Source organism: Aristolochia californica, unplaced genomic scaffold (assembly GCF_029961685.1).
Source record: "Aristolochia californica isolate CCGP_79_NKW_82.1479 unplaced genomic scaffold, dmAriCali1.0.hap1 SCAF_1, whole genome shotgun sequence".
Lineage (NCBI taxonomy): Eukaryota > Viridiplantae > Streptophyta > Magnoliopsida > Piperales > Aristolochiaceae > Aristolochia > Aristolochia californica.
Window position 1 is genome coordinate 53,770,784 of NW_027181770.1, and position 70,168 is coordinate 53,840,951.

The following is a 70,168-nucleotide window of genomic DNA, read 5'->3' on the forward strand; positions in this document are numbered from 1 at the left end:
ACGCTAGAGAAAGAGGCTTTAAGGAGAGAGGCCAGGGAAAGGGAGGAAGGGAGAGAGGAGAGATGTCAGAGGAAGGGAGAGAAGGAGAGGTAGATACTTGTAGATCGCCCAATGTATTGACTCAACTACGAGAAGGAAATAGCGTTCTCTTGCTCATCAGAGGGAAGGGATTTTCTCTTGCTTGTTGGGAGAAATGAGTTACTCGTTGGATGGAAGGAGCTTGATTGAGGAGGTAGGGCACAACAAAGAAAGGGGACAAATGAAAATCACCCTGATAAAAAATTTCTCCCCACTTTCCATTTCTTTTCTTTTCTCTCTGAAATCTTACACTCTTCGAGCGAGAAATTATTTAACTAAAAGAGAAAATGGTTTTCCATCTTGTTTTCTTTTATCTCAATGATTATTTGTTGCCAAACAACAGAAAATTACTTCTTTTGTTTTTTTCCTTTTTTTTTTCTTTTCTAGGGGTCAACCAAGTTTTAACTTGTAACCCGGTCAATGGGTTCACTATTACTCAAATCTTGCTGGGTCATTCAATCAACCAAAGTTTGGACTTGATTGTATCACTGATTTGAATACTGCCTTAACTATTGGTATCAACTTCCTTGAAATGAAAAGTACGGTTTTCCAACCGGACTGGGTCAATTTGGTTCTTTAAGGAGGCACCTTCTATTTTAGGACTCGTTGAATAATCCAACCCAACCTACGAGACCAGCCTCGGTTTTGGAGAAACCGGGTCGGAAACCTGATCAGAAGTGAGTAGCTCGGTGCGGAAGAGGCCGTCAGGGCTACTTCACTCAGTTCACAGGCTGAACCTTTCCAGTTTTCCTGTAACTCGGTGCGCGCAACAAAAGGAAGAAAACCGAAGTGAGAAAAGAAGCGGCAAGAAACTCGTCGATAGCCGAAATGGGCGCAGAAGCCGCAACTACGGATCACAAGCAATCACTCAATCCGAATTGGGTTCTGCTCCAAGAGGTCAATTTCCTTCTCCTCTGGTGATGAGTGAGAAAAGTTCTATCTTTTTCAAATTTCCTTACTCTTTATGTTTCGCTTTTCAGAAACTGAAACACCGACCTTCAGAAGCTCGAACGCCGTTGGTTAAATCTGTCAGTGACGCCTGTGGGTCTATGTTAGGTTAGGGGCTTCACTTTAAGTATTTACATATGCTCCGGCCAGAGTTCTCTTTCTCTTCGATGATTTATTCTTTGCTTATTTATATCGATCAAGGTTCCTCACTCACTTTCAGGAAAACGGAAAGAGAGAACAGAATCGAAGCTAGACTCTCCAGTATCTACGCTTGCTCCGTTGAGCACTGATTGCAGGTGAACTTCGAAATGCTTCTATAGGCTTAATACTACCATGTTTCCTGTAGTTTAGGTCTGTTGGGTTTCTATTCTTTATACCATATGTTTAGTTATTATTGGCATATCAATGACATTCATCTGTCCGGTTGTCAAGTGTGGGACTAATAAATCCTAGGTTCTGTTAAATGATGCATTAAAAGTTAATTTGATAAAAGTTCTACTTGTATTTTGGGTGTGTATTTTTTGAAGATTGCTGATTGTAGATTTGTTATTATATACAAGATGGCACATATGCATTTTCAAAAATTAAAAAGATGGTACATACGCTGTTTCTGTTGGTTCTTTTTTATCTTGTATTGTGCAGGCCACAAATGCAATTGGACAATTAGTGGAATTGGATTGGATTTTGACTCGTTATATATATAGGGGCCAAGGTGCTTCTTTTTCGACTCGGTTGACCAAATCTCTCACCGGAGATGGTTCAACTACAACCCGGTCGTTCTGGGTCATCAAGGGTAGTTTCAATGCCATTTTCAATTGGTGGGACGAGATCCTAATCTGTGATTGGCTCTGCTCCCCGATTGAGACTACATCTTGTCTTCCACCGTTGCAATAATCCACGATGAAGATGAAATAGTTTACAAGAGAGATCGTACACACTTACATGTGTTTTTTTCTTTTTTAACCTCTCTTGGCCGCAGTTGATGCTCCTCGAATGATAAAACCTTAATAGCGGCGCCCAAAAACTAGGGCAACCGCGATACAAGAGTAAAATTCCCAAACTGACCTTAATGAAATAACAGTTAATATATCGTGACCGGGAGGGGGGCTCCGCCCCCACACCCCAGACTTAGCGTAAGGCGTTAATTAGGCTCCACAACTTAACATTATGTTAGATGCTTCACTTGGAATCAAACTCTACTTGTTTGGCAGTAAACTAAGTGAAGAATGACAATTGTGATATGAGACAAGACAAATCTGGGATTCCTAAACTTGAAAACAGCAGAAAACTCAAACTCCATAATCAGTCTGGAAGACAATTGACCTTCAGATGGAGGACTCTGCAAAAATTTCTTGCACTGTAACAAAATACCTTACCTAACCTAAAGATAACCCAGAGATGAAACTAACAGCAGGAATACCAAGGAGTCTTATGCTAGATAACTGAACAATAAGAGGACATTGAAAAAAAGCTTTGAAAACAGGAACTTTTCCTCTCCTTCTTCTTCTCTTCCATGAGCCCCCTTCTTTCATATCAGAATTCTCGCTTTGATACCATATGAAATTTTTGAGAACGAGATTTAAGGAGGAAGAAAATATTTGGATTTTGGAAAGGGAAAGAGAGTAAAAGGTTAGGTCTCTCACACATTCTATTTGTTAAGACTTAAGCACTAGAATCAAACTCAAATTAAACTATCCATTTCCTAATTACACCCCTATGAAACTTACTAAAAATAAGACATTTCAAGACATATACCGAACTAATAACTAGAAAGGAATTGTGCTTCACATTTTCTTCTTCCATGCTTTCTTGACTTCTTTAAACAACTTCCACTTCTACCATTTCAAAAGAAAAAAAAAACAACTTCCACTTCTACCATTTCAAAAGAAAAAAAAAAAAAACAACTTCCACTTCTGAGACTTCCTCTTTTGTGACACTTGCTTATACTCCATGAGACTGCTTCTTTCACAAGAAAGATGAACACGTTGATCAAACATAGGAAGAGGGAATCTTGTCATGTTTCAGTACAAATGCCTGCTTGTGCATGAGAGAATATGCTAATTCACTAATCTATGTGAGCTATTTCCTTAGGCTTTTCAATACAATGAGACAATTAATAGGAAATTTAGAAAACCTTACCTCATGCAACCTATAGAGTTGTTCCTATCCTGTTATGGGCTGCCTCAATTTAATTACAATAACTGGTCCAATTGTAAGTGTCCCTGGCCTCAAACTTCAGGACATAAACTCAACAGTTTCAATTGGAATTTATTTTATTTTATTCTTGTTAGATGAAGGATTTATTTTTTCTCTTTCCCTTGTTCATCTCATGTTTGAAGTGAATTTTGTTGCCTCTTGAAATGCTGCTTACAAGTCCTTTAACATTTTGCAGCATAACTGATGAAGTATCTATGGATTGTGAAATGGTTGGTGTCAGTATGCTGGGGAACAAGAGTGCACTTGGACGCATCTCACTGGTGCATCTTACGATTCATAATAAAATTTTCAAGTTCTATTGCTCACCATCATCACCTGCTGTAAAAATGTTTGTGCATAACAAGTACAATAGATTTCATGCTATTGGGAAAAAAAAACAATTTTTGTTCTTTTTGTGTTACTTCTTGTTAGTCTCATTCTTTTTCTTTGGCACTTCTTTGTGATTGTGTCATGTTCTAGTGGAATTGTGTTTATATTTCCTACTGCAAACTTTCATGTGCAAACTCTTACATGGATCTATCAAAATTTTGTAAATCTTCTACACTTCCTTTCCCCGTTTATTGCATGAATCTGGTTCATGTATCCCACTTGCGCAAATGATTCTTTGTGCTTCACATGTACCAGTACACCTCAACAATGTGAGCGAGCATTCATATTAATGTGTTTCTAGGGACACATGTATTAGAGGAAAGTTTGGAATAGTCTATTAATCTCTACCGAGACCTTACATTAAAATCCATTTCACTTGACAATCACAAATGTGCATCAGCAATGGGGCTGTGTACATTCTACGTGGTAGGTGATGGGATATGTGAAATATCTGTTACAAGCACTTGGGTAAAATGCTGTATTAAGAAGTTTGAGAAAGGAGGAAGAGAGATACAAGAGAGATGCAGATGCAGAAGGCGGGAAGAGATTGCAGTCAACTAAGCAAGTCTTGTTAGGGGTCTTACTTAACTCCTAATTCTTTATTAAATCACTTAAGTGAAATTATATGGAAAATACCCTACTTCCCCTCTTTCCTACCAGTCATATATAGCATAATAAAGAGCAATAATATGAAATTACAGACTCTAACTGCTCCAGCATAAAGCATACTAGGTGGGACAAAATTGCCATTATGGAAAATAATCAAAATACCCCTGAAAACTATATTTTTAACAACTTATAATTATTGTTTTGGAGAATTTTCACAATCATTGTTCTGTCATCTGAAAGTAGATGATATTCAAGCCTGGTTGTTATGAAATCCATAAAAGATGCAAGTTATGTGATTGGATGTTTCTCAATGGGTTGTACAAATAGAACATATTGGTAAGGTAAGCATCATTACTGGGATCTTTCTTTTTTATTTTTAAATTATTAAATATGCCCACATCTTGCAGGTGAATGCATGGGGAAATATCTTATATGATGAGTTTGTCCGCCCCATGGAGCAAGTTGTTGATTTCCGTTCAAAAATTAGTGGGATCCGTCCATACCACTTGAGAAAAGGTACCTAGACTTCTTTTCTCAAAACTCTTATGGCCTAATTTTATTTATCTTTCACATGTGTTCTGTATGGACTCTAAATGAGTTACAATAGGACAACAGTTGCTTGTTGTGATGTGTGAAAAGCGACATTTGCAGCTAAGAATTTCCTGATTGTTCAGAAGAAAGTAGCCGAGTTTCTGAAAGGAAGAATACTTGTGGGCCATGCTCTACAGAATGATCTCAAGGTATGACAATTTTTTTTATTTCTGACCATCATTTTGGTCTAGCCATTGTGGTGTGTCTTGACGCTAACACATTTGGGCATCTGCACAGGCTTTATTATTGAGTCACCCCAAAGAGGATATGAGGGACACATCAGAGTATCAGCCCTTTCTGCGGTATTGTGTTCTATTTGTGGCCTTCCTTTCTTTTGAATAATATTCACAATTCTTTCATACTCATTCTGATAGCTCTGGGTCTTGTGCACTGTCATACGAGTTTGCAAGTTATCTATTTCGTATGGATAGGTAATGCACATTTGCTTGCCTGAACTCTGAAAGCCTAAGTATTTATAACAAATCTCACATACTTTTGATACCATCTTTGATTTTTAATCAGCTTTTTATCCTATCTATATAGATCTTGAGGTTCATATTGATCTTTGCATTGCCAATTAGACTAAAGCATCTGCCTGCAGAACTAATACAATGCCAGGATTCCTATCCTGGTTAAGTGAATGGGGTGCAAAAAAATTCTTTGTACTTGAAATATATTTCAAATGCTGGATATTTTCAGTTGTTTCCCCAAATTTGATTATAATTTGCTTGTCTAATGCAGCAAAGGTGGTGGGAAGAGAGCACTTAAGGACCTTGCAGCTGAACTCCTTGGTGTCAATATTCAACAGAAGGAACATTGCTCAGTAAGTCTTGCCAACTTAGAGATCTTGACATGAATGTTTTGGAGAAATAGATACTCTTATAATCAAAGGAGAACATTGGAACCCAATGGTTAGTGGCACATTTGCCAAAACTTTTTATGTTTCAGCAGAGAATAGCAGGGAAACTACATGAAAAGTTTCAATTCCTATATCTGGACCTTTTTCCATATTTTTCTGTTCGACCAATGCTCTAAAACCTTGTGCTCTGAGTTGAGCTAGACCTTTACCCTAGCCAGGCTAGGTTCATATAAACTCAAGAATTTTATTGCCTGCAGCATCTTATTAGGTTTTCTTCATTCAACTGATGATCCAGTCTAGCCTTGAGTTTGATTTATCCTTTGCACAGGACTGGAAACGAGATAAATGTGATAACTAAAATGATGATCTTTTATTGTCATTAGATTTAAAATGCATAAATCATCCAGAGCTTCAACCAAATCTTCTTTCAATATGGATGTTGCCTTTCCTTTAGATCAATAACTGGTCAGATGTATTGGTTGAGCAATGACATGCATATCCATTTTATTTTGTTAACTGCATGAGTTTCCACTGTCATCTGACCAGCATTAACTGCCAATGAATCATACAGAATAGTAAGATAGATCAATGGCATCATGGACATGAGGTTCTTATTGCCGTGACTAGTGGCTACAGATTTATAACAGTACTCCTATTAGCTGCATTGAAACACTGCATCTAACTTCACTCATTCAACTCACATTATTAGTTAGCAATGGAGTGATGCAATATTATTGGCTGAGGAAACTGCTCTTTCTACACTGTCTGAAAGGCATCATTTATGCATGGAGAAAATATTATTTCTACATTAACCTTACTGGATTATTAGAAATAGGTTTTTAATTTTTGCCGAAAATTAATAGGTTGTTAATTTTTTTAGCAGAACAAATAATTCCTGAGAAATGCCAAAATTATTCCTGATCCTTAGTTTCATAAATCATTTCACTAAGCTCTTTTTGTGCTGAAATGATAAAAAAAAAATCTTTCATGTTTTTTATTTTCTAATTCAATTAAAAAAACAAAAGTTTTTTAAAGAAAGAGGGGTCTACATTCCCTTTAGTCCTGGTGTGTCAGAGAAGGGTAGGAAGATGAGGACCCATGCTCTCCCCATGTGGGAGAGAATGAGAGACCTGCTACCCTCCTCTGAACAAAGACTAGGGGTAGGGCCATGCCCCATCCTCCCCTTTGAGAGAGAGGTGCCCTTATCGGATGGCCCTATTTCTAGAAACCAATCTTTTAATTAAATTAGAATTAGGTGAGTTTTTTTTTTCTTTTTTGAGCACAATATAATAACCTCATAAATAGCCATAAAGGATGAAAGTTTGTCCTGGAATGGACTTGGACATGCAAAAGTTGAATTCGGTTGCCCTGCTGGATTGTTGAGGATCACTCACAATTTAACTGCAAAACATGTTCTCAGTTTCAACTGTTCAACAGTTACAATTATGTCATTGATTTCAATGAGATGAACTAAGTGTGCAAAGAGAATTCTGGCTTAGCTTCGAGTTATATTGTTTTCAGATTGAGGATGCACGTGCAGCCATGCTGATCTATCAGAGACATAAGAAAGCATGGGAAAAGAGTATCAAGCAGCAGCTAAGATTCAAGGAAAAACATAAGAAAAGAAAACTCAGGAAGAAGTCAACTGATTCAGCTCTTCCATCCTCTTGATCTATTTGGAGACGCCATGTTCTAGTTGAGCTGATTGTTTCAGTCTTAAGGAAGATACTGTGGTAGAAGAAATTCTAAGGGTTATTATTAGGTCCCGTGGGGAAAAAACTTAGAGGATAGGTGGGTGAATTGGTTTATCTATTTTGTTAGTAGTTTTTTTTTATGTTAGTTTTTACTCCTTTTTGTATTAGGTTTATGTGTGTTCAAACTTTTATATGACTCAATGTGCAAAGTTACTGTCACAATTAAAAGTTCAAGCACAAGCAAACGATCACAAACAACATATAAAGATTTATATAGGTTCACAATCCTATCTTAGATTGTTAATCCACTCCCAATGTATTTTGTCTTGGAGGTAATTCATTATATAAAGGTTGTTAAATGACACTTACAACAAATTACCTCTAAAACCAATTTTAATGATACCCACATAGCGACTTAGCTACTCAATTGACTACAATAAGTAACTTATAATGCATACATGTACATAGATTTACAACAACAAATTAAACTATTAACCTAGGTGTAAAAGGGTTATTTTTAGTAGGTAATTAGGTTACATAAGCCTAGACACACAAAGAGATTTGTAATAGCTCACTAGGCACATTGCCCTAAACTCGCACAGGGATTTATAGCATCGCTTGCCACACAAGGACTTACAAGTCACATAGCAACAATGAGGTTTACTAGCCTCAACCCCCAAAGAATACAACAACCAGTTGAGCAACTCGGCCTAGATCCGCAAAGGATTTTTTGTTAGTTAATTCTTACCCAACAAATGAGATGAGGGTCAATCTTGACAAATGCTAACAAACTTTACTTGCTTACAATTCAATCTTTGACAAGAGCCTCTTGGATAGGCATATGTAGCAAAACAAACACAAATGAATAGATATACCGATCATAAATACCTATTTTATGTAATAGCAACTCAATGGGTTTTAATTTGTTAGAAAGCACCCATGAAGGGTGACACCAAGGGTAAAAAGAGAGAGAACTCCTCTCCCACGTCTAGAGGTGGCAAATTGGGTAAATAAAGTGATCTTCATAAGGATGATATAAAGGTGTAATTGTGTAAGATGATGTATGTTCACTTATGTTTTTTTTTTTTTCATATAGCTTGTAACCCTAAAGGCATTGTAGTTATTGTAAACCTCTTCCCACAACTATAAATAAGAGTTTCAAGACATGGGGTAGAACATCAAGCCTTTCCTCTTTTCATAATTCGTCCCTAGCCTATTTTCTCTTTTCCCAAGAACTCTCTCTCTCTTTCTCTATCAACCATTCCTCTTTTTTCTCCTCTCTTCTCCCTTGTCTTCTCTTATTCTTTTATCCTCTCTTTTTCTTCTACATTGATCGGGGTCTTCCACCATGGAATCCTAAATTCCACATGGTACTAGAGCTATGGTTTTAGGATTCCAAGTCTCTCGGTTAAAGAAAAAGAAAAGTGTTGAAATTTCAGCAAGTATAATTGATTCTCGAAGCTTCAACTTCGGCTCATAAACTCTTCAAACGGTGATTTTTTGTTTTTTTAGTGGATAATATTTCATGACTAAAGATATTAGATTTAAAAGTGACCTATTCAAAATCACCACAATTCACCTATGCACTCTTGAATGGGTTGGAGAAGGATACTGAGCTTCCTTCTTTTTATATTTATTTTTTAATAAATATCTTAATATTAAATATTAAATATTTAAATAAAAATTTACAATATAATTTAATGAATTTTATTTTTCTGACAATATTTAGTAATTATATTTATACTTGTGTATTTTACGTAGATGACTAATTCTTAACCCTGCCCTAATCGACGCAGCGTGCGAATACTCGTTGAACACGATTGATAGATCAACGGTCCAGAGTTGCACAAATAACGAATCTCAGCGGGCCCACATTTGCACTCTGTTAAAGCTCCTGACGTCTCTCGAGTCTCAATGAACCGGAAAGTGGCCTCGTCCTCGTTTTTCCTTTTCGCTCCGAAAACTGGAAAAGGCTCGCCGTCCAGGAAGGCGCGACCGACTTTAGTTAAAAAAGTAGCGGAGACGCCAGTCATTGGTACCAACACAGGGCAGGCTCGTTTTGCTTTTCCCATTTCTGAGCGGAGATGGATTCCTCTACACGCCGGCGCCGCCCTCCAACGTCCGAGCCTTCCTCTTCGTCCTCCTACTCGAAGCTTGACAAGCCCGAGAAAGCGGACGATGGCGGGCGAGATAGCGGGTTGAACTGGAAGATGGCCTTCGTGTGCTTAGCGTTGTTAAGGTACATGAGCGCCACTTCCAACATCATTCACGACTGCGACGAGGTCTTTAATTATTGGGAGCCCCTCCATTACCTACTCTATGGATCCGGGTTTCAGACCTGGGAGTACAGGTAGGAACCATCTACCTTCCTCTTTACTTTCTTTCTCATGGATTTTGTTCTCAAGTTGACACGGTAAATGGCAAATCGAATTACATGTGTTGGGTAATTAAATGATCGCTGCCGCTGTACGCATTCGATCCTTTCTTTTACATTTGCCTCCGCCTCTGCCCGGGTTTGAATCTATTAAAGCTTACAGCCTGTAGTTAATATATTTATAGCCATATATGTGCGATCCAATTCCAAACAAGTTTTAACTGGAACTATTTGAAATAGGGACAAAAATAGGTGATACAGACAGAATTAGGATACTTGTTAGCTTCCATATTTTCTATTTTACTACAGGCTCAGTTGAGGCCAACTTATCTAGTTATTGCTCACTGGCGAGTACCCTAAATGCTTTCAAATCTACGTACCTTACCTATTTTCGTCTCTTGGTTTAGATAATGGTTCTGATCATTCAACTTTTATGGCTTTCCATGGTCGCTATGTTTTGTATGATAAGGTGCATGGGATCACTCCCATTCATATAATACCATGCGCTGTATTGAACAAAACTACTGTCAAGTCCACTAATGGTTCTCTGATTAAGATGTGTACTTTGCTTATAATTTAACTGTACAGAAATGTTCAGAAACTGAAAAACAGTAGTGTCGTTGAGCTCTCACAGCATATGAGCTGTAGCTTCTCCAAGTTCTATTCTTTTCAATGAGTTCTCATTAACCACAAAATACAGAGATTCTCAAGCTAAAGAATCTGGTCGACTTCAGTTTTTGCTGTCCTATTTTTCTCATAAAGTTACAACTGATGAACTAAAATAGTAACTGATCAACTGAAAAAGGAAAAAACAATAGTGTCAAGGACAGATGATGATGAGGTCTTGCTATTCCATAACGCTCTAGCATGTGACTCAAAAGTGTTAAATTTTTAGAAAAGAGAAAAACTTCGCTGACTTGATATAATTGGAGTACATGGGCCTCTATTTATAGTAGAGAAAAATAGTAGAGTCCAATTAAAATTAAACTACCATTGTCCCAGTTATACCTAAAGTTAAATACTAAAAGATAAGTCCTAGAACAATTGAATAACCAAACATAAATAGAAGATTAATATAACTAAAACATCTTTAACGAAGACTCTTGTGTGAGACCTCCTCCTGAGAGACTCCTGTAAAACTCCACCATATTAAATCTAGCTTTGTGAGACTTTTTGCTATGAGAGTCATGTAAGACTCTTCTATACTCGCACTTCAACACTCCCCCTCAAGCTGGAGTTTACAACTTCAGTTTGGAAGGAAAAAAAATTATTGGTCTTCAATTTTCTTTTCCTAAAAAAAATCTTCATTGATGCAAAAAATTCAACTTTTGTTACCCCCCTTTCATGAATATTTTGGTCACATAAAAATTACCACAACATGTGAAACAAAATACCACTTTGTTGTACTTCTCCCCCTCAAACTGGGGATAAAAAGGACATAGGGAACCAGTTTGGACAAAACACAATATGGGAGAAGAAAATCACTCCTAGTTGTATGACAAAGCTCCATACACCAGTCAAAACGGTTAGTCTAAAACAAACTTTGTTCAATTTTATAGGAGGAAAAACGACCCAACTTTAGGGCACAACAAAAAGATTACTTTTTAAGGGTAGCTCAAACACAAATCACCTCTTGGGTGAAGAATAAAAGACTTGACTCGAGTTGGATGTTGGATGTTGGGGACACTCCTACACTTTTTAGGTAATGGGTTTAGGCATTGCTCTAAAGTGATCAAAATTCAAGATAATAAACTAAAGAAATACTAGAGGAAAATAACTTTAACCGGAAGGAGATGACTATGCAATACTCATACTTCCAAACGAATCTAGAATGTGACATTTAAAAAAAACAAAAAAACTAAGGGAAAATATAACTGTAGAACTTAATAAATTTGACCAAGGATAACTTTTTTTTTGGGGGGTGACCAAATTTTTTCAGGGTTGACTATGTGGAAGATACACAACCAAGTAACGAAAACACGAAACTTAAAAGCAATATCGAAACATGATATTGCATACCTTGAACAAGCATATCATTGTGTAATTAAATTTGACCAAAACTCTTTGATTAGAAGAGAAATTTAGCTAAAAAACTAGGTTTCTAAAAGAAAAGGAAACTCAATGCATGGAGAGAAAATAGGAGAGAAAATAGGAAAAGGAGAGATTTTCTGCAGAATTGACCTTTGGCACTTTTGATATCCATATCTCTCAAAATATAACTTAGAATCACAAACGGTTTTTTCTTAAGAAGCTAGATTCAAAGAGCTTTAATTTGATACCTAATTTGACATAAAAAACTTCGTTCTTGAATATTTTATGACCTCCTGATTTACTTCGTTCTGTAGCTTGACCCTTGCCGACTCCAATATGAATATCTCTTTATTGATAGATCATATTGACATGAAATTTACTCTTTCTGAAACTAGACTTTGACACCTTTCATTCAAGTATCATTTTTCTTCACAAAATATACTTGATTTGATAGAAAGAATCTGATAGATTTTGGACTATGTAATTTGGTCGAACTGAGTACTCTTTCTTCTTTGGCAGATCTTTCTTTTGACATGTAAATATCCATATAAAGTCTCGTTGTTGATGACATAAAATGGCTCGAAAATTGAAGTTTTTTGTTGTTGCTCGAACCTCCGTTATTGTCTGACTTTTGATGCTTCAAATATCGATTTCTCTGTGTATAAAACTTCGATTGCAAAAATTCTTTTTGATTTGGAAAGTAGACTCAAAGATCTTTCCATCAATATATAATTTGCAATATGAAAGTGAAGGTGCAAACGCCAAAGAAACAACGGGTATTGGCACAGGTAAGGAAGAAAAAAAGGTGGAATACGAACCTAAACTACTGGAGATGATAAACCAGAAAAAAGGATCGCATTATCTCTATGGGTTGCCTGAGTCAACTCATAGAACCTGCTTTGGTACCATGTTGAATTTTTGGAAAAGAGAAAAAACTTCACTGGCTTGATGTAATTTGAGTACATGAGCTTCTATTTATAATAGTGGAAAGTAGTAGAGTCCAATTATAATTAGACTACCTTTGTTCCAATTACACCCAAAGTTAAACACTAAAAGATAAGTCCTAGAATAATTAAACAACTGAATATAACTAAAACACTTTTAACTAAGTCTCTTCTATGAGACCTCCTCCTATGAGACTCTTGTAAGACCACCATATTAAATTTGGCTCTATGAGACTTCTTGTTGTGAGAGTCATGTAAGACTCTTCCATACTCGCTCTTCAACAAACAACTTGATTGGCTGAAGGGGAACATGTGCAGCCAAGTGACCAAGAGTACACAATATCTTGAGTCTCCTCAAAGAAAAGGAGAAGATGCCGCAAATATCCATTTATAGGAATCTAGGAGTCGATCCTATCTTGAAGAGGTGAGTTAACATGTGTGAAAATCTTATGAAATGTTTAAAAAATATCTGATTTGACTTGCATGAAGTTAGCAATTTCGAGGAGGTCTGAATAGCAGAGTGATAGAATTCAATTTTTTTTGCAACTTTAAATAGCAGTTATGTGGACTAAGCAAAGTTAGGTTAAAAATGGCAAGTTTTGGGGGTGCCATTTATTTGTAGAAAGTTCTAGGTGGCACCACTTTAGGGGTGTTTTTATAATTTATTTTGACAATTCAAAAAGAGTCTTAGATAAGTTATCAAGCTAGGAAGTCGAGATATGGTGAAAAACTTATTAAGAGTCCTAGATAGAGTTCCTAAATAAGAGACAAAGTTTGAGCTCTAGTTGCAAGTTTTAGAAAGAGTCCTAGTAGGAGTTTTATCTATTCTTTTGAATGTAAAAACTAAACTATGAATAGAGGAGCTGGGTTAGGGCAAATTAGTCAAAAAAGCTTAACCCTTTTATGTTTTCCCTCCTTGTTCCTCTCTCTCTCTCTCTCTCTCTCTCTTTCTCTCTCATTCTACTTTTTTCTTCTCCTTTTGATCTACCATTCTATCTACTTTCAGGCCTCTAAAAATCTCCCTCTTTTACTCATTCCTTACACTTGGCTGAAGAAGATAGGACCTTTTCAAAGAAGTATTCTATCAAAGTGGTATGAGAGCAGACCTTCTATGAGTCCTTTTCTAAACATGGTGATCACAAGAAGCATGGACAAAGACATAGAAGATATTGTTGACCCTAGCAATGGCGATCTAGCTGTAATTCGAGCTCAGCTATTAAACATGTCAACTTTGTGAGAGAAAATATCAACTATAAGGATAAAGCTCTCTTCTTTGACAACCCAAGTTGAAAACTAACACTTTGGATGGATTCATGCATGGAAACAAAATCTCATGATCTTCTTCCCTCTTTCATCGGCCTCCTATAAAGAAGCTTCCTCCAGGCTAGTCTTTGCAATAGACTTTTCACCTCAACTCACCTTCTGCCAACCAACCCTACTCACCATCCTCAACCCACCTTCCTACCAAGCCAAGCTTCTCTCTCAGCCTCTCACCCAACTTCCTCATATTTTTCATCCGTCTCAGCCACTCCCTATCCTTGCCAACCAAATCTTGTTTCCCACTTCTACAATCATGAAACACCCCATTAGCCCATGCACCACCATACTACACTCTAATTTCCAACCACCCACTCCCATGTCAATTCCCACCCACATTACTGCCCTATCTCCCAAATCAACCCCAACTTGACTCACTCCACAAACCCTAACCCTCATGCACCACTTATCTATCACTGCCCTCACACTCAATACAACCAGCCTTCATTGACCAATTCCTTCGTGTTCTTACTCTTTACAACCAAGGATGGTTAGGTTTGACTTCCCTAAGTACAAAGTCAAGGATGACATTACTCAATTGGCCTACATGTCTAAACAATTCTTTACATTCCGCCAGACTAAGGAAAATCAAAAGGTTGCTGCTCTAAAAGAAGCTTTGTTAGACCGAGACCTCAAGCTCATGAAGCACTATCTCACGTCAGCAAAACAATGAACGGAAATTCCGCATGACAAGAAGCACCAAGAAGTGGAGTCTGGCCAGATTGAAGAAGCAACTTGTGAGCTTGACAACAGATTCTTACAATAGTTTCCCAATTCTTCTACCTTGAGGACAAAGTTGATCTTCCAAGAGGGGTGGAATGATAGAATTCATTTTTTTGTAACTTTAACATAGCAACACATGTGAACTAAGCAAGGGGAGGATTACAAATTGTATGTTTTGGGTGTGCCATTTATTTTTAGAAAGTCCTAGGGGGTGCCACTTTAGGGAATTTTTGTAATTTATTTTGACAATTCAAAAAGAGTCTTAGATAAATTTCCAAGCTAGGAAGTATTAAGAATCCTAGATAGAGTTTCCAAAACAAGAGGTAGAGTTTGAGTCCTAGGAGTTTATCTTTTCTTTTGAATGTAAAAACTAAACTATAATGAGATTAGTTTGGCTAGGGCAATTCAGCCAAAAAAAAGCCTAAACATTTATTTTTTCCTCGTTTTTCCTCTCCTCGCAAGCCATTCTCTTTCTTCTCCTCTTTCCTCTCTCTCTCTCTCTCTTGTCTACTTTTCTCTTCTCCTCCTGATCTACCCTTCTCTCTACTTCTAGCCCTCTGAATCTCCCTCTTGCACTCTTTCCTAACTCTTGGTTGAAAGAAGATAGAACCTTTTCAAACAAGGGTTCTATCATAGAGAAACAACCCACCATAATGGTTGTGTGTCCTTACACCCTTGGTGGACTCAGGAGACGTTGGGAGGGTCATCAACTCATTGAGGACCGAAATAGTAGAAGAGGAGGATTGAGTCCTTCCAATTGCCATGAATAACAGCATGAGGACACCTCTAAGCTCTAGGATAGAATAGCGTAAGCAAGGAAATGATGAGTGACTTCCTTTATGGGACCCGAATGGACCTTTTATGGTTGTTACAAAAGCTGTAGTTTTTTTCAGTCCAAATGTCCCCAATGGACAGATAAGATTGATCTCCATATTAGCTTGCCCTTCTCAAGAGGCAGCTAGAGATCCTTTGTAACTAGGAGATCATATTCTTGGAGAAAACTGAAGTCGCTCATCATAGACCCCAAGCCTGGGAACGGAAGGGACAGTGAACAGGCAAATGTGCTGTTGATTCATTTTCTTGCCCATAAAGCTAATAGAGAGTGTCCAAAGGTTGCATTCTACTTTGCGAAAGCTCGTCAAGAGTAGGATTCTGTGACCTTATAGCACTTGTTGGAAAAAGCATTTGGAAGAGCCTTTGCTGCCCATCAAGGGAGCATCAGGATCTCCCCAGCACAAGGGGAACGAGGAGGAACTTGTAGAAAGAAGCAACAGTTTACTTACCTTTAGGAACCATTTTCATGGTATTTTGTCTCCCTTCGATCTTAGCCCAGATGTAAAGAGACTCAACCAAAGAGAGCGTCTGGCGGGCCTCTTGGTACAGACCAGGAGATGCTCCCCTGCTGTCATTCTATGTGAAATCTGAAGTTTATATAGAGTATTAAAGAGGAAAATAGGGATAAAAAGCAGTAAAGAGAGATTAAGAACGGAAATGAAGAATAAGAGAGAGAGGTAATGAGAGCAGTAGGATTAGATTTGAGTTACAGATTGATCCCTCTTTCATTAAGTAACTCTCTTCAGACATCCACAATCACATAGCTACCCGTGCATTTAAGTCATATTTATATTGCTATTAGTTAAGGGGCTAAAATACCTTTATCTCGTGGTGCAACGGCTCCTCTATATCAGCATGGCATCTTTGATATTATTTTGAAGAGATTATTAATCTTTGTAAAGATTGGGTTATTAGCTGTGTTCACGTTGTAAGATCAATAAATTCTATCGTAGATGAATTAGCTAAATATGGAGTTTCCAGATCTGATTTTCTTAGGGGACTTCCTGCCCCTTGGAGTTTGAGCTCTTGCTTTAATGAATCACCATTATTTCCAAAAAAAAAAGAAAGTTCCAAACTTAACCTGTTTCTCATATCATGCATGGATATGCAAATCATTGTGATCTATAAAAGGTGGCGAGTCTCTTAAACATTTCTCACATGGTACAATATGAATCAGGTTTTCAAATGCTGAATCCCACAGACGATTATGGAATTGTGTTACCGGTCAAGGATTTGTATGGTCAACCCTGACATAGTTGAGACTAGGAGTTGATGATGACAACAAGAAGAGAAAACCTAGAAAACTAGATCAAATAATAGAAATCTGATTTAATTAAATTGACTTTCTTGCAATGTTAAAGCCAATTTCAGAGTTTGTTTATCAAGTGTGCATAAACTTCACAGAAAATGACTGTCAAAATTTCTAGATTCTGCAAACAAGATAAAGCCCCATCGCCTATAGACTCTCCCTTGAGCACTTGAAAGTCTTTGTGTGTGTGTTTGTATTCGTGTTTTTAGTTTGCCATATGCTCTCAATGAAGTACAGTTCTTTTCCTTAAAAATTCACTTGTTCACACTGTGAGTGCAAGTATTGCAGCTCTGCATTTGCCCTGCGGTCATATCTTTACATTCTTTTTCACAAGGTGGTAGCTGGACCAGCTTCCTGGTTGTTTCAGGAGGAAAAGGTCAGAATTTAATGATTCATGTCATAGAATATCTGCAATTTTTTCGCAGTTCATATAATTTGATTATTTCATAGCTTTTGTTTGTGCAATCCCCTTACTTACAGCAACAACACATTGTCTCAGTTTAGAGTATTTTACTCTGTGAGACTCTATCTTGGCCTTATATCAGCAATAACCGAGACAGTTCTAGTGGTAGCCCTTTCGAGGAAGTATGGAAAGCGACTGGCATCTTATGCATTGGCAATGCTTTGCTTATCTAGTGGTTGTTTTTTTGCTAGTACGAGTAAGTCAAATATTCCTATTATTATCCGTTACCAGGAAGTAAACTTGTTGGTGTATTACACAACCTATTTTGTTTTACTTACTTTTTTTTATATGTTTTACCAGGTTTCTTGCCCAGTTCATTCTCAATGTATTCCGTCTCCCTCTCATCAGCTTTATTTCTTCTTGAGAAACCGGCCCTGGCTGTTTCAGTTGCAGCAGTTGGAGTCCTTCTGGGCTGGCCATTCTCAATTTTAGCTGTTTTACCGGTGACACTTTACTCCTTAATTTCTGCAACATCCAGAAAACAAGTGTTCCTGACAGGCATAGTCACATCTCTGGTTATCCTTGTAAGTGAAGTCTTTTGTGTCATTGTTTATAGTTCATTTGTTACTGCCATCTATTTGTATGTCATTGATTTCATATAACACATGACCTTGGGATGTTGTCCCTACAGGTCCTGTCTATATTTACTGACTGTTACTACTACGGAAGATGGACATCATCCATATTTAATCTGCTCGTGTATAATGTCCTGGGAGGTGGTGAGAGCCATTTGTATGGGACTGAAGGGGTTCTGTTTTATATGAGGAATGGATTTAACAATTTCAATGTTAGCTTTATTCTTGCTGGGCTATTCTTGGGAATTCTTCCCATTGCTAAAAAAAAGTATGCCCCTGATCTTCTAGTTGTACTATCACCTCTTTATATTTGGCTGCTGTTCATGTCTCTGCAACCCCACAAAGAAGAAAGGTAAAGATTGCACTTTTTTGTTGTTTAGATCAATTACTGAATGTATTGTTTGAAGAATAGTTGTTTTTGGTGTAAAGAACATACTTATGAACAGCATGACAACATGACTTAATTTTTTGTGGATTCTGAAGTAAGAAAAATTTAAGCTTATTCACATTAAAATTGCATCACCATTAAATTGTCTGGAAACAGTAGATATAGAGTTTGCTAATTAATCGTCACCAATAAATGTTAGATACAGATATTGCTGCCAATAAATGTTAGACATAGATATTGCAAATAAATAAGATTTTAGATGTAGCTTTTTTAGTTGATGTGTTTGCTAATTTTGTGCAGCTAGTTCAAGATGTCATGATGTCATTAAATTATGTTTGTTGCATTTTGCAGATTTCTGTACCCAATATATCCTCTTATCTGTGTAGCTGCAGCCGCTGTGATTGAGAGCTTCCCTGATGTTTTTCGTGATAAGTATGCAGTTGATGATTCACCCATTGTAAAGGTGAGCTATTGTTTGCTTTGCCTTGGAAGTGCAGCAACTTAATCCTCATCTTGAGCTGCTTTCTAATGTATCCATCTTTGTGTCTTAAAGGTTGCCAAGTTTTTGAGACCTGTTGCCCTTGGTCTCATTTTATGTGCCTCACATGCTCGGACTTTCTCTATCCTAAATGGATACTCTGCACCATTACAGATATACAAACATTTGGAGCATCATGAGGAAGATGGAATAGGTGATTACCTCTTTTCTTTTGTTTCTTTGTGTGGGACATGTCTATGCAAATATGCAAATATGTTCTAACAACTCTCTCTTTCTCTCTCTCTCCTCTCTGCCCCCTTCTTTGAGATCGCCCACCATATGAAAGATATAGAACTTTGATTGGTTCATGTATGTTATGTTCTAGGATCTGTGGTGTGTGTTGGAAGTGAATGGCACCGCTACCCCTCATCCTTTTTCGTCCCATCTTATGTTCGTGAAGTTCGATGGATAGATGATGGATTCCGAGGACTACTGCCATTTCCATTCAACTCCACCTTGGGTGGGACAGCAGCAGCTCCACCTTACTTCAACAATAAAAATAAGGCTTCTGAAGAGCAATATGTAAAGTTCTTGTCTCTTGGCTATCCAATTTTCCTTTGCATTAGCATTGTCACAGCTTTCTCTTAATCACTATTCATGCATCTTTCTCATAATTTTAATACAATTGTGAGCCAAATAGGGGATGGTGTTTGTCAATATGAAGGCCTTAGGATGTTAATAAATTTCATTATCTACTAAGTCACTTGGGTTTATTGCTAATAAATCATAACCCAGAGTATTCTAGATATAATGTGAATATTTTTTAGTAAGATTGTAATAATGCATCCGTGGGTATGATGGTCAGTGTTGGTTGGATGGGTAATAGCTAGATGAAGATAGAAGTCAAGAGGAAAGAACTCAGGAAAATTAGAAAGGGATTGCTGGTGGTAGACTAGAATGGGGGAAAGATCTGTGTAGTGTCCTCAACATAGACTAGACATGACCATCATTGTGATGATGAGGAAAAAAATATTTGGGCCATTGTAGTTTGTCCTTGATATTTTCCTTGCATCCTGATATATCCTAAAGAAACTGTTGAAGTTTTCTGAATAATTATGCCAAACCACTCGGAAATGTGACTTTGGTCTTGTGCTTTTGTATGGATTTCGATATCCAAACAACTATCAATTTTAAGGATCATTATTGAGGCCATTGTAGTTTATCCTTGATATTTTCTTTATAACCTGTAAAATTTTCTGAACAATTCTTTCTAAATCACGATTCAGAAATGTGGCTATGCTTTTTTATAGATTTGGATATTAAATATCGATTTTAAGCATCATTATTTGATTGATGTCACAGCTGAGGGATCTTGATGCCTGTACTTTTCTTGTTGAATTGGATCTTGCTCGCCCATACCCTTCTCGTGGAAGGGACCTGTCAACTTGGGAGGTAGCAAATGTTCTTCAGATCCATTTTTAATTGGTTCTTATTTTACTTTACCATCTGGGATGACCATTTTGGCTTCTCTAATTTTCAGGCTGTTTCTGCGTTGCATTATCTGGATAGGGAACTCTCGCCCCCTTTCCATCGAGCCTTTTTCATCCCAAACTATTGGATGCAGAAGAATGTATTTGGCTTGTACAAATTGCAGAAGAGAATACCCAAGTAATATGGGGCTATGCCTGCTTGTTACTTCCCAAAGAGCATGCAATGAGCCTCCGTACAGGCCATTAGGAGGTTGTGGTGGGTTAACAAGGTTTGTACAAGTGATTTTTATCATGTCCTGAAATCTTGTGAGGATAGTTCATAGTAATCTTATTTTGGGAGAAATTATGGTCTCAAGCAAGGAGAATTTTCAATTTGCCACACATAACAGCAGCAATTCTGGCGCTTAACGAGGTAGAGAAAACCTCGGTTATAGTAGTAACTCTGTAATTATGTGGTTTTTCTGGGATAATTGAAAATCATATCCTTTGCCCTTGTCCACATGTGCCTCCAATGAAAAATCTTCAAACTTACTTTCAATTATCAAATTGATCTTCTTATAGGAGGATATTGTCAATATCTCGCTCTTCTCCCTCAACTCTATGTCACTAACAGAGACATGTGGAGAAGTGGGAACACTGCTTGCCCTCCCTCAATCTTTTAGCTGGTAGAAAAGGTACGGCTCCTCCCTATCGGTGCTGGTGATGAGGACGGAAGCCAGTTACCGGCCCTCTTGTTGTTGTTTGTGTTGGATTCTTCCACTTGTTGTTCGGCTTTGAAAGGGAGGGAGGGGGGGAGACGAGTCTAATTCTGTTTTTTGTTTTTCTGGTTCACCAATCGAATTGTTAAAATCGGCCACCAGAAATTCATCTAAAATGAGAGACCCATCGACTTCCAAAAACCCGTTTCGTCGGAGCTAACCTACTGACTTACGAGACCTTACCTTCTTCAAATTTCAGAACAATAATCAAAATGGGGAAATGAACTGGGAAGTGAATCATTTTTGGGTGTTAGTGTGTTCGACGAAAAGTGCATTAGAAAGTATTTTTTTGTGTTATTATAAAAAATAAAAATATAAAGAAAACAAGACAACGAGTTGTTTTTTATAATATGACTATTTTTATATTTAGTAATTTAATATAATATTAAAATATATTGACATGATAAATAATTAAATAAAGTATTTTATTAATAAATTAAGATAGATAGTAGTTTAGTCTAAATTAATATAATAATTATTATTTTAAACTAAATTAATAATTTGATTAACTATAAAATATAAAATAATTTAATATTTACTTTTTATAAAATAATTAAGAACTATCTATATTATGTTTAATTTTTTATTAATTTAACATAATATTGAATATTATAAATATTAATTAATTATAAAATATCGAATAATTTAATATTTTATTAATACCACAATTATTCGTTTTGTCGGTCCAATTCAGTAAGAAGAAGAAGAAGAATTAATGGAAATTCCCAAATACGGAATTAATTTAACATACGGAATTCCCCCGTCCCATGCTTTTGCTTTTTTCCCGAACCTTCCCTCGTTTACCTTTCCTTTCCCTCTCTTCCCTTGTCTTTAATGGCGGCCGCTCCGTTTCTGTAGACACGGTTTCCGGCTTCTTGAATTCTGGGTCGGTTCTGAAGAGGCCGGAGTTTCGGGGGATTATTGCGGTTGTGAATTGTGATCAACGGTAGCTGGAATTTGATTCTGATCGGTTTTCGCTGTTCTGAATTTCTTGGTTTTGTTTTATGTGAGACTATAGGATTTCTTCTCTTTTTTTTTTCTCTTCCATCGTTTCTCCTGTTCTGAGTCTCTTACTCCGAACAGTTGCCTAATTTTCATGAAACCTATCACTGTGGAGAATCGGTGAAGTTTCTGTAGTCATTCAGAGTTTATCTTTACTTATCTGCTTTGGATTTTTTAATTTGTTGCTTATTCCAGTTTCTCGTTTTTATCTTTATTCTCTTCATAGTCGAAGATCTGCGGGAACTTTCCCTTAGTGGTCGACCATTACAGACGTCCGTCCTACCAATTCCGATTACAGGTCGGCCAGTACAGGTATTTGGACCTTTTATCTTTGGCTACAATTTTTTGCTTATTGCAACTCTTCAATTTAGATATTATTTGTCTGTTCGTGGTTATTGTTTAGAGCTTCATGTAATCTATGAATTTTGTGAGTTGCAATATAAAAATATCTTAATGATGAATATTGTATTTTGTGACCATTAAGTTAGAATTTATAATTGTTATTATAAGGGGCTAGATCCAAATTTGTGGGGCCTGATGAATTAGTTGATCAATGCAAGTTAGGGTATAACTTTTTTGATGCACATATATATCATTGCTTTCATATTTGTTTATTTGGTATGGCGTTTCAAGGTTAAGGTGATATTTGTTTCATGTATTGAGAGAGTCTTTATCTTAGTATTTACATGACTGTCTGTAATTTATTAATAGAGAATAAAAAAATTTTCTGACTGCACTTGCTGTCTTTCTCAAAGTCCGTCCTCAACTAACTCCAATAACCCCATCTTTTATGATTACCTGCAATACTAAAACCCTGTTGTTGCCTAAAAGTCTGACCCATAAAAAATTATCCATGCAGTGTCACATGGGGCCAATCTCTTGAAGGCTTCTTTAACTCTCCCTTCTTCCAAAATAAAGAACTATACAACATTCAGTTTGTTTTTATTTTTCTCCGTTAAATGGTGTTCTCAATTTGATCTTAACCTCTACCAAGTGCTACTTATCTATCAAAATCATTTTTAATTTTCAAAAGAAAGAATGAAGTGTAAAATGGGTTGGCACTGTATTTGAATGCTAATAACTTAGTTTAATGATGTGTAAGCAATAATAATATGTATGATTGTGATACATTTGTGTGTCAATATTATGTATTATTTCAAATTTTATTATTTATGTGCAAAAACAACTGCATCCATATTTGAAAAAAGGTAAGAGTATGGCATAAGATGGTCAAAAAGTTAGAATTTTCTTTTTTTGTGAAGTACTAAGTATTTTATATCTATTTTTTTTTTTTTGTCTTTTTGATAATATGTCTATGGATAATTGTTTTGATGGCCAAAATCTGCATGCTTTTCTCACCTGAATGTATGATATGCTTTTGGACCTTTTTCTCTGTTACAAAAAAGGAAGAAAAAGAAATTGTAATTCTCATGCTGCCTGGATCCTCTTGCTTATTATTGGGGTTGTATTGGATAATACTACCATAGTGACTAATAGATACTAGTAGTTTTAGCTGTTACTAACTTGTTTTTCTATTTAAGTGTTAAAAAAAGGAAAGAAAGCAGGGAGCTAAGGTAGAGGGGTGTGTCAACTAGGAAGCCTCTTAAACTAAGTGTTGATGTTTCTATAGTAGTTACCCACATGGATAGAGTTTCTAAGATAGTTGGAATTTAGTAGTGAAGAGCAGGCAGCGAGTTAGAGCAATAGTTTTGTGTGAGTTTCTGGGAGAGCTAGAGTTATTGTTTTGAGTTAGTTTTCTGATGTAAATGTTATAGTTGGTGTCTTATTTGTAAAAACTGAAGAAAAAATAAAAGGGCAGCACAAATGGAGAGAGAAGCTGGACCCCAATAATTCTCTTTTATTTTGTTTTCTCTCTCTTTCTATGCTCATCTTATTCCAGACACTTTGCTCATGGCAGGCCTAATTTTCTCTTAAATCACTTGTCTTTAGCATAAAGTTTATACCTTTTTAGTGAAACTGGAGCACTTTGTTTTCGCAGCAAGCCAATGCTTTGTCGTTGCGGGTGAAAATGAGTCTCTTTTTCCCTGTTTTTCATCACATATTTGTCAAGTCTATTATTCTGTAATCTGTATCAAGGATTCTGTAATGTCTGACATGATAATAGTTTTTCCTTATTGGCGGGGATGATGGGGGTGTCTTTTTACTGTTTTTGATTGATGAATTTGTGTTGAAGCGGTCTTTGTTCCCTTTAATCAAATCAATAAGTGCAGTTCCATATCCAGGAGCTTCTTTTTGGAGTGATAGTTTCTTACTTTTATGTGTTTATCAATATCTTGGATTATTTTCTGTCCTCATTCAACTTAGCCTTCCTGTTTATGCACTGGTAATACAGGCTTGTCGATTGAGGTGATTTGAGAAAGTTGTGCAATGGTAAGAACTAATCTCCTTCCTCCTATATTATAAGGGAAACACTTCAGTGCGATTTTTTATTTTTGAGTTGAGCAGTTGCTTTGGTTTATTCTTCAAAGTTTATCAGTAAATTGTATTAGCAGGATACCTTTGCTTGCTACTTCATACTGAAGTTGTTTTATTTTTTAAAAATATGCCATGTGGCCCTTTATCTTGTCTTGTTCTACTTATTTGGAGGAGGAAAAAGGAGGGGTGGGTGTTGTGATTTCTTAATATTTTGTAATTTGCATATGATGGCATGATGTGGCTCTTTTTTTTGTGGCTAGGAGTTTATTTTACCTTGTAGTGTACATCTAAGAAGCAGATATCACTTGATGAAGACAATGCAATATTCTTAGTGCATATAGAGTATGCAATAGGTTTTAAAATCCTCAAGATGATGCTTGAAAAACTTGGTCCATTGATGATAAGGAAATTTGACCCTAGGGGAATGAATCGTTAGTTCAGTGGTCTCGTTGATGGGTTCTTCATATAAGGTTTTGGGTTCAAGTTTTATGCGTAGTGTTTAATTTGCATGTGTGGAGCCAAAAACCAATAGCACAAAAAATTATCCTTGAGGATAATAAGATTCTTGTTGGTTAGCAGCTCTATTTTGGAATCTATATTTTGTGGCCTGACTTTGATTTGTTTTAGTTTATCTTTCGAACTAATTTTTGGTAGAGTAACTAATTGTATTTTGGTCTTTGTGATTTTTAAAGGAAATTGAAAGAATAAGGTTTAATTTCATTGAAAGAAGGATATGAATAAGGAGTAAAAAAGGGCAATAAGCTTGCATTTATTTTACCATTTTTGCTTGATTATGTGGAATTGCTTTTTGCAATTTTCTCTACCTCTATATGCATGATATTACTTGTACAAGCTGCTATAGTTGATCAGATTTATTTTATTTTATTTTTGAAATGGTGCGAAACTTTTATTAAGAAAGCTAAAGCGAAGCTAATTCAGAATAGTATACAACATAAGTTACTAGAACATGGTCTTCTCTAGTGATCAAGGGAGACCTCAGTACAAAGGATAGCTTTGGAGACTCCAGATTTAACGAGTTTGTCTGCAACTGAGTTGACAGATCTGGGAGCTTTGCTCCAACACCACTCACAGGATATATTAGAAATCTCATCATAAATTTTCCAGATAGCCCAGGGAGCAGAATTCTTTTTGCTTCCTCATCCGATGACCAGAGTTGAGTCACCCTTTATGACTAGAGAGCCTCTGAGGTGATGCTTGAATAGCTTTAGGCCTTCCAAGAGAGTTAGAGATTCTACTACATTTGATGGGCAGCAAACGGCTGGTCCAGAGTAAGTCAAAATAAAATCTGCCCCTGGCTGTTTCTGAAAACTCCTACTCCTGCTGGACCTGGGTTTCCTTTTTAAAATCCGTCAAAGTTTAGTTTAGACCAGGATGATATAAGGGGTTGCTATTCTGCTAGCACTGGAGGTTTAGGGGCCCCGAATTTAATGACTTTGCCCCAAAATTTTTGAATGATGGAGCTTGGAAGGGGGGTAAGCCATGTAGGATGTTTGCCCATAATAATATGCTGTGGATTACCTTTTCTAGCACTCCACACTTTGAGCAGCTTTTGGCTTCAAATGTTCTATTTTTTCTTTCTAGCCTTTGCCAAGGGTTTGCTGCTAAACCTGCTTTTCCATTGAAGGTTAAGGGGCACCAGAGCCATTGTTGAACGAGGATGCCAAGAGAATTAGGCATGCAAAGATGAATGCCAAATTTGATTGTATGGCATTCCAAATAGATCTGCTGAAATGACAATGCATGGGAATGTGTTTGCTGCTCTCTTTCACATCACTGCATAGCTTGCATAAAGAGTTTAAAAGTCCGTTGCCCCTTTTAGTTGATTCATCACAAGTGAGTTTCTTTTCATGAGAGACTGACCATAAGAATTGCTGTACCCTTCTGGGTGCCAGAAGTTTCCATACCAGGTTGGTACCAGAAGACTGGTTAGAGGGAGGGGAATTCTGGAATTTATAGTAAGATCCCACCGAGAACTGTCCTGAGGGGCAAGGTTTCCATATTATTTCATCCTGCCCCTTTATTGAACTATAATGTGCCCCCAATAGTGCTATTATTTTCACAGCTTCATCTGCTTCTGGATCATTTAGATTCCTCCTTGGGTTTTGATTCCAGCTTGAGTTTGTGTCTGAATCTGTGCACTCCAGTACTGATACCTGTTTGTTTTGGGTTAGGGTGAAAAGTCTTGGAAATTTTAGGTAGCCATGCTTGTTATCTTGGCTTTGAGGATTTTTAGGAACATTAATGCTGTCAAAGCTCTGGGCCTGAAATGTTAAGAAACAATAAGTAGAGATGACTCAGTGAACAGCAAAGCTTTTTCATAGCTAGGCTAAAAATAAGAATCTCTCGTATTGTTGTTCAGCTGAAGCATTCATCTTTCTTTCCAGTCATGGTTACTTCGGCAAAAAAATATTGCATCTTTTGTACAGGTTTGCCAACTAAGCAAGCTTTTAAGTTCCATATCTATTAGATGCAAGTTATTGCATTAGTTAAAAGATTCTAACTTGTAACTGAATATTGGATATCCATACTTGTATTTTGACTCTGTTTTGTTTTCCGCACATGGGCTTGTTGTAATATGGTCATGCTGTGTATCTTGGTAGAACCTAAAGGTTTGTCGCTAGTTTTGAATTGAACAATATGCAGCAAGGTTCTAAGGATAAAAAATTAATAGACACCGGTTTCAGTGGCAACCTGTCTGACATGATAGGGTCCTAAGGTTTTATGTATCATCATTTCTTGGACTAGTAAATCTTTCTTGGCTAGATTCACAAATCCCTTATCACCAGCTTAAAAGAATGCATAATGGTAGACGTGTTGAATTCCAGGCAAGTCCTCTAGTGGCAGGGATTTCAGTTGCTGCAGCAGCTTTAGGTGGAAGATACCTGATGGAAGCATGGCAAGCCTTCAAAGCAAGGCCTGGTATTCCTCGCATGCGTAGGTTCTATCCTGGTGGCTTTGAAAGGGAAATGACAAGAAGGGAAGCGGCATTAATCTTGGGAGTGAGGTAGTTGTTGTCTTTATTTCTACCATTTGACACAGTTTTTTTATCACCGCCACTGAATTGTTCTCTCATCTTCGTTGCAGGGAGCATGCAGTGATTGAAAAGATCAAAGAGGCTCATAGGAGGGTGATGGTGGCAAACCATCCTGACAGTGGCGGAAGCCATTATCTCGCTTCCAAAATCAATGAGGCTAAGGATTTGTTGACAGGGAGGACGAAGAGCAGCGGTTCTGCCTTCTAGAAGGAAAAGAGGCCAAAGATTATTTGAATTGATCTTCTTAATTCTTCGAGAGAGATTCTGATAAAATTTCGTGGAAGTAGGTGTATTTTTAGTACCTTGGCATTATGATAATGCTGCAATTTTTTATCTGTATCCTATTGTATATCTAGCAATATTCTCAAGTTACACGGATATTGGGAAGAGGTGATTTAACATGCTAATATCCTGCTAGACCCTTGGTGTTTCTCTTTTGGTATGAAGGGATTGTTTAAACTATTAGACACTAGGGGAAAATCATTTTGTTGAAATAGTTTTTCCTCTTGTAGGGGTGGCATGGCTGGTAAAGAAAGGTGAATTTTCATAGAGACGGTATAAAATAGTAATTATGTAACTTGGTATATATCTTTTTATGTTTTTTTCTTTTTGAAATATGTAGTTCTAATGTCATTGTAACACTTTCACACAATTATAAATACAACTTCTCGACATGGGTAGAATATTTAAGCATCTTTCTCTTGATTTTATTATATTTTTTAACAAGTAATAGAATGACACTTAATTACAACATCATTTCAAATTACGTGAATGTTAAACCAATTGTGATGTTTTATATATTCATGAGAATCTTCTAGATCATCTTATTGACCAACAACCTTTGCCAAATGTAGATGTTATTCAGAAACTACATCTTGAATAGGTAGATCCCGTTGTACACAAGCACACACAAGAGGTTGATGTTGCACATTAAGCTGATCAACTAGAACAATGAAACCATCAATTTATATTGATTTTGTAGTGTACATACAAGAATTTGACTATGATCTCAATGCTTCAATGATCTTAAGACATTTTTTCACAAGAGGTTAGCAATAGTAAATCAAACTTGTGGATGATGCCTTGATGGATGAGATGGACTCTATGGCAAATAGTTGAGTCTAGGATGTTGTTGAGTTTCCTAAAGAGGCAAAGGTTATTGGTTGTAAATAGGTATTTAAGACTAACAAGAACTCATTAGGCAATATTGAGTGCTACAAGGCATAACTTGTTACCAAAGGGTTCACACAAAAGGAAGGAGTTAAATACAAAGAGACCTTTCCAGTTTCTAAGAAAGATTTCTTCCATATATTAATTGCCCCTTTTGATTTAGATTTACATTACATAGATATAAAAATGGTTTTCCTTAATAAACACGTAGAAGGAAAAGTTTACTTGAGACAACCTCAAGGGTTTACCTCGATTGATAGTCATCATTTGATTTTCAAGTTTAATAAGTCCATATAAGGGCTTCCTGATGATGATGGTAAGCTTCATAATGTTATCTCTTTATTTTGGTTTTGTTGAGAATATTATGGATCAATACATATACCACAAGGTTAGTTGAAGCAAAATTTATCTTTCTAGTTATGTTGATGATATTTTGCTTGCAACAAATGATATAAGATTGCTACTTAAGGTGAAAGTTTTTCTCCCTCAACATTTTGATATAAAAGAAATGAACAAGACATTTTTTGTCATTGTCATTAAGATGTTAAACTGTTCACTTTGTGCAACCCTCTTTTGTGAAAGATGACCGGTTCAATTTAACCAATGCCCTCGAAATGACAGTAGAATGGAACAAATAAAAAACATTTATTATGCTTAGGCAATTGGAAACTGTCTGTATGCCTGAGACTATATAAGACCAAACATTACATTTGTAGTAAGAACATTGGGTAGATATCAAAATAACCATGGTTTGGGTTTCACAAGAAAGTCACAGAAAAGGCTTTGAGATATTTTCAAGAGACCAAGCATTTCATACTTATAAATGATCCAACAACTTGGAGATTTTTGGGTACTCTGATTTGGACTCTGTTGTTGGTTGTGTTGACTCACACAACTCAACGTTAAGATATACACCTTCAAATTCAATGGAGGGGCTCTATCTTGGAAAAGTATAAAACAATCCTTAGTTGCTACTTCTACCATAAAAGCAAAGTTTGTTTCTTATTTTGTGGCTTGACATAACAAAATATTTGGTTAAAGAATTTCAATTTGGGGTTTCGAGTTGTTGATTCTATCTCTAAACCATTAAAAACTCACTATGACAATTCAGTTGTTGTGTTCTTGGCTAAGAATAATAAAAGTGAAAGTAAAGTTAAACATATCGACATAGTACTTAGCTATCAATGATCATGTCCAATTAAATGAAGTGTTTATTTAACACATTCATAGTAAACAAATGATCGGAGATCCTTTTATGAAAGGTATGCCTCCAAGGTTGTTTAAGGATCAAGTAACCTCGATGAGACTTTGTTCAGACTGGCCACTTTTCTATTTGATTTCAGGTTTTGTATTTGTGTTATATTTTGTAATAAAATATTAGTTTCTAATTTGTCTTCTCATTTGGTTTGTACACATATATTTGAGAAGGAAGAGTATTGGCATTTGAGCTGGTTCAGATGATTGTTCTGAGGATTGTACCCATTGAAGAAATGACTGCTCTGAGTTGGAAAAGGTTCTAGGAATTGCAAATGACGTTTTGAAGATTGAAGAAAAAGGATTTGGGGTGGTTGCCCAACCCACCTCAACGTAATGATCACGTTTGCCCGTTTACTTCTGACTATTATCGATAATGGAAGAAAGTATTTTCTGGTTCAGAACGTTCAGAACCCAGAAATCTGGGTAATGATCGATAATAGATTCAGTTTTCGCAATGTCTCTATAATCCTATTCATCATCTGTTTCAGTTATAACTGCAAGCAGAGATTCTACTCCCAAATTCATCTTCTCGTTTCAACTAAGGCTTCTATATGTCGTGTAACTGAAATGTTTCTCCTGTACTTCTCTACTTTATGCCGTTGTGGCGAGCTTTACAGGCGCGAGCAGAATGGAGCTTTACCTGCTACTAATTTGGACAGAACCCAAGTAGCAGCACAAATCGAGATCAATGAAAAAGAAAGCAGGTAGCCCATATAAGTAGAAGTCACTGTAAGACACGGCCGTCATGCGTGCCTTGGCAGAGCAACTCAACCCAGGTTTCACACTTTCATGGCAAATTCTAAAACCATGCAGTTGATGGAACCCAGCTCCGTCGTCAGCAAGAACTGGGCGTTTTGCTGCTTTGCAAGTCTCCTTGGCTTCATCGTCCTCGCTATGTGTCTCAGTCACCAACGACCGAGAGTATACCTCGCTGCTCTCCCCGAGGACCTCATCACGACAGGGCTAGAATACCCGGCACTGGGCGGCCGTAAGAAGAAGACAAGCGAGTGCGACGTATTCCGAGGGAGATGGGTTTACGATCCCATGAGCCACCCGCTTTACCGTGCATCACAGTGTCCTTTCCTAAGTGATCAAGTTCGTTGCCAGAAGAATGGTCGGCCAGACTCTGAGTACGAGAAGTGGAGATGGGATGCAAATGACTGCGAGATTCCAAGGTGAGCAACAAGACATCAAGATCATACACCAGCTTTTGGCTCCATTTTGTTTTTTATCTTTTCCCACAAAAGAAAAAACACAAAAAGGAAATGCAAGATCTTCACTACCAGGTACCATTTTTCCGAGTCAGAAATCAAGGGAAGTTGATACCGACCAGTGGCCAACCCAGGTTTTGATTTCTTTTTGTGTTTATAGGTTCAATGGAACGGAAATGCTGGAGAGATGGAGAGGGAAGCGAATCATAATCGTAGGAGACTCGCTCAACAGAAACCAATGGGAGTCTCTTGCTTGCCTTCTCTATGTCGCCGCCACCCCCTCGCGTTCCTATCTCAGTGCGCAAAGCTCCGTCCACAAGATCTTCCGAGCCGAGGTAAGATCGCACGCCCTGAACTCTCAGATTGTAATTTCAGAGATTGACCACCTATTCTTTGCTTTCAATCTTCTCCGTTTTTACCAGGTCACTATATGTTTCTGTCTTTTCCTGTTCAAGCGAAACACATCAGAACTGCACACTAACCCGAAGCCTATACTCGAATTTGTCAAACTTCATACGGAGTCGATCCTTTAGAGGGTTAATTTCTTGTTGCTTTATGACACAAATCTCAGGAGTAGAAACCTCTCCACGAGGCCATTTCAAATGGAAAAAGAAGGTTTATTTCGCTTTAATTTGGGTCACAGGACTACAACTGCAGTGTGGAGTTCTTCTGGAGCCCTTTTCTTGTGCAGTTGGAGGAGTCAACAGGAAAGGGAAGGGTCCTGAGACTGGATACTATGTCGGCCTCAGCTCAGAGTTGGAGAGCCGCCGATTTAATGGTCTTCAACAGTGCCCATTGGTGGCTTCACAGAGGCAAGCTACAAGCGTAAGTCAGTTAGTCTCTAGCATGGATGAACATTGCAAGATCGAGAAGGCAGAATTGGTGGCTAATCGGATTCTAGTTTTCTCCTGCAGGTGGGATTTCCTCGAATATGAAGGAATGAGGGTGGACAATATAACAGCAGAAAGAGCATATGAATTGGGAATGAAAACCTGGGCAACCTGGGTCGATAAGAACGCAGACCCTAGCAACAGCACGGTCATTTTCAGAAGCATCTCGCCAGAACACAAGCAATGGTGTTACAACCAAACCGCGCCCATCGTGGATGAATTATCCGCTCAACTGTATGGGAGCACATTGACGACGATCATCGAGAAAACTCTTGCAGAGATGAAAATGCCAGTCAAGTATTTGAACATCACGAGGCTTTCTTTCCACAGAAAAGACGCCCATACCTCTGTATACAGGGTGAAACAGGGGAATCTACTCGACGAGGAGCAGCGGAAGCAACCTATTATGTATGCTGACTGCAGTCACTGGTGCCTGCCGGGTCTTCCTGATACATGGAACGAATTGATTTACGCAATCCATGTTCTTGAAATTCCTTAACCACCCTCATATAATTTACTGTTTATTTTCTTTTTTTTCTTTTTCATACCGATCAATATCTCTGCCGAAAGAAATGTTTCTTGCTTTATATACAAACTCTGTTACGCATTTCAAGCATAGACCTCATTCTTTTCCAGAAAAAAAAAAAAACACATACCTCATTGAAACAACTACTGCGGCAAACTCATCGACTGTGAATATGCCATTCACCCCATCTCTTATTAATGCTCCGTGTATTTGCATGCTCGTCTTATTAATGCTGTCTCAATGAGCATCATCAGCCCCACATAACCATTTTGGTCTAGAATCGGATATTTACAAGACAGTATTTTCAGTTTGTCTCTATAGAAATTCCCATTCTGATTCACAGAATTCCTGACTTGGAGGTTTTTTCATGTCCAAGAACTCTACAGACTTGGAACAAAGGGAAGAGCTTTCCAGATCCTTGTCTTCAACACCACTGTTTAGAATTTGTAATTTTCTGTACCTGTGTTTTGTGGCTGGCAAAAGTCTTGACAAAAGAGCATCTCGGAGCTTTTTCTAACAAAGAAAAAAATGTTGAAACTAAAAATGAGTTGACTGGAGTCTAAGTTCTGACTGGAAAGAGCAACAAATGTGACTGAAATTACCTTATACGATTTACGAATTGCCACACGGCGAGACAGAAAAGAAAGTTCATTATCAATTTCCTTGCTTTGAACATCCAAATAGCTTTCTCCAAGGAACAAATCTTCAAACTTTTCTTGCACTTCCACATCCATCGCATCTGATGCATTGTTCTCACCAGGATTTCCTGATTCGCCTGAAACACAAAAACCTAATTACTCAGTAAAATCAAGGTGATTAAAGTTATTATATTTTCAAGAAACAGATCCTACAACTCACTCAAGATGCAAGGCAATCAGTATTTGGAACTATTTCTAATTCTTATCTATTCTTATATGGGCCAACATAGTTCAATCAAGCTAGGGAAGAGAAGATCCGTAAACATTCCTAACCAATTACAAGGACAATTCTTCACAACCAGAAATGTTATTTTCAAATAAAAATTATATCTAAATAATGGCAGTTCGGGCCTAACAACGTGAAGGTCAATTGTGTCGAAGAGTAGGTATGGAAAATTTTTACATGACTCTCTCAGTAAAAAGTGTGACAAAGTTAGAATTAATATGGTGGAATCTAAGCGGAGTCTCATAGAAGGAGGTCTCACAGAAGAGTCTCATTTAAAGGTGTTTTACTTATTTTAATCTTTTATTTATGTTCGGTTGTTTAATTGTTATTGGACATATCTTTTAATGTTTGACTTTGGTGTAACTAGGACAATTGTAATTGAATTCTACTTATTTTCTCTATTATAAATAAAGGTTCATTGCACTCAAATTATAACAAGCCGATGAAGTATTTCTCTTTTCCAGAAATTCAGCATGATATCAGAGTAGGTTCTTTGAGTTGACTCGATCAACCCATAGAGATAATTTAATCTTTTTATGATTTATCATCTCAAATAATTTAAGTTCGTATTCTACCTTATGCTTCATTCTTTGTCCGAGTCAACTCAACTCACAGAGATAATTTGATCCTTTTCTAATTTATCATCTCAAGTAATTTTGGTTCGTATTCTTCCTTTTCCTTCATTCCTTATTCCAGTATCCGTTGTTTCCTTGGTGTTCACACCTCCACACTGAACTTTTCATATTGCAAATTATATATTGGCAGATCTTTCAGTACTTTCTAACGAAAAAATAATTTCGGCAATTAGAGTTTTTACAAAGAGAAATCAACATTTGAAGCAACACAATCAGACAGTCAGAGAGGTTGCTTCAATTTTTTAGCCGTTTTATGCCATCAAGAACAAAACTTTATATGGAAAGTTATATATCAAAAGAAATATACATTTAAGCCTTTATTCTGACTCAACAAACCAATTTTCAATCTAAGTTTTCTAAAGAGGGATATCAATATCGAAAGAGTCAATGACCATGCTAGCCAACTTAGTTCAGCCAGATTGCAAATTCCAAAACCAGATTCTATCTCTCAAAAGAAGTATATTTCATGAATAAATATTAAACTTGAATGAATGATATCGAAGTATACTTTCAGAAGGAGCAACTTTTATGTCAATCTAATCTATATGCAAGGAGATATTCTCATAGGAGTCGGCAAGGGTCATACTACATAATAAAGCAAATCAAACGATTATAATAGATTAACGAACGAAGTTTTTTATGTCAAATTGGGTATCAAAATAAAAAAATTTGAGTCTATAAGAAACAAAGCAAACCCTAGATCTAGCCCTGGCTCTACACTCATCCGCGCCGAAAGGAACCCTCATGAGGGTTGGAATTGCAGTGATTTGGGTCTCTCTGTCTCGGTTTTCTTTCTTCTTAGCTTTTGCCTTTCTCATTTTATGTTGATTCTCTGCTATGGAGATGTGTTTGATCTGTACAAGGCTCCATATTTGAGTCAACAGCATTTGCCTTTCGTTGGCAACCATGTCTGCCGCTTGGAGCCAAGATTCATTTTCCAGTCGAAGATTGCTTGAATTTCATCTGTTGGTTCATGCCACAATCCTTGGATACATTTCATATTTAATCTTTTGATTTTTTTTTCACAGTTTCTTAATCGGGAATGTTTCTCTCAAAAAACATCAGTTTTCAGATTTGAAATCATGCTTTTTATTTTAGGTAAAATATTTCACACTTTTCCTCCAAAAAAAAAAAAAATAGTTTCTAGAGAAACAAACCATTTGTGATTTTGAGCTACATTTTGGGATATATTGATATCAAAAGTACAAAAGTTCAGTTCTACCGAAAATCTCTCATTTTCCTACTTTTTGTCCTATTACCTCTCCATGCATTGACATGAATTGATTTTTCTACTTTTTGTCCTATTACCTCTCCATGCATTGACATGAATTGATTTTCCTACTTTTTGTCCTATTACCACTCCATGCATTGACATGAATTGGGTTTCTTTTTCTCCTAGAGTCCTAGTTTTTCAATCAATTTTTTTTCCAATTAGAGAGTTTTAGTTAGATTTAATCACTCCATGATGTAATCATTCAATATCCTTGATTTATAATATTTTGTTTTTATCACTTCAGAGCAATGCCTAGACCCAGAGCCTACAAAGTATAACAGTGCACCCAACATCCCACTCAAGTCTTTTATTCTTCACCCAAGTGGTGATTTACGTTGGAGCTACCGTTAAAAAGTGAGCAGTCTCTTAGTTATGCCCTAAAATTGGGCCATTTTTTTGGCCTTTAAAATTTAAGGAATGTGTTTCAAACTATAATTGTTTTGACTTGTGTATGGAGCTTTGCCGTAAGGGTAGGAGTGATTTCTTCTCCTACATTATGTTTTGTCCAAGTTGGGTCTCTATGTCCTTTTTATCTCCAACTTAAGATGGAGAAGTAGAAGAAATACAACAAAGAGGTATTTTATTCCACATGATGTGGTAATTTTTATGTATCCAACATATTCAAGGGGGAGAACAAAAAAATGAAAATTTGCATCTTTGAAGAATTATTTTAGCAAAAGAAAATTGAAGACCAAAAATCTTTTTCCTTACAAGTTGAAGTTATAAACTATAGTTTGAGGGAAAGTATTGAAGAGCAGGTATGGAAGAATCTTACATGACTCTCACAAAAAGAAGTTTCATAGATCTAGAATTAACATGGTGGAGTCTAAGAGGAGTCTCATATACAGAGGTCTATAGAAGAGTCTCAGTTAAACGTGTTTTAGTTATGTTAGTCTTTTATTTATGTTCAGTTTTTTAATTGTTATAAGTTTTATCTTTTAGTGTTTGACTTTGGGTGTAACTGGGACAAGTGTAGTTTAATTGTAATTGGATCCTACTTGTTTCCTCTATTATAAATAGAGGCTCATTGTACTCAAATTATAACAAGTTAGTCAAGCATTTCTTTTTTCTAGAAATTCAACAAATTGTTTGTAAAGTTACCAATTAAGCAAAGGCAAAAGAAATACGGTAAGAGACACAAATGAAGAAATTGCATATCTCTTTTTTTTCCAGTATGAGGATAAAATTAACTTAGGAAGCACACTTGGTTCCCTCAAGGAGTGGTAAAAGGACCACCTTGCACCCATAAAGGTAACATCACTACAAACAAAGGATAATCGTTAAAACTAGGTCCAAGTAGCAATGAATTGCATTGGTCAACTTGGCACCATAGAAAAACTAAGCAGTTTCTACAAAACATTGCAACTAGAAAAATCCTTATTAGACAGGCTGAATTTTAAAATTTATAGAGAAAAATTGTTAATTGAAGGTTTTTTTTTTAAATGAAAGATGTAGCAGTTTTGGAAGCTTTAGGGTCAATCAAAGTTAAGACTGGAAACATAACCAAGCCCTTCTCTTTTTCTTGAGGAAAGTGATTTAATTAAAAGGAAGCTAGGAAAAAATACAAGATTAAGGAGCTTTCCCTTACAAAGAGTGATTGGAAGGAAGCTTTTTGCTTGGCTAGAGAGTCAGCTAAAGAATTAGTTGATGCATAATTCTAATAACAATTTGAAAGAGAGAAAATGTCTACAATTTTGTGAAATGACTTCCAATGGCACCAAGGGAGGTCTAACTTCATAGAGCACTATCCAATCACTACTTCAAAATTACCTTCAATCAGAAGCTTTCCACTCAGAAAGTTTTGGAAGATGATTAACCACAGGAGAAGAGCGTGAAGTTCTGCCAATGTAGAATCCGATATACATAAGGGGCCCAAGAAAGAGGCAAGAATAGTGCTTTCACAATTTCTGATTACTCCTCCGATTCCAGCTTTACCTATGTTACGAAGAGTGCGCCCATCAAAAGTTTAGCTCCAAAATTCCACAAGGGGGAGGGAGGATGGGATCCATTTCTCATTGGTTGCTGGCTGCGAATTGCCCGCCAATTGTCTCAAATGACGATGCCTCTTAGGCTCTCAAATTCCTTCTTGGTGTGAATCCAGGTTATAATCAGGTCATAGATATAAAGGGCGACTTATGCGACTGAGGAGGATTTGTTGCTGAAACTTCAATTGATCCTCTCCATCCACAAGCCCTATGGGATGTGTGCAATACATGCTGATAGGAGAACTTTACCTAAGCTTGGGAGCTGAGTGCCTTTACTCAACTGGCTGCGTACAATGAGGCCACTTGGGACACAAAAATTAAGCCAAAATTTGTAGAGAAAATTGGTCCAGACTTTCCAAGCAAATGGGCAATGCAGAAGAAGGCAGTTTACAGTCTCCTGCTTAATACGGCAAAGGGTACACTGGATGCTTGGGATTAAATTACCTTTTCTCCTAGGTTGCCTGCTGTGAGGATCTTATGAGAAGGACCCTCACATGAAGAAGCAAATTTTGGGGGGGCAGAAATCTGAACCACACCATGGGGTGGCAGCACTACTTCAACCCTTAAGGTGATTATACATGGAGGAGACATTCAATTCACCGTTGTCATCATATGTCCATAGCATTTTGTCCTCCATATGCCTCTGATTTTTATCTCACTCAATGCTATCAATAAAGCATTGGCTGCTCGTGCCTCTGCATCATTCAAGCTGCACCTGAAATAAAGGTCTCAGTTGTCGTTTGATATCCATGAGAATGCTCCAGAAATAGCTGGATTGGTGGCAAGCACATGGAGGGACGCATAGGTATCTTTCATGGGACTACTTACCAGCCACCAGTAGTTCTAGAACTGTATCGTTAGACCATTCCCAACATAATACCTTGTTGCTGGCACAAACTTGGCAAGAGCGGGTATAGGATTGCCATAAGAGGGAGAGTATTTCTCAGCCCTCCTGTGGTCCACTCCAGTTCAATTTTTTGGCTACCATTTGTTTCGACATGGTCATCAATGATGAATTAAACCTCCAAAACTACTTGAGTAGTAAGGCTTAGTTCATTTCCTTGGTGCTTTTATCCCCAGCAACTCCTAATTGTTTCCACTTGCATACATCTTTCCAATTCACGAGATGGTACTTGAACTCACTACCAGCACCTCCTAAGGAATCTTTTGTTCAAGCTTTCTATTTTCTGGATAACAAGTAGGGTATGGCATGAAGAGCAGGTAGTAGTTTGGAAGCCCTGCTGTATTGACATTTAGATGGACAAGTCATTCAGCTTTTGAAAGAAACCGTCCTTTCCAAGTGGACAATCTGCGGTTGGCCAAAGATTTTAGCTCTCCTTCTAAGTGAAATTCCATCAATATAGTCTTTCCCAGATATTAGCTCAAAGAGGTTAAGAAGTTCTTTAATCTTCCCGACTTGATCCAAGGTCCCTCCGTAAAAGCATCCAGTGTCATTAGCGAATGGAAGAAGGGGGATATTGAATTCAGGCTCATGACGACTGGCATAATCCATCCTGCCTCCTTTGCTGAATAAATCATAGAGGACTCAAAAAATTAAATTGAAGAGAAGGGGAGAAATCAAATCACCTTGTGTAATTCCTCGCAGCCCTTTGAAGTATATGCACACTGTACATTGAGGAGTAAATATGAGGCTGATGAGACAGCTTCATATCCAAAGATGCCATTAGTCACCTAAACCCATGGATCCAAGGATGTCATCTGGCAGCAACTAGTTCATTTGGTCAAAGGATTTTTCAAAGTCCAGTTAGAGGATTACTTGAGGCCTTCTAGGTTGTTTTAAATGAACAACAATCACATGAGTTGCCACTGCTGCATCCAGGATGCTTTGCCCTTCATATATGCACTTTGAACTCTACAGATCACTAACAAGAGGACTGCCTTGAGTCTATGCGTCAGCAATCTAACTCTGATCTTATAGGGGTTGGATATTAGGCTAATTGGTATGAAGTCCAGAGGATCTTCAACCTCTTTCCTCTTTGGGATAGCCAAGCCATTCTCGCATCAAGATCCAAAATTTCTTCATAATACTCCTAACCTTGTTATACATGTTGTTTTCAAATTTATGCAACATGAAGTTGAGTATAATCCCTTGATAAATTCAATTTTTCCATACTATAAAATCTACAAAATAATCTGACAAACTTTAAATCCAATATTAGATGTATGACTAACAATTAAGTTAAAGCATGGATTATTGAATATAAAAATCTGTTTCTATTTTGAGTAATTTACTAACATATTTATATATATGTGGTTCTTTGTGTGCATTTCCATATGTATATGTACTATTCTATGCATACATTGTGTTGAATTTTGCACTAAGAAAATATATGGGAGAGATTAGGGTTCACAGACCCCTCTCTCCTATATATAACTTAAACAATATAAAAAATTTCATCCATGTCCTTGTACCTTTAAAGCCTAGGAATTCAACTTCCAAGTAGAAAACAATTTCTTAGATAATAAGTAAAACCTAATTATACCTTCTAACACTCTCCATCAAACTAGAGCATATAGTTTCAGCTTGTTACAGAATTTGTCTCATAATCCATAAGCATAAAAAAAAACACAAAAAGTTATTCTTCAAAAAAAAAAAAAAAAAAAAAACAATGATCTTCAAGAAATTCAGGTCCATGTGGCTTCTCTGGTTTTCGACTTTCAATATCTTTGCTACAAATTCTTCATCTTCCATTTTTCCCCTTACTTGGATGTTCTTAACCAAAACTTATGGAATTCTTCATTGTTGGTCACCGAAAAAAAATTTCATTGTAGACCTCAACTAAATACTTTATTCTTTGTAGTTCTTCTACTTCTCCCCCTCAAGTTGGGGATCAAAAGGACAAAAGGACCTAACTTGGACAAAACAAATATGAAGAAAAAAAATCAAAGCAAAAAACCAAACTCCATAGACCAGTAAAAATGGTCAAAGTTTGAAAAAGAGCTCCATTCAAATTTCAAAAAGCAAAAAAAATAAGCCCAATTTTAGGGCATGAAAAAGAGACTATTCACTTTTTAAAGGTAGCTCAGAAACGATCACCACTTAGGTGAAAAATAAAATAATAAAAACTTGACTTAAGCTGGATATTAGGGCATTTCTTATCTTTGCAGGTAGTGGGTCTATAGGCATTACCCCAAAGTGATGAAAAAAATGAAAAATTGAAGAAAAATTATAGGAACTCAAGATGTAAGTCAAAAACAGTAACACTCATACTTTAGACAGAAGGAAGAGCCCATGCAGCACTCATACTTCCAAAATCGACTCTTTAAATTTAGAAAATTCAAACAGAAAGAGACGCACAATGCAACACTCATACATCCAAATCGAGTTTCGAAGTTTAAAGAAAATAAAAAGGAGATACTCATCAAATTAATACATTAATAAAAATGACCAATTTTGACACAAAAAAGGAGGAAACCATTTGAAAACTTGCAAAATCATGAATAAATTAAAGCCAATTATGGTGTGAAACATTCTGCTGTAATTCATGAACCATTGACCTTGTTAAAGAAGTATGCAAAAGCAAATAAAATAAGGATAGATGGAAACTTGCAGGGACTAGAGGAGGAACCTAGAAGAAGTTTTTTAAAAAATAGACTATCATGCTAGACATTGTTGCAAGTATCAAAACAGGAAAAATGCATAAACTCCAAATTTAACTAGGAAAACTTTGAAAAAATGAAACTCTTGTAAAAATGACACATGTTGGTAGAGAATTGCACTAGAGTTTGAAAAAACATAGGAGACTTGGGCAAAGAAAAAACCAACTCAAAAAGAGAAAGAAAAAATCAGGTTCAAAATTCAGATTTTCGCATGCAATAGGCTTCTAGCATGACCTTTGATAAGAAGAAAAAAGGTGAGAGAGATTAGGGTTTACAAAAATCTCTCCCTTATTAATAACTTAAAATTTATAAAAAAATATCCTTGTCCCTCTGCAACCCTTAAACCCTAGGAATTCAATATCCAAGTAGAAAACACTTTCCTAGAAATTAACTAAAACTCAGTTACACCTTCTAACAAGTTGAACGGGTCTCGGTTATGTGACTCAATTGGGACTTACCCGAGCCTCCTTGTTACTTTGGATGAATAGGGATCCAAACTAAGTCAATTTTCTTTGTTTCTAATCTATGCAAAAAAGTACGAAACTTGAAGGTCTATGCAACAAAAAAAAACTAATAACATGTTAAATAGAAATATAGCATAGGCAACTAAACATTTATTTCGTAGAATACTTATGCAATTTGGGCCCACAATAAACATACCGTTCTCTGCATCAGGCTCAGAGGCCTTCGACACTGGAGATGCCAGAACTGAAATTGCTGGTGACGACGTGACTGTCCCTACAATTGGGAATACAGTTTATAATAATTCAATTGCATCAGAACCGAGAAAAAAATGCGGAGAGACAGAGAAGACATTTTTGTATCACGAGATACAGACCAGTCATACTACTTGATAATGTACTACTTAATGGAGTTGGTGTACTGCCATGATAGACTATTGAAGCCAATTCTGAATCAGACCATAAGGAACCAGCACGATTGTCAATAAATGCAGCTCCATCTGATACATTGAGACACTTTTCTTCTTCAGAGCCCAAAGAGACTGATTTATTACTTAGTATGTCACACTTTGCTCTGTGATGTTCATTCTGAGTTATATCTGTTATTGATCCTTCACTTGAATCTTCCACTGGAGACACAGTCTTCACCTCCATAGATGTCACATCCAATTCAGAAGGTGAAACAAGATCCTTGTTAGGTACAGATTGATTCAAACCAAATCCTATATCATAGGCTACTGACAGTTCTGTCACAGGCACCTGACTGGAATGAACAGAAGATGGGGCAAGAATATCTTTTATGACTTCATCACAAAATTTCTGAACATTCACACTGACTGCTTGTACTTGGGTTTCAACAGATCTAGCAGGTTCCTGCCAAAGAAGTATCATGGTTCATCAAATATGTTACGAATCATAGAAGAAGATTTACAAATTATGTTTTAAGGGAAAAAGAAAAGTCAGGTAGAATTGTATTATGGTCATAAACAGTACTATGACTTGGTACCACCTTGTATCAACTTTCCAATGAAACAAGTTAGACTAGCCAGATCAGCCAGAAATTTTCTTTATGATCATAAATAGCAGGTGACACATCAGTTCCTCTATTTAGATAACACCTGACATGAAACCAGTAGCAGGTTTCTTTCAATAAAATTTCCTCATACAGGCAGTCAAATATCATTCATATGCACCACAATAAAACTGATCGGAGTGTTCATTGAAGATGGTAGATGAGACTACACAGTTACGGACATCAGCTAGGTGAAATTCAGGCAGGGATTCTTCTATCTCTAGGACATCAAATGATGGTCAAAATGAGAAATCAAAACACCACTTATACAAAATCACCTCATTCACGCTGGTTAAAATCGGACTTGATCATCATATGTATGAAAATTAAGGATTAAACAGAATTCTTCAAATGCATAAGATAAGAAAAGTAGCAGACCTGTGCCATAAAATTGTCCATTTCCTGAAGCACATCAACACAAACTGTTTCCAGCTTCTGGTACATATTACCAACCCAACTTATTCCCTTTGATGAAAAGTCCATGTTGAATATAATAAGTAACCTTTGTTGAAGGCAAGCTACTTCTTTTCTCTCTCAAAGACTTCAACCAATAGGAGGTGTTACCTTTAGTTCTTATTCATTACTGCTACTTTACATCTGCAAGTCCATGACATCAAAGTCCTATTAAGATACATGTCATGGGAATTATAAAAGCATTTAGCTCCCTATATAAGGCAAAGTCATAACCTCTTAAAGAACACATTTATAACGACCAGTGAAGCAATTCAGCTCCATCTAAACAAACAGATGAGTCTAGGGCTAACAACCAGTGAAGAAATTCAGCTCCATCTAAACAAACAGATGAATCTAGAGCCAATACGTTGAACACTTGAGTGGTCTCTTCCCATCGAAAAATCCCACTTATCATACCCATTCAGCAACTCCATTAGTTTAAGATCAGCGAGTTAATAATCTAGACACCAACACAGACAGCCCCACAAGACGTATTTATTCACAACTCAAAGTTACAGTTGAGGTGGTACAAGAAATAGATGGTTTTTTCCTTATGTGGCATTCATAATTTTTTGTCAGGAAAGTTGATTAGAGTGCCGGACATGCATGTCACCTCATAAAACTGGCAACTGTAGTAGAAGATGCGTATACTGTAACAAATTTATGGCCTTTATTAGCTTCAAAGCAGCTCATGCAAGGTGCCATAGTCCAGTGATATATAGATACACAATAATCCTACAGATCAATGATGTGATGTGGATTTAACCACATGCACATTGTTTTCGATAATCAGTCAACTTTCAGAGGTACGCACTGGTAGTAAATAAATCTACAGAATATTCGGGTCTGAAGTCAATTAGTGAAAGGAAAGGGGAAAATGCACTTCAAACTATATATGTGTGACAGAAGCAACAAGTATGCAAGTAGGTGCAAATGTTTGGGACTTTGAAGCTTGAGTAACCCTCTTACCATTCCAAGGTAACATAAAGATATGCAGGCTAGTTCTACCATTCAGAAGGAAAACAACTTCAGTATATCCAGATAAGAAAGGCCAATAATGAATGCAGCTCAGGGAACCACAGCACTTCCTACGCGCATTGAACCATAAATGCAGAATTACAAGCATCCTCACCCCTAAGATATTCAATTTCCACTCAAGAGATCAAACAAACACGAAATGATATATTTCTTGGACGTGTGGTAAGGCTTCTTCAGAAGGTGGTAAAATAAAGACAAAAAGCAATAAACTTTCTCCCACAAACTGCAATATCCCAATAAAAGCAGCACATGGTCAATACAATCAACTTCCCCACTAACTAAATTGTTTGATATCACGCGAGTGCTAGATGCAGCCAAGAGAAGTTCACTGATTTTTTTAAGAACAAAATACTTAAGGACGGCACCAGTTTATGTACTTGAAAGAACATCGATTGGCGTATATTTTCCCCCAATTATCGACTTCTCTTACAACCCACAAATAAAATCCTCAGCAAGCGATAATTTCAAAAAAAAAAAAAGGCAAAAAACTTAGATTCTAAAAAAACTATCAAATAAGTAAAATATGCACGTCCTGCGTATCGATCAGGCAAGCAGCAAAAAATTTGTTGATCATCAAACAAACCAACTCCAAAGGAGTAATAAAGAGAGTAAGTAAATATAATCACAAAGAAGAAAACAACAGGAAAAAAGAAATACCCATTGATGCATACCCGGGTATCTCTGTTTCTCCTGGTGCTTATCGGGGACTGCCATCTTTCAACAAAAGAAACAACAATCACAGCCACCCACAAGAGTAGAGGAGATAACCCAAAAGGGAAAAGTGGAAAGCTAAACAACTTTGGGGGCGTAGAACGAGGACAGAGCTTGAAGGAGAGGTAGAGCAGCAACTGAAAAATGCGAAAACGGAGAGGAGCCGAAAAAAAACATGAAACGTTTTATCAGAAATTTGATAAGAAAGGGACACTGGGACCTTTATGAGATTTACGGATTTAATAATGAGAAAAGAAAAAAGTATCTAGTGGATCATAATCGTATAATTTACAGATAGTACTTTACTCAATAACAGCCAGTCTTCAACTCTCCTACTAAACAAGGCAAGCTCTGTGCCTCATATCTCGGAAGAAATGGTTTTACCCACGATTTCAATGTTCATCTTTAAGATGAGTGATTTAGCTGTAACGAAATTAAACTTAAAAATAATTTTAATTTCTCTAAAGGGCAAAATAATTTTACCTTGCAAAAATAAGAAAAGAGTTTGTTTATGTTCCAACTATGGTTGGCTAAAATAGAAAAAAATAATGTCTTTGCTTATTATATTTGAAAATAATGGACATATAATTAATATACTCTAAATAGTTAATAACATAGTGTCACTTTAATTAATTCATATGGTAGTATGTTTTATAAACACATTTATGATTAATAGGATTCCTATAGTAATATATAATATAAAATAATAAAGATAAAAATGAAAAATTAATCAATAAATTTTAGTAATAATAATTTATAATAATAACTAATAGGTATAATAACATCAAGTATTTAATAATAATACTAATGTTGAAATTTAATATTATTCATAATATTAAGATTTTATAAATAGTTAAATTTAATAAAAATAAATAAATAATATAAAAAATAATGCCTATGCTTGTTATTTTTGTCAATGATGGACAAACTCCTAAATTTCTATATAATTATATAATAATAACAATATAAATAAGAGACAATAATTAATACATTTTAGTTATAATAACTAATAAGTATAATAACTTTAAGTATTAAGGAGTAACACTGATATCAACCATTACTATTTAATTATAAATAATATTAAGGTTTTAAAATTTATTGAGTTTAAGCAATAATTGACAACATATTATAAAATATATCAATTCAATTATTAATAATATTAAGTTTTTAAAAATTAATTAATAGCTATCAATATGTAACGAGTATAATAATTAATAATAATAAAAATAATAGTATTGATCTAATAGAATATGATAATGTGTACTTTTAGTACAGGTTTGTTATGATATAAATGTTCTGGTATGTGTATAATATTGAATTATTCAATGTAGATTGTATGCGAATATGTGGATGTGATGTGAATTTGATTCCACCCGTTTGAAGATATTGTTTTTTGTATAATTTAGTGTGCACCATTGGATTACTTTAGTTAGATTATATACAATTGCAAGTGATTTAATCGCATATGCTTTTATTATACGATAGTGGTACCTTAAATTATCCTTTTTAGACAACATAAGAAATTGTACTTGTTTAATATTGGTAGTTGTTGAATTTTGGTGTGGTTATTTGTTTAAATAATATTTATTTTTCTCATGTATGGAAGAAATTGTACATAAATCAATGAATAGTTAGGGTGCAATTAGAGAGACATGGGGAGGCATTGTCGAAATTTCTTGAGATTCTCAATTACTAAATATTAATCAACTACCATTTCTTAGGTGGGCGATGAGATTGGTTGTATGTGTTGACCATAGGTTGACTCCAATGTTACTTTTTACGGAAATAAAACTTAATTTGATCTAATAATTTACAAACTTAAGTATTTCCGGTACTTCACCTTCAAGAGTCTAAATCATTTCAAGGTCTAATGCTTCAATACGATCAAGCCTAACTCAATACCTCAAGCATAATTGAAGGACATCTCTTGAAGAAACACCCACAAGGAAGAAGATAACAAGAAAACTAGAGTTCAAGTGTAATAGCCAAATGTCTAAGCTTAGTCACATATGTAAGAAAGTATTTTAAAGACTATTCTTTTAAGTACAAATGTTAAATCAAAGTTTTAGGTTATAAATTGTATTTAGTCATGTTTAGGAACATCATAAATATCACTTAGAACATGCTAGAGTACTAATAGAAAAATATTCTCATGTTTTAAAAGTCAACATTGTTGAACTAGCATTAGAATAATCGATCAACCACTTGTAATGATCGATCATCCATAATTGTGCAAGCCAAAAATATAAAGCATGATCGATCAAACATAGTCGATTGATCAATCATCCAAAATATGGTCATTTCATGCTATAAAGAACGATCGATCATCTTATTTAGATTGATCGATCAATTCTACCCAGGCAAACAAATTTAATATGAAATGATCGATCGTCCCACCTGATTGATCGATTAGACAAAACATTGCCAGTAAAGGACTTGAAGCATGATCGATCATAGGAAGTACACTGATCAATCATAATTGTATTGCACAACCAAAGAGAATTTTGTTTGATCAGTCATTCCCTTGTCAAGGATCAATCAATTTAACTTTTTTGGACCAACGGTAATATATTGATTGATCAATCCATCAATCAATACCTCATTGTCCAAAAGAAAAATAGTCGTCAGTGATTGATCAATCAAAGTATTGATTTTTGAAAATGGGCAAATAACTACTAGTTAGAGTTGGGAAAATTATAAATACCCTATCAAATCATGTATTTAAAAGTTAATGAGTATTTATTGGCAAATAATTCATGCGATTATTCTCAATCTTGAAAATTCCTTCAAAAGTGCTTTAGAGTGTGTTGGTTTTTAGGACTCCATGGATTTAGCTCATGGAGAAAAAGGGAGAGACTCATTAGGAGAAAACAGGAGGAAGAAAAGAGGTTATGGACTTGTGTCCTAACCCTTCCTTTGAAACTCAATTTATAGATTAATAATCCTACCATATTATAATTATGCCCCTAAAACTTTAACTAATTACATCAATGTTATCTTTTTGAGATGACTCATTATGTACCATAATGTCATAACTTGTGTGGGCTTGTGGACCTTGAGCCCATCTTCCACCTCTTTATGATGTGTAGGCCTTCCTTGGTCTTATGGGCTTGAGCCCATCTTCCACACTCTTGAACTTCTGGGCCTTGGTTGGTCATGTGGGCTTGGGCCCATCATCCAACACTCCCCCTCAAATTGGGGGTGAGAGAACATCATGAATCCCTAACTTGCTGTAAATGGTCTATAGGATCTTCCCGTATAAAATGGCAGTCAACCATATCTTCCAACACTCCCCCTCAATCTGGTGGTCTCTTAGAGACCCAGATGGCATAATATATGAGAGAGTAAAATCACTCCTAGCCGTAAGACATCGCTCCATACTCCAGTCAAATGGTCATAGTAAAAAATATTTTCCGCTTAATTTTACAAACGAAAAAGTGGCCCTACTGTGGCGCACAAAGTCTACCTATTTTATCAAGGTAGATAGAAAAAACACCTCTTAGGGGTGTTGGGCACACTCCTATTCTCTGTAGGTAGTGGATCTATAGGCATTGCTTAGAAGTGTAGTAATAAACTCATCCATCACGGTGTCCTTCCACAGGGCATCGACTCTCAAATGGTAAGAGTAAAAATGCCAAATATGGGGGTAACGGGTCCTAAAAAATAACCAATTTTTTGGGGCCACCATATGCTTTCTTCATCAAAATAACTAATTTTGACAACAGTTAGTAATAGAGCAGTTCTTCTTCAATAAAAATGTCTCAGCCAAAGAGACACAATAGCAGCAGTTGAAATGGGCCTGAGCCCATATAACACGAACCAAATAATCCTTAAAAATAAGCGGACGTAAAATACTGGTAAATGGAAGAAGTAATAAAAAAATAATATGGGTAGGCTAACTTTAAATGATCAGCCGAGACAACAAGATAGAAATTCTTAAAAAACCATATTACCAGTCCTAAAAATCAATGCTCTGATGCCATGTGAAGTTCCAAGACCCATCCCAAAATTATTAGCCAATTTAGGAGCCTCTTTTCCAACTAACAAGCTCAACATCTTTCTATTCACTAATCCACGTAGGACTATTCCTTAACACTCCCCCTCATGTATAGGCCCTCTTTTGTAGCTCTACATGTGGATAATTTGAGTGGAGGCCCACATATGAGTAATTGCTCTGATACTATGTTGATTTTCATGACTCCATGGATTTAACTTATTAAAAAAAGGGAGAAAGACACATTGGGAGAAAACAAGAGGAAGAAAATAGGTTTTGGACTCGTGTCCTAACCCTTCCCTTAAAACTCAATTTATAGATTAATAATCCTATAATATTACAATTATACCCCTAAAACTTAAAATAATTACATCAATATCATTTTTATGAGATGTCTCATTATTTATCATAATGTCATCGCTTGTCTGGGTCTTCTCCTTGGTATGTGGCCTTGAGCCCATCTTCCACCTCTCTTGGATACGTGGGCCTTCTTTGGTCTTGTGGGCTTGAGCCCATCTTCCACACCTAGACTTGAGGGCTTTCCTTGGTCATGTGGGTTTGTGTTATGCACACAATCACATTATTAAATTAATTTTTTTCTTTAATTTACTTTATTTTATTTCAGTTAAAGAATTAATAGGCCATAGGGGCATTTTTGGAATATTTTCTATATAGGGGTATTTTTGTAATATTTTATCTTAAACATTGTAAGGGTGAACCCTATTTAAGAGGTAAGAGTAATGAGAAAGTCAAACATTGATTTAGTGTAAACAAGGGTTTTGAGTTCTCCTCAACGAGCTCAGGGGTGTGCGTTCTCCTTAACGAACCTAGGGTTTTCAAACTTCCCTTTGGCTTGATTGTCGTCTTTCTCTTCCTCCTCCCTACGAATTCCTATGTCAGATCTGAGACCATAACAACTGGTATCAAAGCACGAACACAATGGACCATTCTATATCCCTAGGAAAATGGATTACTATGTACAAGGAATTGGAAGAAATATGTGCATGGTGTACATCTTCCATTAAATTTTCTGCAAGAGAGCAACTCGCTGTCGCAGTCCCTCGAGACGCTATCTCGAACGGGTAGGAGAAACAAGAAATCCGAGAGCCCTCTGTCCCTCCAGCGGCGGGGACATCCGAAATTGGGGACGCAAATCCGAAATCAGAGTCTAATACATCAAATCTGAAATTGTCCAAGACGATTTGGGTGCGACCTCAAATCCAAAATTGGGGACAATGGAAATCTCCGAGCAGGGACGTCAGGCGCAAAAATCTAGAGCAGTCCAGCAACTCGACAAACACTCAGGTAGGGTTTCAAACTTTTTGGCAAGTAGAAGTCCAACCCCACACAGAAAGGGAGAAGACAAGCCCAGAGTCTGGAAATCCAAAGTCGTAGAGACTGGAAATTTTCAAGCTACCTCTATCTCGGCGAATAATTTTGGCCATTCTGAAGTGGGTCGACCTAAATTCTCTGAACCTAGAATTCCAAAGCCAGGACTCCAGAGCCTGGAAATCTGAAGTTGTGGAGCATGGAAATACGAAATCGGTCGTTTCTTGTGCAAAGAGTTGTTCTGTTCCTGATGGGGAAAAATGCCACAGGCAGGCAGTTAAGAACAACGCTACTAAAGTGCTACATGCCCTCACAAATGAGGAGTCCCGACCTCTTGGGTTGACATTACGACAGACTCTGTCTTCCCTGGAACTTTTTGAAAAGGAGATGTCCGAGGGGAGCTCAGCGCAGAAGACAGAGCGTTCCAATCGATTTTTGAGAAGAAAAAGTTGAAGGCTTCGAATTGCTCAACATTGATGCTTAGGATAGACAATTGGGAGAGAGTTTCACGATACGAAGGCCACTTGGTGGGAAAACTGAGGAAGCGCAGCAAGGAAAAGGGAGATTTGGTAGTGGCTCGAAAACTCTTCAATGAAATCCCGAGAAAAATGTCATATTCGGGAATGTGATGATTGCTAGATATTTCAACGGTAGACACCCAGGCTATGGGCTAAAGCTATTTAGGGAGATGGAGAAGTTGGGTGTTGTAGACCTTGGAGAATGGGGTAATGGATACATGGAGGACAACAGGTCAAAGAGAAGCCAGCTTGTGATCACATCCTGTGTAGACAAAAGTGCCAAATGAGGTCAAATCGATACTTCTAGGCAATTGTTTGATGCAAGGACTACCCGAGATGTTGTTGCATGGTCAGGTTATAGCCAATCAAATTGCATTGAACCTAACGCCGTAGTCTGGAGTGTTGGTTGCATGCCAAATTCACACAAACGTTGAAATTGGGGAAGCCTCATGGAGGCAGCTCTCTAGGTTGGACCTGGGGCATAGCGGTGATTATTTACTTAAGTCAACTATTTATGCATTTGTGGACAGGTGGGAGGATGGACTGAAGGTGAGCAAACAGAAAAAGGAAAGAGGAATTAAGAAGACTCCAGGTTGTCATATGAGTGAAGTGGATGGAATGATTTATGAGTTTTTTGCTGAAGATAGTGACCATTCTCTGTCCAAAGACATATATGATACAATTGAATAAATGCTTCAGAGGATAAAGTTGGAAGGTTTTGTTTCTAACACATCAGAGGCAAGATTAGATATAGAGGATGAAGAGTACCTTGCTGCTGAGGTTGCTTGTGGTTTCCACAAGGATATGCTGGTGGGTGCTGCTAAGACCATTGTTCAATCTAAACCTTCAGACGTGGAGGTTCCCTTCGTTGTTGCTGCTTTGCTCAACATACAATCAATTCGTGAAGAGGGTGAAACAGGAGACTGGTATGGTGCACATAATTATCTGAGTACTTGGACAGCACGGGAGTGCAACAAGCAACACAGTTTTTCAACCCAAAAAATTTACTGTGCTCTTTGGTTCATGAATAAGTGTATTGTGAAATCTCTTACTCAATCAGCCATGGAAACTTTAAAGTCTAATTGCAAAAAGGATGGTAAGTCCCTTGTTGTGACTGGGTGTGTGTCTCAAGGTAGTAGAGACTTGAAGGTACTAGAAGGGATTAGTATAATTGGAGTGCAACAAATAGACCATGTTGTTGAAGTACTTCAGGAGACACTCAAGGGTCCAACAGTAAGATTCTCGACTATTCTCGACTAAGAAGACATTGCCAACACTTGATTTTCCAAAGGTGAGAAAGAACAAATTTATTGAGATTCTTCCAATTTATGTTGGTTGTTTAGGTGCTTCCACGTATTGCAAGATACAACATGGTCGTGGCCATCTAGGGAGCTACATAGTGGACGGTCTTGTGGAATGTGGGAAAACTGTCATACATGAAGGTGTTGAGATGTGGAAAAGCAGGGAGGACACTGGTGCCTATGGCAGTGACAGTGGAGTTCATCTTCCCATTTTGATAACTGCACTTGTTGAGGAGCTTCCTCAAGATTAAAAGACCATGCGTCACATTGGAATGACTAATCCTCCTTTTCTTCCTATTCACTTGAAAGAGATTACTAGTGTTTTACAACATCCATGTGTCTATTCATTTTTGCATGTGTCTGGGCAGTCAGGGAGTGATTCGGTTCTGAGTGCACTGAAGGAGTGCACTGTACGCAAGTGCAGAACTGTGGTAAACACACTATATCAACTGATACCTGGGATGCAGATTGCAACTGATATAATTTGTGGTTTTCCTAGTGAAGCACTTGTGCAAATCACGCACAAGATGTTAATGTTGTCCATGCTCCTAAAAGCTGTGCTGAATGGGCTTATAGTGGTGAACGAACTAAGGTTCTTATAACTGGAGACTTTCTATGCAGTCCTTCGGAGTGTTCATGGGCTTGTATGTTTGGGGATGTTGAATTTTTTGTGGAAGTAAACCACGAAGGGGTGCTACAATGTCTTTTTCCTCACCATTCTTCTGGCGGGGATGACTTTGTTGACTCAAGAACTGAACTTTTTACAAAGTGGAGAGTTGCTGATGATCCATGGGGCCATATCATAGACGCACTTATTGTTGGTAATGAAACCTCAAGCCAAACATTGGAATGGTGGGTGGCAAGACTACTAAAGGATAGGTTGTAGCGCTGGACTTTATCAAAAGTCCAAGATTGTGTTGGGGTAACAGATAGTTCCTTATCCAAGCAAGAGGAAGGCATGATACACATGATAGCTGCTTTGGGTTATGAGTGGGCCTTAAGTCCAATTTTAAGTTATGGAGTTGGTATAAACTTCCGTGACATCAATGGTTGGTCTACCCTACATTGGGTACGCGGTTGCTTTCATAATGCAATTGTGTCCGACCGGGCTACGCGGATGATGGTTGTCAAGAAGGTTGGCACAATCACTGCTGGTAACTCGAGCCAAGTAGGTGATGGTGATGGTGCAATCCTCTTTATCAGAAGTTCAATTGCAGAGCAGAAGGCATTACAATTTCTTGGTGTATTCAACAATTTTACTGTTGTTGGTGTGGGCCCTTCTGTCATGAGCATAGATCAACTTGTTGCAATTTCTACTGTGGTGAAAGTGCTATCTGAGGAAGTCGTTCCTGCATTCCATGTCCTGGTGCTTTACCGTATTGGGGTGTGCTACAGCAAGTGATGATGCCAATGTAAAAAAAAATTAAAAAAATCTCAGTTGGAATGCTCCAATTTTGTCGTCCAGAGGGCTGACACAGATACCATAGATGCAACTTGGGAACAGGTGGAAAAGTCGGCATGGGCTAGCAGACCCTACCTTCGAGTTTGAGGACAAACTCTTTCTCCCCGGGGGGGTGTAATGTTATGCACACAATAACATTATTAAATTAATTATTTTTCTTTAATTTACTTTATTTTATTTCAGTTAAAGAATTAATAGGCTATAGGGACATTTTTGGAATATTTTATTTATAGGGGTATTTTTGTAATATGTTATCTTAAACTTTGTAAGGGTGAACCCTATTTAAGGGGTAAGAGTAATGAGAAAGGCAAACATTGATTTAGTGTAAACAAGGGTTTTGAATTCTCCTCAACGAGCTCAGGGATGTGTGTTCTCCTTAACGAACCTAGGGTTTTCAAGCTTCCCTTAGGCTTGATTTCGTCTTTCTCTTCTTCCTCCCTATGAATACATATGTCAGATCGGGGACCATAATAGTTTGGGTCCATCTTCCAACACTCCCCCATCAAGCTGGGGGTGAAAGAACATCATGAACGCCCAACTTGCTGTAAATGGTGTATAGGATCGTATAAAATGGCAGTCCACCATATCTTCCAATAGATTGAAAGAGAGAACTTCATACTTTGAATAATCCCACATCTCTTTTATCTAATCCTTGAACTCATATAGTCAAATCTCTTTCAATCATATCACATCGTGCTACAAAGGAAGAGGAAGCTTGAATATCTTAAGGAGAAGTATCACTGCAAGTACGAGTGTATTTTTTCATTTCTTTTACTTAAATTTGTGAAAGGTTCATCTAGAACCCATGGATTCTAGATAGAAAGGCATAGGCTAGAATCTAGCAAAAATTTCTTGGGGAGATTGGAGTTGTAGAAAAAATGTATTGAGCTACAAATGGCCAAAGAGAGCCAAAATCTCTTTATGTAATTCTAACTATTAGACCTTTTTAAATAGTGGAATGTCCCAAGCAAGGGTTCTTGGGCAGTGATTACCATTAGGATAACATCGATAACAAAAAAATCTATTGGTCTCTATGGTGTGTGTATGTTTTGATTTACTTTGAAATGCTTTTATGCGTAATGTTTAGTTACACGCATAACTCGATTTTACTTTAAAAATCTCAATTCACCCCCCTCTTGAGAAGCCACCAGGGCCACAAATTAGTATTAGAATAGGCCAAATACTTAATTAAAATCAAAATCCCCTTAATTTTGAAAAAGATTAAATAGCATCTCAAGACAAATTGCTCATTCCTGAAGGACAATATGCCAACCCTCAACCTTTGTTCAATAGAACAAACTATAGATATTGGAAGATAAGAATTGAGTTCTTCCTTCAATCCATGGATTGAGACATATGACATGTAACCAATTTGAGCTTAAAAAGCTTGACATATTTTAGGAATTATCTAAAACAAAGCTTAAAAGCTCCCTTCATGAGTATTTTACCAGGCTGCACAGTTTACTTCAAGAGCAGATTGTAGCTAAATTGTATTCAATTGATATTGCCACCCAAGTTAAGCAAAGAGAAGACTTTATTTCAGCAATACGTCTTGCACATGAACAACCCTATTTAAAGGTTGCAAAGACTAATGTATTGAGCTCCTTTGCTAAACCCTCCTTTATTGATGTATGTGCAACATTATTAAGGGTACCTACCAAGGTACCTTCCTTACAACAAGAAAAAATTGAAAATTCTGCTATGTACACCCAAGGAAGGGGGAGTAACAATCAAGGAAGAGGTTGAGGCAGAGGTGGTAAAACATATGGTAGAGGTAGAGGAAGAACTGGAAGCGATTCCAACTTTAATTCCTCTTCCAATCTAGGTCAAAACAGAATGTGCATTTTTTATGGACTTAATAATCATCTAGGTGATAAATGCTAGAATTTACAAGGTAAATTGGATTATTTCAAAGCAAAATCAAGCAAACCAAGTATCCACTACCAAATCTGCAAGCAATGAAGTGCTTAATCAATCCACCAAAGGAAAGACCTAGTCAGATGAATACTATATACTATTTTAGAAATTCAAGAGCTTTATGGTGGCTCCTCAAAATGCAACTATAACCATTGTTGCCACCTCAGGTGTACTATCATTACTCTTAGATTCTAGTGGTAGTTTTTCATCTTGGATAATTGATTCAAGTGTCTCTTAACATCTCTTTGGTCACATACTTAACCTATCAAATGTGTCACTACTACAAATCGGTTTGTATCCGTCACTAATGGATCTCAAACAAAAATTTAGGGCTCCAATACTTCAAATTTGTCATCCTCCCTCTCACTCACTTATGTATTATTTGTACCACAATTTCCTCTTAGTCTTATGTCTATCAGTCAATTAACAAAAAGACTCGATTGCTTTGTTACTTTTTTTTCATCTTTTTGTGTATTTCAGGATATTAAGATGTAGGTGATTGGTGAAGGCCATGAGAGAGGGTGTCTTTACTTCTTACATACTTCAAATGTGGTAGCTATTGTGGATACTAATAAAGAGGCACAACGACAAATACTTATTAAAGAAGAGAATGATGAACTATTTCTAAATGGACATCGAAATATGAACCTCCATGTTGTTAACATAGTTGATTTACCCTCAACTAGTGTCATTTGTTTGGGTGCAAAAATTGATGAATCTTGGTTATGGTATACGAGACTAGAACATATAGGAATAGATTCCTTGAAAAAATTAGCAAAGAATCTAGTGAGAGGACTACCAAATCAAAATTTTGTAAGAGAGAGACCTGATGATACTTGTCAACTTGGAAAGCAGCGCAAAACTGCTAACGGTCATCCTATACGGCGACCTCCCACAAAATATTCAAGATGCCATTAAGTTGGTTTTTGGGTAGATTGTCGAGAGTTCATACGAGGTGAAGATCAAAGACCTTACCATGGCGCAAAGAGTCATCATGGAGATAGTCACCCATGTCCTCAACCCACTAAAGGGGAATTTTTCCTGACTGACTACAGCTGACATCTTTTGGATGTGGGTCATCACTCAAAAGGTCAGATTGAACTTTAGATAATTTATGGTTAGAAGATTGATGGATATTGCTACTAGCTCACAAGTGGACGGTCTCCTATTTGCTCAACAGATTATGCCCATTCTACACCATTGCAAGGTTGACCTCACCGATAGGGGTGGCTTCAAACCGAGCCGGCTCGGGCTTGACTTGGTTCGATTCGGTATACTTGGATCTCAAACCGAGTTCGAGATCCAGATACGGCTCGTTTGTGTTAACGAGCCGAGCTCGACCGAATCAAGGTTCAACTCAAAAGCTCGCGAGTCGGCTCGTTAATGGGCGAGTCGCGGGAGCGGGAGCGGGGGAGGGGGGGGGGGAATTATTTCTCCCAACTTAGGTAACTCTCGCTGGGCTCTGGTTTTATTAGTGTCTCATGGCTCTTGAAGAAATTGAAAAGACATTTGAGTAAAAATACGTTTCTAGAGACTATTAGTGGTTTTTTCAATAAATGTTGAAAAAATATTTTTAGTAGAAATATAGGGACCATTAGTGCCTCATGTTTTTTGAAAAAAATTTCTAATTATAAATTCTTATTAAAAAATCATATAATTTTCTAAGTAAGATTTTCATGCCAAGATGGCTAGAAAACCGTATAGAAAAATTTTGTATAAGTATTTGACAGTTGATGCTATAATACTTTTAACAAGAGGCAATTTTAAATGCAATTTTGTGTTTGACATTTTATTTGATTAAAAATTTATCGATAAGTATAGTAATATATTAGATTGATTATTAATTTTTATTTATTTCCCTAGAAGAGGCAATCAAAGGTCCATTTAACTTTCCTAAGAAAAATTTAAAATATTTCTTGTAATTTTCTAGTAAGTCTCTAATAGTAATAAGATTTTATTTAAAGGTTTTTTTTGGAAATGTGTATCTTAAGAAAAACATTTTTAGTTTTTCCTAGAATATAAAATTTCAATCAGGAGCACTAAGGAGGCCATAGTAAATTTATGGCCAGATTAAAAAATTACAAAATAAGATAGACAACATTTGGGGTAAAAAAATTTAATATTGGTGGGTTCTAATCCATTATCGAGATTCAATCCCAAACCTCCCCTATCATTCTTTTTTTTTTAAATGTATCCATAATTTTATTGATAATTTATTTGACATATATTTTATGTAGAGTATTAAATGTAGGTTAACTTCGAACTCGGTTAAAATTATTGGGCTCGAGCTCAATTACAATTTTAGGCTCGAGGTTAGGTCGGCTCGAGCTCGAGTTCTAAATCTTTAAATCAAACTCGGCTCGAACATAGAAATGTTCAAACTCAATTGGATTCGATGTTACCCTTATGCTCAATTTTAAGTAGAGGTCATGCCCAATTTTATGTACAATGTATGTAGAATTTTATATACAATTTATTTGACATGTATTTTTTGAATAGTTTTAAATGAATGTTGAAGCTCGAGCTCGGCTCGAACTCGGTTAAAATTATTGGTCTCGAGCTCGATAACAATTTTAGGCTCGAGGCTAGGCTCGACTCGAGCTCGAGTTCGAAATATTTAAATTAGGCTCGGCTCGAACATAGGCAAGTTTGGGCTCGACTCGACTCGATGCCACCCCTACTCACCGATGAGGTGAGTATAAACATGACGAGGAAAATATCTATTGGTGAGACCAAGGTTGGACAATTTTGCTTCGCCAAGTGGCAAGGTCAATGGGTAAAAAAGTAAGTGATAGGTTGTGCAGCCTAATTCACAACTTATCCTTTAGCGAGGATTGACCAATTTTCTCTTCATATATGGGGGCGCCGTTGTTAGTTTTTTATCACCTTGACGATCATCATCACTGAGACGGAGCTGGAGTTGCAACTAGAAAGAGGTTGGAGAAAAACCTGTAAGTGTGTGTGATCTCTCTTGTAAACTATTTCATCTACATAGTGCATTATTGTAGTGGCAAAAGATAAAACGTAATCTCACCTTGAGGCAAACCTGTATAAATCTTGTTTTGTGTTCTTCGTGTTTTTTTTCCTTCTTCCACAATTATTATTATTACTCTCGTTAGTTTGTAATTAGGGCATCTAATTCCTAACATTAAGTTGTTGACTTTGGGGATGAGATGAACCTAAACCCTCAAGCTGACCAATTCGAGTTTGCAAAGAGGAGAAGGATGACTGAAGTAGCTTCCTCTATAGACCTCTATAGACCAGTTGAGATCATTGGAGAACATTGTAGGTGATGTTCGGGCCACTCATGCAGCCATTCTTGCTATGCAAAAACAACTGAAGACCGGCTAGATATAGATCAAAGTGAGTCAGTAGAGGATCGAGACTAGGTTCGGGACTCTCCTTAGTCGATCCACACCACTATCCTAGCTTTCTAGTTGCCTTTCGACCTCACTTTTTTTTACTCCCTTGTGTAATTACATATGCTTAGTGTACTTGTATTTACATTTGAGCATTTGTATAAATTGTTTGTAAATTTAAAATCATATATATGAAATGGCCTTTGAGCCACATTTTGCTACTCATGTGTGTTTTTCTATATTTTTTGGAGTATGACAAAAAAGATGGAGAGAAAAAGAAATGACTCATTCAACACACTAAAAATCACAAATTGAAACTTAAAATGTGAAAACATATATGCATAGATTTAAGGAGAAGCCATTTCCCATACTTGCACATTTTACATAGCCCTAACCTTAGGGATGTTCTAATTTTTAATTTTTCAATATTAGATTTTGTCATCATCAAAAGGAGGAGATTGTTGTTGAGCGTTGACTCTCTTCTTGATTTTGGTGATAACAAAACTTAATTGAGCTAACAATTGCATCTAATATTTCAGATACTTTTTCTTCAATAGACATATTTCATGGTCTAAACATTGAATCGACACAAGCTTCTAAAAGACCTCAAGCCTCATGGAATGTCAAGAACTCTTGAAGAAGCACACTCAGAGTTTAAGGTGTCACAAGGAAATGTCAAAAACTCTATCTATGTAAGAGAGCAGTCCACTCTTTCTAAAACTTGAGGTACAATACAAATTTGGAGCCTTATGACATATTTTGCATTCAAGCATGTTTTCACAAATACATACATATATTTCATTCATGTTAGAATCACTTAGGATCATTAATTATCATACTTTAAAAGTCTATAAGATGAACTAGCACTGGAATGATTTATCAAAGTCTACCAATGATCGATCAACCAGAAGTGCACAAGAAAAAAATATAAAACAATCAACTAAGATTGATTGATCGATCATCCAGAACATGACCAATTTGTGCTATAAAACATGATTGATCAAACCATTTGGACTAATCGATCAATCTTGTCCAGGCAAAAAAAATTCTTGTTGATTGATCGATCAACCTCTAAGAGAGAGATATCATACAAAACTTTGCTTTTTAGGGACATAAAGTATGATCGATCGTAGTAAGGTCATTGCTCAATCATACTTGCAATACATAGCTAGAGGGAATTCTAATTAATTGATTATACTATGTACTTTGATCGATCAACTTAAAATGTTAGACCCAAAGGGAAAATATTGATCGATCTTACCATCTATCAATATGTCATATTCTAATAGAAAAATAGTAGTTACACACGATTGATTGATCATCCACACTAATCGATCAACGTGAACTCAACTTTTCACAAACGAACAAAAAAAAACGCTAGTTTGGCACGGGAAACTTATAAATAACTCATTGAACCTCTTATTGAGAAGGTAATGAGCCTTTACTGGTATATCCACAAACATTTACTCTTAATTCCTTGGAAAACTTCCTAAAGTGCATTTTTGAGAAAAAAAATAACCAAAACTCTAGAAAATTCCTTTATCTTTTCTTATACCATCTCCATTGCATACATCTTAGTCAAACTCTAATATTCTTCGTTGTATTACAAATACTGGAGGCTTGGAGCTCTCAAAGGAGAAGGCTTCTCTCCAATTGATAAGGGTGTAAGTTTTTACCTTTCTTTTGTATTTTTTATTTGAGATAGATTCATCTATCTAGCTAATCTCTAGGGGATATTGATTTGTAAATTGTGTATTTGAGCATACATGTGCCTTAAAAGAGAGTTGAAATTTGTTTTATATAAATTCCAACTAATATAGCTAGATTAGTGAAATTTCTCAAGCACGGGTTCTTGGGTGGCGAATACCAATAGGGGAACATCAAATAAAAAACAATTGGTGTCAATTCTTGTGGTTTCTAAATTTTTACTCTTTATTTTGCATGTTTTCATGATTTATTATTCCACACCATAAAACTTTTAAAATTATAAGTGTCAATTCACACCCTCTTGAGAAGCCACTTGGGCCAACAACTCTCTCAATAGGTGTTGAGGTTCAATGAATCTAGAAGGTGGACTAAGGACCAAAGGGTATCTATCCGGCGTATCTAGTCTCACAAGCTCAAATGCTCATCCATGGAAAACGGCCACTAGGAAAGAGACAAGCCCTCAACACTACTCTCCACTTTAGATACCCTTAACCCATCCTCATATGTGGAACTACGTTCTATTTCTTACCCATGAGAACCATATCCCACTTTCTAGCGGAGCCGTTTTACCTAACCTACAGTCCGACTAACTTAGGTATATCACAAAGTCACTAGTCCACCATCCATCAGACCATGAGTTCTAGTTCACTAGGACTCTCCACCCTCATCCTCCTTAGGTTAGAAAACCTAGTTTAGTTAGGATGTTAGCAACCTCCTCTCTAAACTTCTTTCGTCCCAAACTCTAGAAGAGTCCTATTCTCCTTCAACTCCCCCCACGTGAATCACTCTTTCCAAAAGTTTTTTAGGCATGCTAGCCATGTCTTCTCTCCCACTTCCCTATCTTCATCCAACCCCCAAAAATCTATTGAGTGCTCCCTCTTTTTCTTCCGGAAAGCACATCGAGTCTCATGCTTCCTAGTCTTCCTTACATGCCTTGCATCCAAAAGGTCCCCAACTCACGACTCTTAACCATCTTGGAGAACATAATACTGAATTCAAATATAGGAGAAGAGAGGTTGTGTCGTCCTTCCCTCTAAAGTTCTAAACAATGGTGGGGAAGAATCTCCTACCCACCCTGCAAGTCAATATTAGAGGTAGCTAGAGCTCTCACCTACCAATGTAGAAAGAGACGAGAGGCCGTCGTCACCCCTCTCCATTTTGTCCATTCGTGCAAGGTAATTTCCACCATTGCGTGTAACCAGCTCCACCACTTGGTTCGAGTTTTTCACATGTTGACCTTCATCTTGGAACAAGGACAAAACTAGCCTATTGAGTTTGGGTTTTGTATAACAATATCTAAGACCCATAATATATTTATCTTTTTAGTCTAATTTTATGATATTTCCACCTACTAAAGACTCTATTAGCTGGTAAGATTATGATAAGGATAATTGGTATTTTGTATGATTTGATAGAGGTTTGTAGGCATTAATTCATGCAAGTATTCATGTCGTGTATATAAGCAATTGGATTGCACTTCACATTTCCTTGAAGAGTTGACCTCTATCTATTCGTTGAGAGGTTTATAACAATATGGACGTTGCATGGGTAATTGAATCATAGCTTAATTAACTAAAGGAACGTGACTTAGTCATTTTTAATATGTCATTTGTCAACTTCATCAAGTTTCACCTCATTTAAAAATGTGGGTTTGCTAGGGAAGACCATTAGGAGTCATTGGCTCATGTGCAAACATTGTATATTAGGGACTTATGTGTAGAATAATAGACGTGACCTTGAATGCAAAGAATGAAAGCTATTCTTTTAAGTCCAAAGTGAATACAAAATGACTCAAGTGTTACTACTTTGTTGTTACTACTAATTCAGTGTCTAGCTAAAATATGAGTAACAAACATCATTTTCTTTATTGTTTATAATTCTACTTTATGCAACCGACTATGTTTAAGACAATGCCAAACTAGAACATATCATACTCTTGTGACCCGCAACTAATATGATAACATATGATTATTGGCGTAGGTAACATGGTATTCTATTACAGTCTAACATAGGTTGTTTTTTTAATGCTTAACATAGTATCATAGTAGTGCATTACATAATATTCAATTGTAGAGGAGAAAGTTGGGTTAGTCCACAATGAACTTGAAATGAAGTGAAGAATTCAATTTATCTTAAATGAATTGATTCAACTTTAACTCATCCTTGGGTGTAAGTGTAAACGAGTTCAAGTGCACTGGAAAACAGATTCCAGTGTTAATGCCCCCAAATGAAAAATATGATATAAACAAGAGAATGAGTAACCTTTTATAATATATTTAAATAAAACATATACCTAAATAGATAATTAACCAAAATACACATGGTTACGACACTTATAAGTGATTTAACGTGTAGTATTAAAATATATTAATATCCTAATGAATGAAAAACTATATTATATTACTTAATGATTATAGTTTATTATAAATTAATACAATAATTACGTGTGACTAGAATAAATTATTAAAAATAAATAAATAAAAGTAAAAAATAACATAAGCGAATATAATAAATAAATATATTATTTTTTAATAACATAAGATATATTTTAACATTAAAACTCACTAATTTAATACAGTAATAAAAAAATAAATATAATAAATAAATAAATATATTATTTTATCAATAACATAATATATATTTTTACGTATTATTAATTAATAATAATTTATTTATTTATTTTACTGTAGTGAGCTCCTACTCCAAGTTATTCAAATGAAGTAAAAAAAACTCAGTGGGGCCATGGAAAAATTTGTCCTGCAAAATAAAAAGAATAAAAAAATTTAATTTTTTTTGTTAAAAATGAATTCTTAATTTAATTAATCATTTAGGATAAATTTTAAACCCAATTTTCAACAATCCATTAACAATGAGATTTTGCCTAAAAACCCAAACTGGAAAAATAATCAAATATTTTGTTATTGTCTACTTCTCTCTGCATCGCCATCTACGAGCTCACTATCTTGTAAACAAGCAATGGAGAACTTGCTTGAGCCAATATCACTACAGTGACTGGTAGGTGTAAAAATCCTCTTCACCAACCGTTCGTAAAATACATGATGGACGAAGATACCGTAAGACATCTTTGATATTTTGAAAAAAAATTGGATTGTGTTTGGGCAGCAGAGAAAATTAAACAAAAGAAACATATTTTTCATTGGACATAATCCTAAAGAGAAAAGAAAAGAGAAAAAAAATGTTGGAATGTCATAATCTTAAGGAGTAAAATAGAAGTGGAGAGATTTCTATCGGTTACAGGATTTTTCTATAAAAACGTGAAATTCGTAGAGAAAAAGAAAAGAAATAGGGAAGAAAATTTTATCGAGCTCCATATGTATTCTTTCTCTCTGAGTGCCCGACTAGGCGGTAGTCAACCTGTACTCCGCTTGTGGAAGCAAGTAGGTGGGGAAACGAAGACCCAGAAGATTCACACTTCACTGCAGAGACTTTTCAACATTAGTAGGACGATGGACGTGAATACAAAATTCGAGCAAATTACGATTCTGAGTTATTGATTCTTGGAGGGAAATCCCTAGTTTGACATTAGCGTATCAAATAACTCAGAAAAGGGTGCAAAAAAGGTCTGAATCAACTTTCCCTGATTTTTGCCTGATTCAATTACCTAATGTGATTCAAAAGAAGTGGAATTCATTCTACACTAACAACTTAATCTCTCTAAGTAATGCGGGAGTAATTCATTCTAGTTTTTAGATTAACCCTCCCTATATGTCAAACCAAAATCAGGGGTATTTTTGTCATAAAGTCTATAATTCATAAATTTGACATCTTTGATCTACAAACTGTAAAATTTGACATAATCAATCTATGATGAGTTATTTTTCCAAATAATGACTAGAATGACAGGTGTTGGTTTCCACGCGCAATCAAGGCAGGAAAATATTTTGGGCGAAGAGGGACGTTGACCCCGAGACGTTTCCAACACGAAAGACTAATCAGCCAATGACTGAAGCGTCAAAAGTTCGAAACAGAGGAGATCCAACGGCCACCGCGAAATTACAAGGAGAAAGTTCGTTTGAAGCACTACTCTGGTTAGTCTCTTCCGATGTTGTTATTTGATCGGCCTTGACCGAATTGAAGCTATAAATTTTCTGCTGGATGAAAGCTGAAAGATGAGCATGGAAGCGTATGGTTCCGGGGAAGACTGAGCTCCACAAAGTCCACGTCTCTGGTTTTACGAAGTTGGTGTGTGTGTATCTGGGATTTATCTGTTCAGAGACGATCAAGCTGAAGAGAAACCTGACTTTTTATTTCTTTCAAGTTTTTTCTTGAAGAGAGCAGCTAGCCGGTAAATCAGAGAGGCTCCTCTCGTGTCTCGTTTTTACCCACGTTGATTTTTTCTCCGTTTCCCGCGAATGGATATTCCTATCTTTTTACCAAGGATTGATCAACTGTTAAAGTTTCTCTGCGAGACTTCAATTACTGGAACTTTGATCTTTGATTGGTTTTTTGGATATCTAAGTGCACTTCTCTTTGTTATTTAGACATGCTAGAGTTTTCTCTTGGATTCGTCATCCAGTAATGGTTTTTTAGTTCTGAGATTTTTCCGAAAGAATACTGATTGAAGAAAAATTTTAGTTCTTGGTGTTAAACGTTTTTAGAGAGATCTAAAGAATTTAATCTTCGAATTGTCTTCTTACTAGTCTATCTGGGTTTGGTAGTCATGAAAGAGTACGTGAATTCAGCTCGCAACATCTGGGCGTCGAAGACGACGGTGGCGGCGTTTTTTGCTACTCTTCTGATCGGAGCCTTCTTTTCTGCTCGTTGGGTTGACACAGTAAGTATACTTTGGCCAATCTGAGATTTTAGATTAGATTAGTATTCGTTTCTTGTCTGATCTGGAGTTCCTCCAAAACTCTTAAACATAATCCTCATTTTAATCTTAAAAATTAAATACTCAGTGCTTCCGTCAATTCATAGTTTCAACGCATCGTGATCTTATCTGTCTGTATTTGACATTTTACCATTTTCCCAGCTTCCTTATCCGTCTAATTTTATTATAAGTAGCAAATTATTCAAGTCTTAGATGTCATAAATTATTAGTTGATCAAATAAAATAATTTTTTTTAAAAATATACTAAATGCAATTGTATTATGCAAAATTATTTTTAAAATTTAAATATTTTTTTTATTAATTTTCACTCTCTCTCTCTCTCTCTTACTCTTGTAAATTAATTAAAGTATTTTAGTTTATAAATTTAATTAATTAAAAAATAATTTTATTTTATTTAAATTATTTATTAATTTAAAAAAGTTGAAATTTATCTTATTTTATTAAAATAATAGTTAAAAAATATTATGTTATAATAATTAAATCAATCAAAGTAATTTTATATAATAAAATACCCTCTTTTTTCTTTATATAAATTAATGATTTTAATATTATATTTAATTTCTAATTTAAGAGTGAGAATTTAGATATTAAATATTAAAAATTTGATTAAGTATTTGGACATTATAAAATTAAGTATTATTTTATATATTTAACTAAAAATAATAAAAAATTCTTTAAATTATTTATTAATTTTGAAACAAGTTAAAATTTATTTTAGTTTAGTCAAATAAAACTATATAGGATAAAAGTTAAATCTATTAAAGTAATTTAATATAATAAAATACCCTTTTTTATTTTTTATAATTTTTTATTTTTAATATTATATTTAATAACTATTTTAAGAGTGAGAATTTAGATATTTTTAAGAGTAATAATTTGGATATTATAAAAGTAAGGATTTTTTATCATTTTATTTTTATATATTTAATTAAATAAATAGTCTGAGTTTATTTTCATTTATTTAATTAAAGAAATAATTCACTTTTACTAGGTAATTCATTTTCAATTTCACTATGTAATTCACTTTCCACGTGTACTAAACCTCTCAGTGGTTTCGGTTCTACCATTTGAAAGGTGGATTTGATAAGTAGGTTGGCTGGTAGTTGAAAGGTAGGAAGACTTGGACAGGAGAGGGAGGATATAAAGGCATGAGAAGCCCCTACTGTTGTCTCGGTAATTAAACCTGGCCTGTGCTGGTGTTAGAGGAGCTGCCATTACATCGTGGAGTAATTACCTTTGACGTCCAAGCTTCCGGTAATCTATCTTCGTCTTTTACCCAGGACTTTCAACTTTTCTTTGAGGTTAAAATATTGCAGCAGACATTGCTTCGATGCTCTTGTATCTTCCTTCTTGTCATGTTCTACCCAAGTTGAGGCTTTACCACCGACGTCGGCCATGTTCTTTCAGTAGCAGCTTCCTACCGAGCCTTTTCTTTCCGAATCAATTTCTGAGTTTGCTTTTTTATGTTTCCTGTTGAGCTGTTGTTTCCTACTCACAGCGTCAAAGTCTCTGGTCGGTTAAGCATACATGACCAGCTCTCGAGAAAGGATTCATCGAAGGTAGTTTAGCAGTGAAATCAAAAAGAAATTCTTCATGCGCAGGCGGGAGACACAAACCTCCTGGTTTGTAATGTTTCAGTTTCTTGCCATTTTTAAATCTTGATTACTACTGCAATTCTATTATTGCATCTAATGGTGAGACCGAAGGCTTAGGTATTTTTCAACCAACAGGTGTGTTAGCTCAGGTAGTTTTAGTTTCACAAGAGGGTGAATTGAAATTTAAAGTTAAAATTTTGGAATTCTAAATAGAAACCATAGTTACGATTCTTAGGACTCCATATGATTTAGCTCGTCGAGAAAAAGGGAGACAACATGTTGGAAAAAAAACAGAAGGAATAAAGAGATTATGGATTTGTGTCCTAACCCTCGGCTTAATTTTTAGATTAATAACAAAAATACCCCTAAAACTTAAACTAATTACATTAATATTATCTTTATGAGATGATTCTTTATTTACTATCATGTCCCCATATGTGCAAAATATAGAATCACTAACCAATTAACTCTTGTTGTTGTTGCCTTTTCAGTCATTTAGAGGCACCGGAAGTATCTTCAAATCATCAAAACCTTCACCCAATGAACAGTCCAACAAACCCTACAAACGTCTCATAAATCCCACAAATAGGACTGAAATTCCTTTCACTTGCTCAACCGTCAATCAGACCAAAGCATGTCCTGCCCATCGTCTTTCCAACTCATCCACAACCAGGGACCATCCTAAAACTGCTACCTGCCCTAGTTACTTCCGTTGGATCCATGAAGATCTGCGGCCATGGAAGGCAGCAGGCATCTCAAGAGAGAGAGTTGAAAGTGGGAAGCCAAAGGCCGATTTCCGTTTAGTGATTGTGAAAGGTACGATTTGAAGATTTAACACAAGTAACAGTATTAGCTAATCATCGAAAAAACATCATTTTTAACTCTCTATTAGTTTGTTGCATTAGGAAGGGCTTATATAGAGACATACAGGAGATCGTTTCAAACAAGAGATGTTTTCACTCAATGGGGGATTCTTCAGCTTCTCCGTCGGTATCCTGGGCAAGTTCCTGACTTGGACTTGATGTTTAACTGCGGCGACCTCCCGGAGGTGAAGGCACGGGACTATTTGGAAAAGGACGGGGATAAAGTGGAAGCACCTCCACTGTTTCGATATTGCGGAGATGATGAGAGTTTGGATATCGTCTTCCCCGATTGGTCCTTTTGGGGCTGGTAATAGTGTTCCACCCTTTTTTTTTTTCTTTATCAGTCTTTCTTAAAAAAACTAGAAGAATATTTACTCACCCATGACCTATTGATGAAGTTTACGTGTTACCAAACGATGTGCTTATATTATCAGGCCCGAGATTCATATCAAGCCATGGGTACTTCTACAAAAGGAGTTGGAAGAGGGAAATAAGAACATAAAATGGGTGGAAAGAGAACCTTTTGCCTTCTGGAAAGGGAACCCTTCCACCTCTTCAAATCGGATGGACCTTCTCAAATGCAACGTTTCCAAGAATAAAGATTGGAATGCCCGAGTTTTCGCACAGGTTCTTATATTTCCTGAAGTTTTTGTTGTCTACGTGAAAAAAAAAAAAAAAAAAATGAAAAGTGGTAAGCTTTGTCATGCATTTAAGATTTTAATGAAAATAAATTCCATTTGTAGGACTGGATTGCTGCAAGTCATCAAGGATTTAAGCAATCTGATCTAGCAAACCAATGCAATTACAGGTAGATGTTAGTTTCTTTTCTTCAAGAAGTTTACATGAGAACCAAAAAATCATTTTCGTAGAAGCAAATGTCTAACATTTCACAAAGCTGATACAGATATAAGATATACATGGAAGGAAGAGCTTGGTCAGTAAGTCAGAAATATATTCTGGCCTGCAATTCCATGACTTTGATGGGGAAGACTCGATACCATGATTTTTTCAATAGAGCTTTGGTACCCATTCACCATTACTGGCCTGTAGAGAATGACCACCTGTGCAAATCTATCAAACTGGCAGTTGATTGGGGCAATACCCATAAACAACAGGTAACCAATGTTTGTATTGAAAATAGCATCTTTCACTTCAAATATTTAATTCTAGAAAATGCTTAATCCTCATCCACTTGATTTGTTCAAATTATAAAGTTTTTTCTTTGGATCTATCAGGCTCAGAGTATTGGGACGACGGCAAGTAGCTTTGTGCAAGAAGAACTAAAGATGGATTATGTATTTGATTACATGTTTCATGTGTTAAATGAATATGCAAAGCTCTTGACTTACAAACCTACAATCCCTCCAAAAGCAATAGAAGTTTGTTCAGAGTCCATGGCTTGCTTTGCAGGAGGATTAGAGAATACATACATGTTGGAGTCCTTGGAGAAATTTTCCATAGACTCAAGTCCTTGCAGCTTACCTCCTCCGTTCGATCCTCAAAATCTTCAATCATTTCTGAAGGAAAGAGCAGAGTCAACCAAGCGAGTGGAAGACTGGGAAAGAAAAACTTGGGAAGCCAAGAACAACCAAAAAGTCCATTAGCTCCATCTCTTAACTTGGAAAATTTTCAATTAACTACATACATGTATCATTTGTTTGTAATAGAACAAAGAAGAATTATATAAGGTGTAATATATGTTGACAAGTAGTTCTAAAATTGAATGTTATTAGGAAAATGCATTTTTCATCTCATGTAATTACACAATTACAAATCTAGATGCATTTAGAAATCCTCTATAGGGGAAATCATTGGTAAGTTTAATAGATCAAGAACAACTTTTCCCACATAGATATTCTAGACTAAAGGCCTCTTTAAAAATTCAATCAGGATGTGCAATATGATGAGAGAATTAATAAATTTCTATATGAAGCTAATTAGGTCAAGACAATATGATGAATGAAAAAATATTATCCTACCTAAAAGAATGTGGTAAATCTATCTCCATCAAACTAAAATAATCAAAACACACGCACAAACGAAGTTAACATAGTTCATGTTAAACTCTAGTGTTGGATTCCCATAAGTCAAAGCTCTTTGGTTGTATGAAAATTTACGTCCTATGTTCCCGTAGTTGGTAATATGTCAATCAACCAAAGGAGGTGCAAAAAGGTCATAGCCCTCTAAAACCATAATCTCGTCATGAGCAGACACAATCTCAAAATTTTAAAAATGAGGAGAAGTATTGGTGGATTGTTGTCCTAGGACTTGCATCTAATTTTTGGTACACAAAATTTTGAATACACTTACTATGATACCACTTTTTATGTCCTCAGAGGCACAAACATAGATTGTGGGTAGGGGTTGAATAGGTTTGTTATCCTAATGAAAATTTTAAATTCTTTTTCGTGGACTATGTGTGATCTCCAATTTTGATATGGAATTCTATTTGAAAATTGATTTAAATTAAAGTCTAATGCAAATAAACTCAAGCACCATAAT

General features: G+C 36.3%; 7 protein-coding genes across 12 annotated transcripts; 6 read left to right on the plus strand and 1 right to left on the minus strand.

Moving 5' to 3' along the window:
- Positions 1-836: 836 nt before the first annotated feature.
- On the plus strand, positions 837-7,628 carry LOC137960453 (RNA exonuclease 4). The gene is made up of 9 exons (XM_068808089.1): positions 837-975; positions 1,059-1,134; positions 1,247-1,322; positions 3,419-3,503; positions 4,629-4,737; positions 4,873-4,961; positions 5,050-5,114; positions 5,554-5,635; positions 7,193-7,628. Exons 1-9 carry the CDS (start codon positions 907-909, stop codon positions 7,340-7,342), a joined length of 801 nt encoding a protein of 266 aa, XP_068664190.1. The 5' UTR covers positions 837-906; the 3' UTR covers positions 7,343-7,628.
- A 1,669-nt stretch (positions 7,629-9,297) lies between these two features.
- On the plus strand, positions 9,298-20,788 carry LOC137960461 (alpha-1,2-mannosyltransferase ALG9). 3 transcript variants are annotated; one of them, XM_068808100.1, is made up of 10 exons: positions 9,298-9,715; positions 17,186-17,273; positions 17,397-17,556; positions 17,661-17,884; positions 17,992-18,287; positions 18,675-18,786; positions 18,877-19,015; positions 19,187-19,383; positions 20,164-20,253; positions 20,342-20,788. In XM_068808100.1, exons 1-10 carry the CDS (start codon positions 9,450-9,452, stop codon positions 20,471-20,473), a joined length of 1,704 nt encoding a protein of 567 aa, XP_068664201.1. In that variant the 5' UTR covers positions 9,298-9,449; the 3' UTR covers positions 20,474-20,788. The 3 variants fall into 3 exon arrangements, with proteins under 3 accessions (XP_068664201.1, XP_068664213.1, XP_068664205.1); XM_068808112.1 differs by having other exon boundaries at positions 17,992-18,203; XM_068808104.1 differs by lacking the exon at positions 17,186-17,273 and having other exon boundaries at positions 17,378-17,556.
- A 1,052-nt stretch (positions 20,789-21,840) lies between these two features.
- LOC137960484 (mitochondrial import inner membrane translocase subunit TIM14-3-like) lies at positions 21,841-28,093 on the plus strand. 2 transcript variants are annotated; one of them, XM_068808122.1, is made up of 5 exons: positions 21,841-22,055; positions 22,278-22,363; positions 24,405-24,442; positions 27,334-27,512; positions 27,593-28,093. In XM_068808122.1, the coding sequence occupies exons 3-5, from the start codon at positions 24,440-24,442 to the stop codon at positions 27,747-27,749; spliced, it is 339 nt and encodes a 112-aa protein (XP_068664223.1). In that variant the 5' UTR covers positions 21,841-22,055; positions 22,278-22,363; positions 24,405-24,439; the 3' UTR covers positions 27,750-28,093. The 2 variants fall into 2 exon arrangements, with proteins under 2 accessions (XP_068664223.1, XP_068664231.1); XM_068808130.1 differs by having other exon boundaries at positions 21,841-21,995.
- Positions 28,094-30,727: 2,634 nt separating this feature from the next.
- LOC137951136 (xylan O-acetyltransferase 5-like) lies at positions 30,728-32,695 on the plus strand. Its single transcript, XM_068797736.1, has 4 exons — positions 30,728-31,144; positions 31,341-31,515; positions 31,824-32,005; positions 32,095-32,695. Exons 1-4 carry the CDS (start codon positions 30,759-30,761, stop codon positions 32,567-32,569), a joined length of 1,218 nt encoding a protein of 405 aa, XP_068653837.1. The 5' UTR covers positions 30,728-30,758; the 3' UTR covers positions 32,570-32,695.
- On the minus strand, positions 32,671-44,926 carry LOC137951143 (uncharacterized). 3 transcript variants are annotated; one of them, XM_068797749.1, is made up of 7 exons: positions 44,730-44,926; positions 42,946-43,164; positions 42,255-42,368; positions 41,873-42,137; positions 41,695-41,772; positions 33,199-33,371; positions 32,672-33,109 (listed from the first exon to the last, which is right to left on the minus strand). In XM_068797749.1, exons 2-7 carry the CDS (start codon positions 43,048-43,050, stop codon positions 32,912-32,914), a joined length of 933 nt encoding a protein of 310 aa, XP_068653850.1. In that variant the 5' UTR covers positions 43,051-43,164; positions 44,730-44,926; the 3' UTR covers positions 32,672-32,911. The 3 variants fall into 3 exon arrangements, with proteins under 3 accessions (XP_068653844.1, XP_068653846.1, XP_068653850.1); XM_068797743.1 differs by having other exon boundaries at positions 32,671-33,109; positions 41,873-42,368; XM_068797745.1 differs by having other exon boundaries at positions 32,671-33,109; positions 41,873-42,368; positions 44,716-44,926.
- Positions 44,927-51,300: 6,374 nt separating this feature from the next.
- On the plus strand, positions 51,301-52,162 carry LOC137948849 (uncharacterized). Its single transcript, XM_068795035.1, has 2 exons — positions 51,301-51,843; positions 51,902-52,162. Exons 1-2 carry the CDS (start codon positions 51,301-51,303, stop codon positions 52,160-52,162), a joined length of 804 nt encoding a protein of 267 aa, XP_068651136.1.
- An 11,526-nt stretch (positions 52,163-63,688) lies between these two features.
- Positions 63,689-69,270, plus strand: LOC137948859 (uncharacterized). The gene is made up of 14 exons (XM_068795046.1): positions 63,689-63,829; positions 63,893-63,937; positions 64,221-64,421; positions 64,480-64,555; positions 65,018-65,151; positions 66,283-66,307; positions 66,412-66,565; positions 66,707-66,767; positions 67,295-67,619; positions 67,709-67,973; positions 68,101-68,293; positions 68,410-68,474; positions 68,571-68,781; positions 68,902-69,270. The coding sequence occupies exons 1-14, from the start codon at positions 63,689-63,691 to the stop codon at positions 69,268-69,270; spliced, it is 2,265 nt and encodes a 754-aa protein (XP_068651147.1).
- The last annotated feature ends 898 nt before the right edge of the window (positions 69,271-70,168 follow it).

Bases quoted from the DNA above. Each gene is read 5' to 3' on its own strand.
- LOC137951136 (XM_068797736.1), top strand. From the start codon at position 30,759: ATGGCAAATTCTAAAACCATGCAGTTGATGGAACCCAGCTCCGTCGTC. The intron at 31,145-31,340 runs GTGAGCAACAAG...TTGTGTTTATAG, and splicing joins AATGACTGCGAGATTCCAAG to GTTCAATGGAACGGAAATGC. The intron at 31,516-31,823 runs GTAAGATCGCAC...TTTGGGTCACAG, and splicing joins ACAAGATCTTCCGAGCCGAG to GACTACAACTGCAGTGTGGA.
- LOC137948849 (XM_068795035.1), top strand. From the start codon at position 51,301: ATGCTTCAGAGGATAAAGTTGGAAGGTTTTGTTTCTAACACATCAGAG. The intron at 51,844-51,901 runs GTAAGATTCTCG...GATTTTCCAAAG, and splicing joins AGACACTCAAGGGTCCAACA to GTGAGAAAGAACAAATTTAT.
- LOC137960461 (XM_068808100.1), top strand. From the start codon at position 9,450: ATGGATTCCTCTACACGCCGGCGCCGCCCTCCAACGTCCGAGCCTTCC. The intron at 9,716-17,185 runs GTAGGAACCATC...CAAGTATTGCAG, and splicing joins TTTCAGACCTGGGAGTACAG to CTCTGCATTTGCCCTGCGGT. The intron at 17,557-17,660 runs GTAAGTCAAATA...ATGTTTTACCAG, and splicing joins TTGTTTTTTTGCTAGTACGA to GTTTCTTGCCCAGTTCATTC.
- LOC137948859 (XM_068795046.1), top strand. From the start codon at position 63,689: ATGTATTCTTTCTCTCTGAGTGCCCGACTAGGCGGTAGTCAACCTGTA. The intron at 64,422-64,479 runs GTTGTTATTTGA...GCTGGATGAAAG, and splicing joins TCTGGTTAGTCTCTTCCGAT to CTGAAAGATGAGCATGGAAG. The intron at 68,475-68,570 runs GTAGATGTTAGT...AAGCTGATACAG, and splicing joins GCAAACCAATGCAATTACAG to ATATAAGATATACATGGAAG.
- LOC137951143 (XM_068797743.1), bottom strand. From the start codon at position 43,050: ATGGACTTTTCATCAAAGGGAATAAGTTGGGTTGGTAATATGTACCAG. The intron at 42,369-42,945 runs GTCTGCTACTTT...CTTCTTTGGCAG, and splicing joins TGGACAATTTTATGGCACAG to GAACCTGCTAGATCTGTTGA. The intron at 33,110-33,198 runs GTAATTTCAGTC...TTTCTTTGTTAG, and splicing joins CAATTCGTAAATCGTATAAG to AAAAAGCTCCGAGATGCTCT.
- LOC137960484 (XM_068808122.1), top strand. The intron at 27,513-27,592 runs GTAGTTGTTGTC...TCTTCGTTGCAG, and splicing joins GCATTAATCTTGGGAGTGAG to GGAGCATGCAGTGATTGAAA.
- LOC137960453 (XM_068808089.1), top strand. From the start codon at position 907: ATGGGCGCAGAAGCCGCAACTACGGATCACAAGCAATCACTCAATCCG. The intron at 3,504-4,628 runs GTGCATCTTACG...CACATCTTGCAG, and splicing joins CACTTGGACGCATCTCACTG to GTGAATGCATGGGGAAATAT. The intron at 5,115-5,553 runs GTATTGTGTTCT...TGTCTAATGCAG, and splicing joins GAGTATCAGCCCTTTCTGCG to CAAAGGTGGTGGGAAGAGAG.